Source organism: Hyperolius riggenbachi, chromosome 12, assembly GCF_040937935.1.
Source record: "Hyperolius riggenbachi isolate aHypRig1 chromosome 12, aHypRig1.pri, whole genome shotgun sequence".
In the NCBI taxonomy this organism is placed as follows: Eukaryota; Metazoa; Chordata; class Amphibia; order Anura; family Hyperoliidae; genus Hyperolius; species Hyperolius riggenbachi.
In genome coordinates, this window is record NC_090657.1 from 114,884,967 (window position 1) to 114,957,055 (window position 72,089).

Here is a 72,089-nt window from a genome sequence, read left to right on the forward strand (position 1 = left end):
ACAGACAGACAATCGAGATCTGGCAACGCAACGACAATCGGTGCAGCAAACCGATTGCGATTGCGTTCTCTTTTCTCACGGCTGTTCCGTGACAGAAGGTGTTTTGTGATTTTGCTACTGAGAACAATTTTTCTCCAGATAATGTATCAATAGAACATTTATTATCTTTTTTTTTTCTTCAGAAAGGTTTAGAAATGAAGCTTGCATATTCTACTTTAAGAAGACGTGTCAGCTATATCTTCAATATCTGGAATATCTTGGTCATCTCATCCATTAGTAAAACAGTTTTTTAAAGCAGTATAACGATCGGTGAAGCACAGAGAGGATCTGATTACCAGTGATCTGCAGAATCACTGGGAATACAGATGTATACCAGATTATACGTGATCTGCAGTATCACTGATAATCCGATATACTAGCTAACCTCTGTTCACCTGAGTAGAGTGTAGTGTTTGGTGTAACAGTAACACTTTGAGGACTAGGCCTCAGTGCAGCAAGGAGTACTGCACAGATTCCTTCCGCAGACCTGAGCTCTCCAAGACGGGAGGAGTCAGACTGACAGTAGGAAGGACAGACTGAAAGTAACCTTCAGGAGGAAGGATCACTAACAGAGCGAGGAACCGCCTCTAACAGTAAGGTCGGTTCTCGAGGTCAGACAAGCCAGGTCGTACACACACGGACAGATAAACTACAAGATCAGAAGGCAAAGGCGGAGTCAAAGTACAGGCAGGGTTCAGCAACGGGGTATCAGAAATATCGGGGTACAAAATCAGGAGGCAGAAGCAGAGTCAAGGAACGAGCCGGGGTTCGGCAACAGAGTATCAGAAATATTGCAGTACAAGATCAGAGTTCAGGAGGATAGTCAAGGCAGGCAAAAGTCATAACAGATAATCACAATCAAACTAGTACTTTAGCTATCAACAGAATCTAGCTAAGTGTAGGATTACAGCTCCAGCTGGTCCCGGCACACTTGCGGATCTGACTTCGGATCTGGGTGCTCCCACATATGTGATCGCACGCCAGACAAAGAGCAAGTGAATAACCAGCAGTATATATACTCTAGGACCTTTCCAGGACCTCCCTAATTGCTGGTCCAATGAGAGCAGTGGAATTTGTCAGCTGACCCAGCTGGTCAGCCAACTCCCTTTTAACTGCTATTTAAACTCTGCCTCTGTGCTCGCGCGCGTGTAAGTCTGAATCTTGGTGGACTATCAGTCCCAGCCACACCAGTACTGTCATGCAATGTATCTAGTGCGGGGGCCGCCTCTGATGCGGATTCCGCCGTTACCAATGCGGATTCCGCCGTTACCAATGCGGATTCCGCCGCACTGCCTATGCGGCATGTGGCGTTTTTTCCGCGTTGTGACGCCATGCTGGACGCGGAAACGGCCGCCTCACCTCGAGAGACAGCGGCCTTTCCGCGTTTCCTTATAAGCAGCTATTAAAATCAAACCTCCATTTAAACCAAGATTTCCCAAATGGGAATTATCTTTAGTGCTTGATTTCATTTCATCCTCTGAGGATTTCCTGAATGATAGAGCTTCATTACAGGATTTGACATCGATTTGATTGAAGACACTCTTTTTAGTGGCAATTACCTCCGGTAGCAAAGTATCGGAGCTACAAGCCCTCTCTCATCGGGAACCATATCTAGTTTTTTACCAGGACATGTTAGTCTTATTTCCAATGCATTCCTTTCTTCCAAAGGTAACATCTGAATTTTTTGTTAATCAAGAATGGACACTACCAAGTTTATCTTCTCAGTCAAATCCATCCAAACCTCATGTCTTGGATGTTCCTTCTACAGTTAAGGCCTACTTGGAAGCTACTAAGGATTTCAGAGATTCTGATCATCTGTTTGTGATTCTGGGAGGCTATAGGAAAGGTAAGATGGCATCAATAAGGACTCTAGCCAGTTGGCTTGTTAAAATAATTCAAAAGGCTTACAATTCTAAAGAATTAGAGCCTCCGCAGGACATTAACGCCCACTCCACGCTTCTTCATGGGCTGCTTGGAACAAAGTGTCTTTAGTGACTATTTGTAAGGCGTCAAACTGGGCCTCGAATCATACATTTCTCAAACATCATTGTGTTGCCTCTAGTGACTTGTCTTCAATAGAGTTTGGAAAAAAGATCATTTCCACTGCTGTCAGAACGGTTGCAGTTGATTAATTATGATGGTTTTTCTTGTATGATATTAAAAATGGAGTGTCAGCATTACCTATCCCTACTTGTTTTTGTGTCTAGTTAGGGCCCAGTAGTATACTGACATGGCAAACACCAGGGAATTCAGAAAACTGTATACTCACCTTCGGTAGTTTTCCTTTCCTGGTGGTTGTCCATGTCAGTATACGGCCCCACCCTATGCTGTCGGCTCTTACTAGTTACACGGAATGATGGCAGGGTGTGGTTAGTGGCCTTTTATCAATTAAGACATCCTATCAGGGCAATGGAGGTGGGGATCGCCCAGTAGTATACTGACATGGACAACCACCAGGAAAGGAAAACTGCCGAAGGTGAGTATATAGTTTTCCGAAGTCTGTGAACCTCGTTGCATTGCGGGAAATAAAAGCTTTTTCCAACTGCCAAGCAAGCATCATCTCCGTGTGCATTAAACTGTAAAAAAACATTCCGTACAGATCACCTGACAGGACTAAAGATGTCACCACCAGTGATAAATTTCAGAATGTAAATAAGGGAGAGGAAAGATTTTACAATGGGCAAACAGAAATTCATAATCTATAATTGAACATTGTAAATAATATGCAATTTTATTCATTATGCTATTTATTTATTTACATCTTTAGTTCTGCTGTGTTATCTGTACAGAATGTTCGTTACTGAGAGTTCTATGCACAGTGGGAGATATTGCTTAAAGAGACTCTGAAGTCTCATAAAATTCAGGTTTTTATTTTAAAAATCTCTTTAACATCATTGCCCGAACTAAAACCCTGCATCCCTGTAGCTGAACACTAACTAAATCACTTTCTCGGTCATGGATTTTGCTGGCCAGGGAGGCAGAGCTTTGAGCTGCAGCTCTGCCTCCATGCGCGCCAATCTGCACGTATCCCCGCCTCTCCCCGCCCCTCTCAGTGAAAGAAGACAGAGGGGCGGGGAGAGGCGGCTATCCGCGCTGATTGACCCGTGTAGAGGCAAAGCTACAGCCAAAAGCTCTGCCTCTTCACGGATGTTCTCCTCGCAATGTGCCCCGGGGAGTTTGGGGGGATTTAGTTGGTTTGCAGCCGCGGGGATGCAGCGTTTTAGTTAGGGCATTAATATTAAAAAGATTTTTAAAATAAAAAACAGAATTTTGAAAGACTTAATTCTCTCTTTAATTGGCAGTTGGAAAAAGCCGTTAAAAAAAACCATTGTTTCTTTTTTTTATTTTTTTTTAACCACTTGCCGACTTCCCACAGCCGATGGGTGTGTGGTGTGCCGCCTAACGCCCATCGGCGGCAGCTCGTTCTGCACTATGGGGCCGGACTTGCCGCCTGCAATAGGCTCCGCCCACCTGTTGCCGTAACCTGCCGACCAATTAGCAGCGCCGCCGGCGCCGGGTTTCAAATGCGAGATCTGGCCAATAGAAAGTGTATAATACACTATGTTTATGTAACAAAGTGTATTATGCAGGCTGCCTCCTCCTCTGATGGTCTCCTCTGATGGTGGCTGGATAGTGGTCTCCTCTGATGGTGGCTGGATAATGGTTAAGGGCTCTGCCTCTGACATGGGAGACCAGGGTTCGAATCTTGGCTCTGCCTGTTCAGTAAGCCAGCACCTATTCAGCAGGAGACCTTAGGCAAGTCTCCCTAACACTGCTACTGCCTATAGAGCGCGTCCTAGTGGCTGCAGCTCTGGCGCTTTGAGTCCGCCAGGAGAAAAGCGCTATATAAGTGTTTGTCTTTGTCTTCGTCATGCGACCATCAGAGAGGACGGCAGCCCAGTAAGTTGTTACACACACACACACATTTTTCCTTACATAGACCCCCCGATCGCCCACTCCAGCCCTCAGAACCCCCCCTGATCACCCCAGCAGACCACAGTTTGCACCCAAGCACCCCCTAAAAACCCATCAATCACTCCCTGTCACTAACTGGCAACGCTATCCCCTAGATTAGGTCCCTAACTGCCCCTTAAGGGTCCCTGATCACCCCTCCTTACCCTCAAATACCCCCAGACCCCCCCCCCCCCAGACCACCCCCCTGTATACTGTATACATTTGTATACATCTGCCTTACCCACTGATCATCCACTGATCACCTGTTTATCACCCCTTGTCACCACCACCCATCAGAGCAGACCCTTAACTGTCCCTAGGGAGCACCAGATCACCCGCCCAGACCCTCAGATTGCCCTCTGACCCCCCTCCTGATAACCTCCCCAGTGCATTGTTTACATCTATACTCCCCTGTAATCACTCACTGATCTCCCATCGGTCACCCCCTGTGTCTGCCACCCATCAGATCGGACTCCATCTGCTCCGTGCGGGCACCTAATCAATCCCCCACAACCTCAGATCACCCTCAGACCCCCCCCCCCCTCATCACCTTCCCAGTGCATTGTATTTGATTGTGCTGTAAATGTATTTGATTGTGCTGTAATTGTATTTGATTGCCCCGTGATCGGCTTTGATTGTCCCGTGATCGGCTTTGATTGTCCCAGGATTGGCTTTAATTGTCCCGTGATTTGAGTGCCCCGTGATTGGCTGTGATTGCCTTGTGATTGGCCTGTGATTGGCTTTGTTTTCTCAGGATTGGCGACGATTGTCCCGTGATCGGCTTTGATTGTCCCGTGATCGGCTTTGATTGTCCTGTGATTGGCTATGATTGTCCCCTGATTTGAGTGCCCCGTGATTGGCTGTGATTGCTCTGCGATTGGACTGTGATTGACTTTGTTTTCTCGGGATCGGCTTTGATTGTACCGTGATCGGCTTTGATTGTCCCGTGATTGGCTTTGATTGTCCCGTGATTTGAGTGCCCCGTGATAGCCCTGCGATTGCCCTGTGATTGCCCTGTGATTGCCTTTGATTACTTTGTGATTGGCTTTGATTGTCTTTGTTTTCTCGTGATTGGCTTTGATTTTCCCGTGATTGTTTCTGATTGCCTCTGATTCCCCACTCGCCACCACCCCCAACCGCACCCCAGATCACCCCCCTGTCACTATCCTAGTGATCTAAAAACAGTAATCAGTGAAAACTGTCACTTTTTTAGTATCACTAGTGTTAGCAGTTAGGCCAGTTAGCTAGGCCCTTTTGTTAGTGTCAGTGCTCAGCCCACTGCACCACAGTCACTAATTAGCGTCATCACTGTCGCTAATCAACATTGGTACTATATAGTATCTGTAAGTGATCATTACTGATCGCAGTCAGATCTATATTAGGGTCACTAGGTTCCACTAAAAACGCAGTGTTTGCCCGATCAGGCCTGATCGTTTGCCTGCACTTGCGTTCAGCCCGCCCCACCGCAGTGACAGAATTTTTTTTCTGATCACTGCAAAAAACACTGTACAATAGCTGTGGCACTGTAAAGATCAGTTTTGATTTTTTTTTTAATCAAAACTCAGTGACCACAGCTTTCTGCTCCGCAAGTACTTCCTTTTGCTAGGTAGGTGCTCTTTGGGTAGTCTCAGAGGAATACCCCCTAAATTTAGCAGTCCACAATGGCAAGAAAGGGGTATTCCGATGATGAGGTGTACAGGTACATGGCCCTGTCGGATGAGGACGATTGGGACGACTCATTGGACGAATCTTCTGGGTCAGAGTTCGAACCTGTAGAGGGCAGTGGCTCGCTGACCGATAGTGATGACAAGGTTGAGGTCCCGGCTAGAGCCAGGCATACCACACCCCATGTCACTGGACCGCAGGTGGCGCAGAATCTGCCTCAAGGGCAGCAGAGTGGTGCTCGCGCTGGTCTGACGTTTCATGGTGAGGCATACACCAGCAGCGCAGCATCTCCTGGATCTAGCACCAGTACTTCCGTAGACCCTGGTGAAGTGGTGAGCACCAGCATGGAAGTTTAAACTGCTTTGGGGCATGTGCAGTAAGTCCCCGGTCGCAGCCACCAAGAATATGGGCCCGTACTACCCATAGTTTACCAGAGGTGCTGGCAAATCCTGATTGGCATTCCCCTGATTCCGCCGCACCCGTACTGCCCCCTTTCACTACCCAGTCTGGAATCCAGGCGGGGACAGATAATCTAGGATCGGCCCTAGACTTTTTTCATCTGTTCTTCACCGAGGATCTCTACGACTTAATTGTGGCTGAGACCAACCGTTATGCCACACAATTTATCACCGACAACCCGGATAGCAGCTATGCCTAGCCTTTCCGGTGGAAACCAGTCCAAGTTTCCGAACTATTTTTTGGGGCCTTCTCTGGGACTAGTCAAACAGAATGTATTGTGGTCTTACTGGTCTACGGACCCAATGCATCACGTTCCCTTGTGCTCTGCTGCCATGTCCAGGACACGATTTGAGACCATCCTGCGCTTCCTGCACTTTAATGACAACAAAACCTGTCATCGAAGTGACCACCTTGCTTATGACCGGCTCCACAAAATTCGGCCCCTCATAGACCACCTGTCAACCAAATTTGCAGATGCTTATACCCCTGAACAGAACATCTGCGTAGACGAGTCCCACTCCCTCATATGTTTTACCGGGCGCCTTGACATCAAACAGTACATCCCAAGCAAGTGCCCCCAGTATGGGGTGAAACTGTATAAGCTCTGTGATAGGGCCACAGGCTATACATCTCATTTTAGGGTCTATGAGGGAAAAGACTCAAAATTGGAGCCGGTCGGATGCCCTGACTACCTGGGGAGCAGTGGAAAGGTTGTGTGGGACTTGGTGTCACCCTTGTTCCAGAAGGGGTACCATCTTTATGTGGACAATTATTACACAAGTGTGGCCCTCTTTCATCACTTAAAAATAGAAGGAATCCGATGCTGTGGCACCGTGCGGCCTAGTCGCCGGGGCTTCCCCCAACGGCTCATTACCACCAGACTTCAACGGGGCAGAGGGCCGCCTTGAGTGCTGACGACCTGCTCGCTGTGAAATGGAAGGACAAGAGGCACGTTTACTTTCTGTCCACCATTCACACAGACACGACAGTTCAAATTCAACGGGCAACTGAGGTCATTGAAAAAACCCTTGTCGTCCACGACTATAATACTAACATGGGAGAGGTGGACTTCAAGGACCAGAGGTTAGCGCCCTATTTAGCTTCCCGGAAAACAAGACGCTGGTATAAAAAAGTGTCTTTTTATCTTATTCATTTGGCAGTTTACAACAGCTTTGTTCTCTACAGTAAGGCTGGAAGAACTGGATCGTTTTTTCAATTTCAGAAACAGATCATTAGGGAACTCCTGTATCCAGGAGGTGCCGTGGCCCATCCCCCAGACGCAACTAGCCGGCTGCATGGAAGGCATTACACCTATCCGATTCCGAGTACCCCAGGTCATCGCATCCAAAGAAAACTTTGTCGTGTCTGCAGCAGGGCTGGAATAAGGCGTGACACACCACTGTCCTGGCCAGCCTGGCCTATGCCTAGGGGAGTGTTTTGAGAGGTACCATGAGCAGGTACACTATTAGAGAGTAGGGAACTCCAGACACAGCAGTAGGCACACAAGGGTTTCTCAGTGCTATTTCACACTGCTGCGATGCGGTAGGGCAAATTGCCTAGCGAAAGTCCAACTTTGCGGTCCACCCCTTCGCCAGAAGTGCTTGACTTAACGCTAGTGCATGCCTACGTTACTGCGTGGCTTCTGCGGCAATTTAGGTCAGCCCGGAAGTCATGTTAGTCTATGGCGACTCTTGTGGTATTCCCTGAAGGACTGTTTTGGGCGATACGGTGCGGCGGGCTCGACCCACCGGATATGCCAATATGCAGTGTGAAACCAAACATCTGGTTTCGAGAGACCCTAATACACAGGGCTGCCAGAAATCTCTCCTTTCACTTGGGACAAAATGCATAATGTACTTCGCCACAACTCTGTGCGATTTGTACTTCGCACATTGTCCCATGGGGCAGGAGAGGTTTGTCCTCGGAAGGTGAATAAAAAAAAAACAAAAAAAACAAGTGAGCAAAAAAGTTAATGTTTGGTTCACAATATCAAGGTTTTGTTTGAAGAAGTTTATAAATGTTAAAGAAGTTATTGCTTTGCTGCTTGCTTGTTTTTTTTTGTTTTGGTTTTTTTTGTTTTCTCTTTTTTTCCATCCAGTACCCTTCCAGGTGGACCGAGCGACCGACCAACCAGCTGCAGCACTGATGGTGCATCCTGACAGAAGCATTGCACGTCTGTCAGGTTACACAAAATTGGTGCATGCAGCGCTGCAGGACGAGATTTCTCCTCCGCAGTAAAAAACAGGAAAATTAAAATACTTACCTAACGGTAATTTTCCTTTCCTGGTGTTTCCCCATGGCAGCATACTAATGGGTAAAGCCCCGCCCCCTTTTACCCCATGTAGGACATCCAAAGATGTTAAAAACCCTCCCCCTTGCCTCCTTTAGCATTCTTAGTGAACTAGAACGAGCCGAAAGTATAGGGTGGGCCCATATGCTGCCATGGGGAAACACCAGGAAAGGAAAATTACCGTTAGGTAAGTATTTTAATTTTCCTGTTTCCCTGGTGTTTTCCATGGCAGCATACTAATGGGCTTTAACTAGACAAAGACAAGGGTGGGTCGAAAATGCTGAACATAACTGAAAATTTAATAATAGTATCACAAAAATAACAGAACAACAGTGAAATTAAACTGCAGAGGGCACAGTGGAGGAAATTATAGTCTTTCCGAATTCCACCGAGGTCAGAGATGCTGGATCTATACAGTAGTGCTTTATAAATGTATGACCTGAAGCCCAATTTGCTGATTTACATATATTTTGTAAAGAAACTCTGCATAGTGAAGCCCAGGAAGACGATAAACTCCTCGTCGTATGGGCTCCAAAGTCCTGTGGTGGCTGCAAGCCCTTGGCTTTGTATGCCATTTGAATTATATCCACCACCCACCTTGCCAAGGTTCTGGTGGAAGCTGTTTTCCCTTTTCTATACCCTGAAGGTATAATAAACAAAGATTCTGAGTCTCTGAATCAGTGGCGTAGCTAAGGAGCTGTGGGCCACGGTGCAAGTTTTACATGGGGCCCCCCAAGCACTGTATACATAACAATTGATGCGGCGCACCAAAACCTGCCAAGGTGCAAGAAGGGGATGGGAAACAGTTTGTTAACGATTACTACTATTTAAAGCATCTACAGAACTGATTATTACCAACACAGGGCCAATAGAGAACTAATACTGTGCTTGAGGGAGGGCCCCTCGGGGCCCCTCTGACCCAAGGGCCACGATGCGGTCGCTACCTCTGCAACCTCTATTGCTACGCCACTGCTCTGAATGCTTCAGTCATTTCAAGATAGGACCTCACTGTAGCAGGAAGATCCAGAGGATGTATTCTTGTTTCGTCAACATGCATTCTAAAACTTGGGATTACCCACTCCTGATTTAAATGAAGTAGCGAGGTAACTTTTGGTAGAAATTTTTGCATTGGATACAACACAGTTCTGTCATTAAAAAATGTCAGATGTGGTTCTTTACATCCTAAGGCCTGGATTTCGGAAATTCTTCAACCAGACGTGACTGCTATCAGAAAAGCTGCTTTCTTGGAAAGGTTCTGTAACGAGATAGTTTCTGGTGACATAGAATGATGAAATGTTAGGAAGTCTATTACCATAGGTAGGTCCCATTTAGGAAAACGTGTTTTCAGAGGTGGCCTTAACTTAATGATTGCCTTAAAAAACTGTATAATTAAAGGATTAGATGCCCATGAGGTTCCGGAAACAGAAGATATTGCTGAAACTTGACTCTTCAGAGTGGAGTAGGCTAAACCCATTTGATGGCCTTTTTGCAGAAAAGACAGTAACTGTGTGACTGTAAAGCTGTGTAGTGAGAAATTTGAGTCCTTTGCAAAGTTTGCAAAGGTTTTCCATACTCTACTGTATGCCCTATTCGTTACATGCTTCTTTGAAGAAATTAGAGTTTCCACCACTTCTTCTGAACATCCTACCGCCCTGAGTCTCCGCCTCTCAAATTCCACCCCATCAAGTGAAGACGAAGAGGATTGTGATGTATCATCGACCCTTGTGACAATAGATTCGTCAACTGAGGAAGTGGGACCGGATCCTGCGTACTGAGTTGTAGCAACAGCGGGAACCAGGGCCTCCTGGGCCAAAAAGGAAGAACCGCAATGCAGGTGGTTTTTGTCAACCTCAACTTCCTCAGGAATCTGTATATTAGGGGAATCGGAGTAAACGCATATATCAACTTGTACTCCCATGGCTGAATCAGAGCATCCACTGCGACTGCTCTCGGATCCGGATACCTGGAAAAATATCTCTGTAATTTGTGGTTCTTGTTGGAAGCAAAGAGATCCACTTCCGGATGACCCCATTTCTTTATTAAGACTTTGAAGACTGAGTGATGGAGGAGCCACGGGACCACTCCGTGTTGTCGAACCGATTCCTCGATAGGAAATCTGCATGAAGATTCTGACTGCCTGGTAGGTAAATGGCTGACACGTTCATTAGGAACTTCTCCGCAATTTGCATGATTGGGGATACTTCTTGAAGCAACGACATACTGTACGTGCCCCCTTGCTTTTTTATGTAAGCAACAGCCGCAACATTGTCCATTCTGAACAGAACTGATTTCCCTTTTAACAAGGGAAGAAAGTGAATTAAAGCTTGGTGGGCAGCTCTGAGCTCTAGAATATTTGATACAATGTTCTCTGTTGAGTTCCTCCATGTGCCTTGAGCTATCTTGTTGTTGTACACTGCTCCCCAACCAGTTTGACTGGCATCCGTTGTTACCACTTCCCAGACAGGAAGTATTAATGAGTGGCAGTTCTGAAGATTCTTTATCTCCATCCACCAATGAAGGGAATGAATTACTTCTGCTGGAATATAGATTTCCTGAAAAAAGGATGTCTTTGTCCATCTTTGCAGAAAGTTCCTCTGAAAAGGGCATAGATGCCAGTGGGCCCATTTCACCATAGGAATGGTTGAAGACATTAGGCCTAAAATGTGCATACAAACTCTTGCGGGAAGAACATTCTTGTGAAGTATCCTCATCAATCTGTTCCGAACTCCGTCTACTTTCATTTGAGGAAGTGAAATGGTGTTGCTTCGAGTATTGAACATTGCTCCCAGAAACATCATCTCTTGGGTTGGAACTAGCTGACTTTTGGGGTATTTTATGACCCACCCGAATGCCTCTAAAGTTCTGATCACTATCTTCTGATGTTGTAAGAGGGTTAACCTGGATGACGCTAGTATCAGGATGTCGTCTAAATAATGCATTATTCTTATTCCTTGTAGACGAATATGGGCGATGACTGCTAGAAAGACCTTTGTGAAGGTCCTTGGCGAGGTAGACAGGCCAAAAGGTAAACAAACGAACTGCAAGTGAAGTCCTCCTACTGCAAAGCGTAGAAACTTTTGAAAGTCTGGGTGGATAGGAATGTGATAATAAGCGTCCTTGAGATCTACTGAACACATCCAATCCTCCGGTTGAACTGCTAGCGTGATGGAATGTAGACTCTCCATTTTGAACTTTGGTAGGAAAATAAACTTGTTTAGACCTTTTAAATCTAACACCGGCCTGAGGTCGCCCGTTTTCTTTTTTACCAGAAACAATGGGGAATAGAATCCTTTTCCTCTTTCTGTCTGTGGAACTTGAACTACTGCTTCTTGGGTTTGCAGCTTTGAAACATAATCCATTATGGCTAACCGTTTTTCTTTGTCTCTTGGAATTGTCGTCTCTACGAATTTGTTTTGAGGAGGAGAATTTCTGAACAACCATTGATGACCTCCTGCTACTGTTGAAAGGATCCATTTGTTGGTAATTGACCCCGTCCAGACTTCCGTGAAGTGGGATAGCCTGGCTCCGACTGCAATAGTCTGGATGGGTCTCGTTTCAAAAAGATTTCGTATTTTCTGAAGGATTAATGGTGTTTCTAGACCTATTGTGAGGAAACGCGGAAAGCCGCCGCATGTGCCAAGAGCTAGGCGGCTGACTCTGCGTCCTACGCGGCGGTTTGCATGCGTCTGGTTGTGCGGAAAAGCCGCCACATGTCCTGACAGCAAAGCGGCTGTTTGTAGGCAGCAGCGTGTGCTTGGTGTGGCTGGGTCTGTTAGTGCACTTAGGCAGATGGAGAGCTATGCACGTGCGGGCCTGAATCCAGGACCTTTATACTAGCAGGGGAAGTGTCAGCTGATCAGGAAGGTCAGCTGATTCCTGCAGGACTCATGATTGGCTGAATGGTTCGGGCGGGGTGGCAGTGTCCAGAAACTATATATATTCTGCTGCTTGGTCAGTTGCGTTCACAATGTGGGAGCACGCAGACCCTTAGTCAGATCCTTAAGTGTGCCGGGACCAGCTGGAGCTGTAATCCTACACTTAGCTAGATTCTGTTGATAGTCTAAAGTACTAGTTTGATTGTGATTATCTGTTATGACTTTCTGCCTGTCTGACTACTCTCCTGATATCTGATCCTGTACTTTGTTTGTCTGTGAGTTCTCGACCCTGAGAACTATCTCTATCGATAGGAGATAGTTCATGCCTTGTATGTGCTGGGCACCTGCTCCACAGGGCCAGCTCTGTATGTGCTGGGCACCTGCTCCACAGGGCCACCGCTGTATTTGCTGGGCACCTGCTTCCCAGGGCCAGCGCTGTATTTGCTGGGCACCTGCTCCACAGGGCCAGCTCTGTATTTGCTGGGCACCTGCTCTCCAGGGCCAGCACTGTATTTACAGGGCACCTGCTCCCCAGGACCAGCGCTGTATTTGCTGGGCACCTGCGCCCCAGGGACAGTGCTGTATTTGCTGGGCACCTGCTCTCCAGGGCCAGCGCTGTATTTGCTGGGCACCTGCTCCACAGGGCCAGCTCTGTATTTGCTGAGCACCTGCTCCCCAGGACCAGCGCTGTATTTGCTGGGCACCTGCTCCCCAGGGCCAGCGCTGTATTTGCTGGGCACCTGCTTCCCAGGGCCAGCGCTGTATTTGCTGGGCACCTGCTCCCCAGGGCCAGCGCTGTATTTGCTGGGCACCTGCTTCCCAGGGCCAGCGCTGTATTTGCTGGGCACCTGCTCCACAGGGCCAGCTCTGTATTTGCTGGGCACCTGCTTCCCAGGTTCTCCAAGCTTGTTACTATTCTTCTGTATTCTGATCTTGTACCCTGTCATTCTGATACCCTGTTGCCGAACCACGGCTCGCTCTTAGACTCTGCATCTGACTCCTGATTCTGTACCCCGATATTTCTGATACCCTGTTGCCGAACCCTGCCTGTTTATTAGACTCAGCCTCTGCTTTCTGTATCTGTACTATATCTGTCCGTGTGTTACGACCTGGCTTGCCCGACTTCGAGAACTGACCTTGCTGTTAGAGGCAGTTTCCAGATCTGTTAGTGACGCCCTCTCCTAGGTGTCACTCACGTTCTGTCCTTCTTACGCTCCGCCTGACTCCTCCCCCGGGAGAGTCCAGGCCTTCGGAAGGAATCTGTATTGCTGCAGTACTTCATACAGTACGGCACTTGTTTCTGAGGCTTAGTCCTCACGGTATTACTGTTGCACCAAGCACTCACACTACTCAGGTGTTCAGAGGTTAGCGTTATATCGGATTATCGGTGATACTGCAGATCATCAATAATTGGATATATATCTGTATTCCCAGTGATACTGCAGATCACCGAGAATCAGACCCTCTCTGCTACACCGATCGTGACACCTATTCAACTTTCCAAAAGAGGATTGATTACTCTTCCATGGTCTTCTGTATTCCCTTCCAGGTTTGTAAGATTTTGCTTCATTAAACTTGTTTTGAGGTTGTTTCTTGAACGGTATGAACTTTTGTCTCTTAAAACGACGGTCTTGAGGTAAGAAGCCAGACCTACCACCTGTGACTCTAGCTATTGCATCGTCCATTTTTTCTCCAAATAATTTTCTGCCGTCATATGGAATCTTTGTCCAGTTTTGTTTAGAATTAGGGTCAGCAGCCCAAGGTTTTAGCCACAAAGATCTTTTCGACATTATTGAATAAAGCATTGATCTGCTTGCTGATCTTACCACATCTACACTCGCTGTACCAATGAATTCTGATGTAATCTTTAAATCCTCTAACATGGATATGATAGTTTCTCTACTACGTCCATTTCTCGCTGCTCCTTGAATGTCTGAGACCCAAACTCTCATAGCTTTGGCCACTGAGGTTAAAGTTACTCCAGCTCTGGAAGCCTCTCCCGCTGCCAGATATGATCTCCTTAAATCTACGTCAATCTGTCTGTCCATGACATCTTTAAACACAGCAGCATCTTCCATTGGAAGGGTCACGTTTTTAATTACTCTCATTAGGGATGCGTCTACCACTGGGCTATTTTGGAATAAATATAAATTATGTTCTTCCATTGGATACAATTTTTGAAAGCGATTTTTCAACGAAGGTTTTTTAACCGTTTTCTCCCACTCCTGCAAGATGAGATCCTTTATTTCCTCCATTAGTGGGAAAGCTACCGACTTCTTGCTCAAATGTTTATAATATCTTATCTTCTTCTCCTTAGACGATTGTGTATCCTCCCAATCAATGGCCTCCTTAACTTGTGCAATAAATGAAGGAATGAGTTTAAAATAGAATCCTTCGCTGTCGTCTTCTGATCCGTCGGATCCTACTATTTCTGGGGATCGTCTAGAGGAGGTATCTCGGTCTGGTGAACGCCTTTTTAATGACAATTCTGATACTGTATCCTTTACAACCTGCCTAATTAAGGATGAAACCTCTCCATCCTCTCTAGCTATATCTAAATGGCACAGTTCACAGACTTTTTTGTTAGGAAGTGAAGTTCTTCCACAAATCCAACAATCTTTCCTTTCAGAAGGCCGTATCCCGCCAGTCGAGAAACTTGACTGTTCGCTAGAAGAGGATCTTTGTGATGCCTGTCTTGTATCCACAGCATTGCTTGGTCCAGGCTGTTGGTTACTACCATTAGATTGTGACTTTGAAGGAGATCTTTGTCTTTCCAGCCTTTGCTGCGTATCTTTACATGGAGCTGTGTCTTTAAGTGCCGCTGATTCCCTTGGTTGCGACTCCTTACGATGATCCTCTTGATCTTTACTGGATCTGTGAAGAAGGAGTACCCCTTTAAGTAAACTCCTCTTCCACTCTTTTAAATAAAACATACTCACCCAGTCTTACCTATTTGTTTTTGATTTTTCATCTGAGTGATCTCTCCTTTTCCCCATGATGCAGCTGAAAATAATATTACAGACTTAATTAGTCTTCCTAACTAAATAGTTCCCTATGTGTAACCCAATTGCAGAGTCATTAGAATAAATCGATTGTATGCCTGCCGTCTCTTTCACCCCGAAAAAGAATGCAATAGAGTCCTATCGCTTCCCAGGATCCACGCTCCAAGGAAAAACTGCGACAGAGAGGCCCTCAGGAAGACGGAATTTATAGTCTTCCGCCCTGTGCACTCATTTCCTGCCGCTTCCCTTAAAGGGACACTTAAGTTAAAAAAAAAAAAAAAAAGTTTTACTCACCGGGGCTTCCAATAGCCCCCGCAGCTGTCCGGTGCCCTCGCCGTCTCCCCCCGATCCTCCTGGCCCCGCCAGCAGCCACTTCCTGTTTCGGTGACAGGAGCTGACAGGCTGGGGACGTGAGTGATTCTTCGCGTTCCTGGCCACAATAGCGCCATCTATACTGCTATAGCATATATCATATACCATATAGCAGCATAGAGGGTGCTAATGTGTCTGAGAACGCAAAGAATCACTCGCCTCCCCAGCCTGTCAGCTCCTGTCACCGAAACAGGAAGTGGCTGCCGGCGGGGCCAGGAGTATCGGAGGGAGGCGGCGAGGGCACCGGACAGCTGCAGGGGGCTATTGGAAGCCCTAGGTGAGTAAAACTCATTTTTTTTGTTTGACTTAAGTGTCCCTTTAACTGATATGACCGCTTCTGAACTTCCGCCCAGAGCGACCATACCCTGAGAGGCACTGCGCATGCGCCACACCTCACATCCGTTCAGCCGGAGCCAGAAAACCCGGAAGCGCCGGCGGCCAGCGTCTCCGCCGCAAAACCAAGGCAAACAATGCTGCTACTTTGCCTGCAGAGAAGACCCCTATACCGCGCGAGAGAGCCTAACCACAAAGCGGATCTGTAAGAGTCAGGTGAGACACGCAAATAATATATGCTAAAACTTAAATAGAGCTTAACTACACTAAGCTGCATAGGGCCACCATACACTGTATGTAGCGTGGACACAGGACTATCCCCAAGGGGATTTCTTTTATTTTAGTAACCCGGAGAGATGCCAGAGGGGTTGGAGAATTTATCAGCCTAAGGTACAGACCTCAGTAGGAGAGTGTTAACCTACTGGTCACCGCTAATGCGGATGTAAGACATACGTGGGACATCTTAGGACATCTGCTTCTTGAGACGAGGAAAAAAATAAGAATGCTAAAGGAGGCAGGGGGGAGGGTTTTTAACATCTTTGGACGTCCTACATGGGGTAAAAGGGGGCGGGGCTTTACCCATTAGTATGCTGCCATGGAAAACACCAGGGAAAGATAAGTTTGCCGAGGCATATGAGCTGAGGGGCGGTGTTGGAGTTCCTATGCTTTGGCAAGCACTTTGTATCAAAAAAACTCTGGCAATGATTTGTTCATCCACATCGATCGGTGTGAGTGGATAAATCGGGTTTGCCAGGATGGGTTTGGACGTTTTTGGGAGGCAGCTCCTATGTCCTGGCAGACGCCTTCCCCTCTCTTTTTTTCACATTTTTTTGGCACATATTTTTTCATCCACATTGATTGATTGATTGTTTGACAGTCATTTTTCCTTTCAGCTCAGAGTGCATTACCCGTATGCCCAATATAAGGAGTATAGCAGAAACTCCTAATACTGGCCATACATGTAATGATTGCAGAGACCCTAAAATGCCAGGACAGACCCCACGAATGATGCCATTTTGGAAAGAGGACACCCCAAAGTATTCCATGAGGTGCATGGTGAGTTCACGGTTTAGGGCCCCTAAAATGCCAGGGCAGTATAGGGACCCCCCTATACTGCCCTGGCATTTTAGGGGCCCTAAAGCGTGAGGAGTAGTCTAGAAACCAAATGCCTCAAAATGACCTGTGAAATCCTAAAGGTACTCATTGGACTCTGGGCCCCTTAGCGCAGTTAGGGTGCAAAAAAGTGCCACACATGTGGTACCGCCGTACTCAGGAGAAGTAGTATAATGTTTTTTGGGGTGTATTTTTACACATACCCATGCTGGGTGGGAGAAATATCTCTGTAAATGGACAATTGTGTGTAAAAAAAAAATCCAAAAAATCTCATTTACAGAGATATTTCTCCCACCCAGCATGGGTTTGTGTAAAAATACACCCCAAAACACATTATACTACTACTTCTGAGTACGGCGATACCACATGTGTGACCCCTTTTTGCAGCCTAGGTGCACTAAGGGGCCCAATGTCCTATGAGCACCTTTAGGCTTTACAGGGGTGCTTACAATTTAGCACCCCCCAAAATGCCAGGACAGTAAACACACCCCACAAATGACCCCATTTTGGAAAGTAGACACCCCAAAGTATTCAGAGAGGGGCATGGTGAGTCCGTGGCAGATTTCATTTTTTTTTGTCACAAGTTAGCAGAAATGGAACCTTTTTTTTTTTTCAGTGTCATTTTCCGATAACTTGTGACAAAAAATAAAATCTTCTATGAACTCACCATGCCTCTTAGTGAATACTTTGGGATGTCTTCTTTCCAAAATGGGGTCATTTGGGGGTATTTATACGATCCTGGAATTCTAGCACCTCATGAAACATGACAGGTGCTCAGAAAAGTCAGAGATGCTTTAAAATGGGAAAATTCACTTTTGGCACCCTAGTTTGTAAACGCTATAACTTTTACCCAAACCAATAAATATACACTTATTGGATTTTTTTTTATCAAAGACATGTAGCACAATAAATTTGGACCAAAAAGTGTATATCGAAATTTTACTTTATTTGAAAAATGTCAGCACAGAAAGTTAAAAAAAATATATTTTTTTTTACAAAATTCATGTCTTTTTTGATGAATGTAATAAAAACTAAAAATCACAGCAGCAATCAAATAGCACCAAAAGAAAGCTGTATTAGTGACAAGAAAAGGAGGTCAAATTCATTTAGATAGTAGGTTGTATGACCGAGCAATAAACCTTTAAAGCTGCAGTGGTCTGAATGGGAAAAAAAAGTGTCTGGTCCTTAAAGAAAACCTGAACTGAAAATTAAAAGTCAAAATAAGCATACACAAGTCATACTTACCTTCCATGTAGTCTACTCCTCAGTGTCTTTCTCTTGTCCCGCGTCCTGTTTGTTCACTGTGATCAAGGGAATTCTCCGTTCTCCATTTTGAAAATAGCCATTACCCATAACAGCTTTCTGATCAGCACACAGTTAAACTGTAACATCGCCCACTTGAGCCATAGGGAAACTGGTACATCAGTTTTCCTCTCAGCTATAACTGACAGCAACTGATATTTTATTGACAGCAACTGATATATTTCAGATCTGACGAAATATTGTCAGAACTGGAAGGGATTATTGTCAGAAGAAAATGGTGAGCTTCTGAGAGGAACTGATGGCAAGGTAACTATGTAATGTTCATTTGAAGTTACCTCATGTGTTTATTTTAAGCAAACTAAATCACTAAATCACAGTATAAGCAAAATTTATGTTTGAGTAGCGTCTGTGAAAAAAAAAGTCTATAAAGCTATTATGACTCTTAATACAGCGGTTATATATTATTTTTGAACCATATATCGTGTTTTGAATGATTGCAGATCCTTAGCTCCGTTACAAAAACGTTTTTATGTAAAATGTGGATAGAACACTTGTGGCCAGCAGGTGGCACTGTTAAGCCATGCTTTTAAGAATTACAATTCTTTTATCGTCTCGTTTGTCATATGTAAAATTGATTTCACCGAGAGTCCTCAAAACAATATGCAATCTTCAAAAATACATGAGAAGTTGTAATTGGTTTTGATTCACACCATCTTGAGACGTGCATAAGATAGTGTAAAATGCTAAATAAATGTGCCGTTTTTTGTCCCTTTGCATTGTCCCTTTACATTATGAAATTTGGTTTATTTGATGAAATCATTATTTTTTTTAAATGACCCAGATGTGACTCAATTCTGTTTTTTTTAATAATAATAATGGTAATAAAAAAAAAATAGAAATAGTACACCCCAGATGGGACTCGAACCCACAATCCCTGGCTTAGGAGGCCAGTGCCTTATCCATTAGGCCACTGGGGCCGCACAAACATGGTGTATTTACTTTAGTACAAAATGAAAACGCTATGTAACTGGTGATCTGTTATATTGAATGAGTGTTATTTGGGTATAATACAAATTAGCATGTACTAACTCCTGTCGCATGCTCTATGAGAAACGATTTACTAGCTAACTGGATCCAAAATATAAAAAGTAATAATGCCTATGAACAAGTAAGTCAGAATGACTGCTACATGGAATACAGGGCAAGTAAAGCTAAAGGATTGATTTTGTCAGTTGCCAATAATAATAATAATAGATTCAGGCAATATGCGGTGTGATGTTCTCAAACAGGCATCAGGCAATATAATCATATATATAGCAGTGGGCGTTAAATCCGTTTAATTTGAGGCACAATTTCTGAAGACTATACATTACATTTACGACGTACTCAACCAATAGTAAATTTGGCACCCCTTATTAAGTAGTTTCATATTATATTCATTATTACAGTTAACAGTTTGATAGCAATTTGTAATGTTACTATCCATTAGGTTGGTAATCTGTAGCCTTTTCTACATTTGGCACCAAGTAAATGAGAATGATAGTACAATTAGGAGAACAGCAGCAATTTAAAAAAAAAAAAAATCTGAAAAGCAATAAATTAATCCGACCACGAAGGGACTCGAACCCTCAATCTTCTGATCCGAAGTCAGACGCCTTATCCATTAGGCCACGCGGTCATGCTGAAAGAGAGTGAAAAGGAGTATATTCTGATTCTGTGCGTCTGTGTGAAGACATTGTGTAACCTGATGATAATATGATTGATACCTGCTTTCAAATTGTAACAAACATTTAAAGAAACGATCAGACAATAAACAGAAATGTGATCCACTTACCTAGGGCTTCTTCCTGTCCTTGGCAGCCAACTTACTTGGTGAAATAAAATTGATTCTGATATCGCCACAACTCTGATGTCCCCTCGCTCGGTCGAGATCCTCTGCACCTGTGCGAGCACCGTACATGTGATCTGGAGTGTACTGTGCAGTACATTCTTAACCACGTCAGTATGCGAATTAGATGCCGACCTGGCGAGGTTGGCATCTCCAACGGAGGGGACACTGGAGCTGGGACATATCGGCTGCCAGGGACTGGAGGAAGCCCTGGGTAAGTAGATCTCATCTTCTCTATATTGCCTGAAGCGTCCTTTAAAGAGACTCTGTAGAAAAAAAAGTTCCCTTGGGGGTTACTCACCTCGGGAGGGGGAAGCCTCAGGGTCCCAATGAGGCTTCCCCCTCCCCTGTAGCTGCAGGCAGTCCAGCGCTGGCTCCCCCAAAGTGTCCCGGAATCCTCCCTCGACAAGGCTGAGAAGTGCTGATAAGCGCAGATTTATTTGCCTCTCCTGGCTACAGCGGGGGCGCTGTTGCGGCTCTCTGCACAGAAATAGGCGAAAATAGCCGATCTCCGTCGGGTCCGGTCTACTGCGCAAGTGCAGGAGACTTGCGCCTGTGCAGTAGAGCGGCGCGACGGAGATTAGTTATTTCCACCTATCTCCGTGCGGAGAGCCGATACTGCGCCTGCACTGGAGCCAGCGAGGTAAATATTTACATCGCCGCCGTTCCGGAAGGATTTTCGCTGCCTCCGTGGAACCGAGGAGGAAGGGGGAAAGCCTCAATAGGATCCGGAGGCTTCCCCACCCGAGGTGAGTACCTCCCAGGGGATATTTTCTTCATTAAAGGTTTTCTTTAAAGGGCAACTGAAGTGAGAAAAATATGGAGGCTGACATATTTATTTCCTTTTAAACAATACCAGTTACCGGGCTGCCCCCTTGATCTATTTGGCTGCAGCAGTGTCTGAATGAGACCAGAAAAAAGCATACAGCTAATCTCTCCGATATGACAATAATCTCAGGAACACCTGATCTGCTGCATGCTTGTTCGGGGTCTATGGCTAAAAGTATTAGAGGCAGAGGATCAGCGAGAGAGCCAGGCAACTGGCATTGCTCAAAAGGAAATAAATATGGCAGCCTCCATATTCCTCTCACTTCAGTTGTCCTTTAAAGGACATCCAAGGTGAAAATAAACTGATGAGAAAGTATTTTATCTCCGTAATCACTAATCAGTGAGGGTTACGGCGAGATGTTGGACTAAAGAGAGTCCGCATGTCCGGCATCACCATGAGATCGCTAAAACGTCCTGTCCTTGCCTGCGTGAACATGGGAGGAGGAGGATTACTGGCAGTGGTGGCACCTTTATTCCGTTGTACTGTGACATCACCCTTAAACGCACTGTAAAGCATAGTTGTCAGCTTGTTCTGCAAGTGCTGCATCCTTTCTGCCTTCTGGTGATTCGGAAACATCTCTGACACTTTGTGCCTATACCGAGGGTCTAGTAGCGTGGCCACCCAGTACAGCTCATTCCCCTTTTGTTTTTTTATATGGGGTGCCTCAACAGGCTGGACAGCATGAAAGACGCCATCTGTACAAATTTGGATGCAGACGTACTATCCATCTCCTCTTGCTCTTTCTCAGTGATGTCAGCTAAGTTTTCCTCCTTCCCCCAGCCACGAACAATACCCACCTTCTTCATCATCCAACTCCTCTTCCCCACACAACGACTCCTCCTCCTTGTCCCCCCTCTGTGCTGCCGCAGGTGTTGAGGAATCATCTGCTTCTGCTGAGAATTGATCCCACAACTCTTCCTTCTGTTCCTGTTCACGCTCCTCCACAGCTTGATCCCCCACTCTACGCACGGCACGCTCCAGGAAGAAAGCATATGGGATCAAGTCTCTGATGGCACCTTCACTGCGACTCACCAGGTTTGTCACCTCCTCAAACAGCCGCATAAGCCTGCAGGCATTTTGCATGAGTGTCCAGTACTTCGGCCAGAACATCCCCATCTCCCCAGACTGTGTCCTTTAACTGTAGTTGTAGAGATACTGTTTGACGGCTTTCTCCTGTTGTAGCAAGCAGTTGAATATCAGGAGCGTTGAATTCCAGCGAGTCGGGCTATCGCAAATCAAGCGTCTCACCGGCAATCTGTTTCTCAGCTGAATATGGGCAAAGCATACCATGGCCGTGTAAGACCGCCTGAAATGCGTACACACTTTTCTGGACTGCTTCAGGAAAGCCTGGGTACCTAGACACAAATCTCTGAATTATTAGATTCAGCACATGTGCCTTGCAGGGTACATGTGTCAACTTTCCCAAATTCAAAGCCAAAATGAGATTGCTGCCGTTGTCACACACCACGTTGCCGATCTCCATTTGGTGCGGGGTCAGCCACTGATCCACCTGTTTGTTAAGAGCAGCCAGGAGAGCTGGTCCAGTGTGACTCTCCGCTTTGAGGCAAACCATGTCTAAGATGGCGTGACACCATCGTACCTGGCATGCAGCATAGGCCCTGGGGAGCTGGGGCTGTGTAGCTGGAGAGGAAATCGCAGCACCAGTAGAGTTGAACTGACACTCAGCCAAGGAGGAGGAGGAGGAGAATGACAGCAGCGAAGAGGATGTAGCAGGAGGAGAGGAGGTGGCAGCAGGCCTGCCTGCAAGCCGTGGAGGTGTCACAACTAGGTCCGCTGCACAGCCATGTACACCCTGCTTGCCAGCGGTCACCAGGTTGACCCAATGGGCTGTGTAAGTAATGTGCCTGCCCTGACTGTGCTCGGCAGACCAGGCATCCGTGGTTAGAGTTGGGCCGAACCTCCGATTTTAGGTTCGCGAACCTGGTTCGCGAACTTCCGCGGAAGGTTCGGTTCGCGTTAAAGTTCGCGAACCGCAATAGACTTCAATGGGGATGCGAACTTTGAAAAAAAAAAATAATTATGCTGGCCACAAAAGTGATAGAAAAGATGTTTCAAGGGGTCTAACACCTGGAGGGGGGCATGGCGGAGTGGGATACATGCCAAAAGTCCCCGGGAAAAATCTGGATTTGATGCAAAGCAGCGTTTTAAGGGCAGAAATCACATTGAATGCTAAATGACAGGCCTAAAGTGCTTTAAAACATCTTGCATGTGTATACATCAATCAGGTAGTGTAATTAAGGTACTGCTTCACACTGACACACCAAACTCACCGTGTAACGCACCGCAAACAGCTGTTTGTGTAGTGACGGCCGTGCTGGACTGGTGCGCACCATAGGTAATGTAGCGGCCCTGCCCGTGCTTGGCAGACCAGGCATCCGTGGTCAGCTGTACCCTTGACCCAACGCTCTTTGCAAGAGATGACACTACTTGCCTCTCAACTTCACGGTGCAGTTGGGGTATGGCCTTTCTCGAAAAATAAGTGCGGCCTGGCATCTTCCACTGCGGTGTTCCGATGGCCACAAATTTACGGAAGGCCTCAGAGTCCACCAGCCGGTATGGTAACAGCTGCCGAGCTAACAGTTCCGCCACGCCTGCTGTCAGACGCCGGGCAAGGGGGTGACTGGCCGAAATTGGCTTCTTCCGCTCAAACATTTCCTTCACGGACACCTGACTGCTGCTGTGGGCAGAGGAGCAGGAACCGCTCAAGGGCAGAGGCAGAGTGGAGGAGGGTGCCTGTGAAGGTGGAAGGGAGAAAGCGGCAGAAGCAGATAATGCACCTGATGGAGGAGGAAGAGGAGAAGGAGGGTGGCTTTGCTTTTGTGTGCTGCTGCTGCTTTTGCTCAGGTGGCCATCCCATTGCTGTTTGTGCCTTTTCTCCAGGTGCCTTCGTAAGGCACTTGTCCCTACGTGAGTGTTGGCCTTTCCACGGCTCAATTTTTGTTGGCAGAGCGAACAGATGGCTTTGGTCCGATCTGAGGCACACACATTAAAAAATTTCCACACCGCTGAGCCACCCTGGGATTGGTGTTGGGCGAACACCTGGATGTTCGGGTTCGGGAAAGTTCGCCGAACATGGCCGCAATGTTCGGCATGTTCGGGCCGAACCCCGAACTCCCCGAACATCCCGCTTTTAGGGGCCCTATGGGGTCGCAGGCATAAGGGGGGAGCATGCCCCGATCGCGGGGGGGGGGTCAGAAATTCCCCCCACCCCCTCCGCTAGCGCTCCCCCCTCTGCCCGCTTCCCCATACAAAAGTTTCAAGAAGTACCTGTGTCCGGTGGTAGTGGGTGGCTGGCAGTGGGCGGCACTATGAAGTGACTGACTGAGGAGGAGGAGTCCGGAGAGTGACACGTTGAGGGAGGCCGGGCAGTGGGCGGATCAGCAGTAGTACGGTACTACTGCTGAACCGCCCGCTGCCCGGCCTCCCTCAACGCGTCACTCTCCGGACTCCTCCTCCTCAGTCAGTCACTTCATAGTACCGCCCACTGCCAGCCACCCACTACCACCGGACACAGGTACTTCTTGAAACTTTTGTATGGGGAAGCGGGCAGAGGGGGGAGCGCTAGCGGAGGGGGTGGGGGGAATTTCCGACCCCCCCCGCGATCGGGTGATGCTCCCCCCTTATGCCTGCGACCCCATAGGGGGGCAGTATTCGGCCGAACAGGGCCCTGTTCGGCCGAACAGGGGCCCTGTTCGGCCCTGTTCGGCGGCCATTAGAAGTTCTGGGCGAACCCGAACTTAAAAGGCCGAACACCATCAGGTGTTCGGCCGAACTCGAACATCACCCGAACAGGGTGATGTTCTGCAGAACCCGAACAGTGGCGAACACTGTTCGCCCCCAACACTACCTGGGATGTGGGCACTATGGGGACCTCAGCAGCTGATGCTGAAGGGCAAGTTGGCTGGCTGTACATAGGTGGCGATACATGGTGCCGGACTCTGCCACCAGCTGTTTCTGACGAAGAGCTGCCCCAGCTTCTTTCAGCAACTTCTCTCCTCCTACTACTCTCTGACTCCCCCTCTGAACTGTCCCCCTCTTCATCTCCTCTATTGGGAACATACAGAGGATCCCTATTACCATCATCATCGTAGTCATCCTGCCCAGCTTCGCTTGCCTCAGACAAATCCAAACTTGCACCATCAGTAGGTCCTTCATCCTCCTGACACGTTACATCCATAGTGTTGCCGCGTAACTCAGACATATGAGCTGGTGAAAATTCATCTGGCTGTAACAACAATGGCTGTGCATCAGTGATTTCACCACTAAATAATTCTTGCGAAGTGTCAAATGCAGCGGAAGTGGTGCTAGTAGTAGCGCTGGTGGCTGAGCAAGATGAGGTGTTCTGTGTCGCTAAATACTCAACCACGTCCTGGCAATCTTGGGAGGTGATGGGACGTGCCTTCTTTCGAGCACTGTACTGTGGGCCAGGTCCACACGAAATTACATTTACACGACCTCGCGCAGACCTGCCGGGTGGCCTTCCTCTGGTTCTGGCACTACCTCTTCCTCTACCTGTTTTGTCCATATCGGGTATGCACGGAGTGGTATATCACACTGCGTGCACTCACGTAGGTAGGTGGGTTCACTTAACTGCACAGGTATGCGCACTGATGCGGTGGGTTCACTGAACAGAACAGGTATACAGTGGCGGGTTCACAGAACAGGTATGCAGTGGCGGGTCCACTGAACAGAACAGGTATGCAGTGGCGGGTTCACTAAACAGAACAGGTATACAGTGGCGGGTTCACTAAACAGAACAGGTATCCAGTGGCGGGTTCACAGAACAGGTATACAGTGGCGGGTCCACTGAACAGAACAGGTATGCAGTGGCGGGTTCACTGAACAGGTATACAGTGGCGGGTCCACTGAACAGAACAGGTATGCAGTGGCGGGTTCACTAAACAGAACAGGTATACAGTGGCGGGTTCACTAAACAGAACAGGTATATAGTGGTGGGTTCACAGAACAGGTATGCAGTGGCAGGTTCACTGAACACAACAGGTATGCAGTGGCGGGTTCACTGAACAGGTATACAGTGGCGGGTCCACTGAACAGAACAGGTATGCAGTGGCGGGTTCACTAAACAGAACAGGTATACAGTGGCGGGTTCACTAAACAGAACAGGTATACAGTGGCGGGTTCACAGAACAGGTATGCAGTGGCAGGTTCACTGAACACAACAGGTATGCAGTGGCGGGTTCACTGAACAGGTATACAGTGGCGGGTCCACTGAACAGAACAGGTATGCAGTGGCGGGTTCACTAAACAGAACAGGTATACAGTGGCGGGTTCACTAAACAGAACAGGTATACAGTGGCGGGTTCACAGAACAGGTATACAGTGGCGGGTCCACTGAACAGAACAGGTATGCAGTGGCGGGTTCACTGAACAGGTATACAGTGGCGGGTCCACTGAACAGAACAGGTATGCAGTGGCGGGTTCACTAAACAGAACAGGTATACAGTGGCGGGTTCACTAAACAGAACAGGTATACAGTGGCGGGTTCACAGAACAGGTATGCAGTGGCAGGTTCACTGAACACAACAGGTATGCAGTGGCGGGTTCACTGAACAGGTATACAGTGGCAGGTCCACTGAACAGAACAGGTATGCAGTGGCGGGTTCACTAAACAGAACAGGTATACAGTGGCGGGTTCACTAAACAGAACAGGTATAGTGTGGCGGGTTCACAGAACAGGTATGCAGTGGCAGGTTCACTGAACACAACAGGTATGCAGTGGCGGGTTAACTGAACAGGTATACAGTGGCGGGTCCACTGAACAGAACAGGTATGCAGTGGCGGGTTCACTAAACAGAACAGGTATACAGTGGCGGGTTCACAGAACAGGTATGCAGTGGCAGGTTCACTGAACACAACAGGTATGCAGTGGCGGGTTCACTGAACAGGTATACAGTGGTGGGTCCACTGAACAGAACAGGTATGCAGTGGCGGGTTCACTGAACAGGTATGCAGTGGTGGGTTCACAGAACAGGTATGCAGTGGTGGGTTCACAGCACAGGTATGCAGTGGTGGGTTCAATGAACAGAACAGGTATGCAGTGGCAGGTTCACTGAACAGGTATGCAGTGGTGGGTTCACAGCACAGGTATGCAGTGGTGGGTTCACAGCACAGGTATGCAGTGGTGGGTTCACAGCACAGGTATGCAGTGGTGGGTTCACAGCACAGGTATGCAGTGGTGGGTTCACAGCACAGGTATGCAGTGGTGGGTTCACAGAACAGGTATGCAGCCAGACAGGAACAAGTTAAGCCTAACTAATCTTTCCCTGAGAGAAAGTCTGCAGCAGCTCGCCCTACTCTCACTAACGCAGGCAGCACACGAGTGACCGTAATGGCCGCCGCTGCCTGCCTTATATAAGGGGGGGTGGGGCTCCAGGGGCTAGTGTAGCCTAATTGGCTACACTGGGCCTGCTGACTGTGATGTAGAGGGTCAAAGTTGACCCTCCATGTGCATTATGGGGCGAACCGAACTCCCGCAAAGGTTCGCCTGCGGGACGCGAACGCGAACCACGGAAGTTCGCATGGAACCGTTCGCAGGCGAACCGTTCGGCCCAACTCTATCCGTGGTCAGATGGACCCTTGACCCAACGCTGTGTGCCAGAGATGACACCACTTGCCTTTCAACATCAAGGTACAGTTTGGGTATCGCCTTTTTTGAGAAATAATTGCGGCCTGGTATCTTCCACTGCAGTGTCCCAATGGCCACAAATTTTCGGAAGGCCTCAGAGTCCACCAGCTGGTATGGTAACAGCTGGCGAGCTAACAGTTCCGTCAAGCCAGCTGTCAGATGCCGGGCAAGGGGGTGACTGGCAGACATTGGCTTCTTCCACTCAAAGATTTCCCGCACGGACACCTGACTGCTGCTGTGTGCAGAGGAGCAGGAACTGCTCAAGTTGTGAGGCGGAGTGGAGGAGGGTGGCTGTGATTGTGAAGGTGCAAGGGAGAAAGCGGCTGAAGATAATGCACCTGAAGGAGGAAGAGGAGAAGGCGGGTGGCTTTGCTTTTGTGTGCTGCTTTTCCTCGGGAGGTCTTCCCATTGCAGTTTGTGCCTTTTCTCCATGTGCCTTCATAAGGCAGTTGTCCCTACGCGGCTGTTGGTCTTTCCACGGCTCAATTTTGGTGACAGAGAGAACAGATTGCATTGCTCTGATCTGAGGCAGACACACAAAAAAAATTTCCACACCGCTGAGCACAGGGGTGTGGGCACTATGGTGGCATCAGCAGCTGACGTTGAAGGGCATGTTGGCTGGCTGTCCATAGGTGGCAATACATGGCGCCGGACACTGCCACCAGCTGTTTCTGACGACTAGCTCCCCCTGCTTCTTTCAGGAACTCATACTCCTGTCTGACTCCCCCTCTGAACTGTCCCCTTGGTTATCTTGTCTATTAGGATCCCACATGGCATCCGTATCATCATAATCATCATAATCATCCTCCCCAGATTCGCTTGGCTCAGACACCTCATAAACTGCACCAACAGCAGGTACATCATCCTCCTCCTCACACGTTACGTCCATAGTGTCGCCTAACTCAGACATATGAGGTGGTGTAACTTGCTTAGCACCTTCATCTTGTTGTAACAATAATGGCTGTGAAGCAGTGAATTCCTCATCAAATAACTCCTTCGAAGTGTCAAATGCAGCGGATGTGGTGCTTGTAGTAGCGCTGGTGGCTGCGGAAAATGAGGTGTTCTGTGTTAAATAGTCAACCACGTCCTGACAATCTTGGGAGTTGATGGGACGTGCCTTCTTCAGAGCACTATAATTTGGGCCAGGGCCGCATGAAATCATGTCAGCACGACCTCGAACAGACCTGCCGGGTGGCCTGCCTCTGGGTCTGCATCTGCCTGTTGTTTTTTCCATATCGGGGGGTGAAGTGAAAGGTATGCACTGACTTGACTAATACAATGTGCAGTCACACAGATGCAGTGAAAGGTATGCAGAGACTGGTATTGCAATACAATGTGCAGCTGTCACACAGGTGCAGTTAACAGGTATGCACGGACTGGTATATTGCACAGCGTGCGGTCACACAGGTACTGTGAACAATTATGCAATGACTAGTATTGTACTAGTATTGTACTGTATTACAAAGTTGCAGCTGTCACACAGACAGGTACCGTGAACAGGTGCAGTGACTGACTGGTATATAACACTGCGTGTGCTCACGTAGGTAGGTAGGTAGGTGCACTGAACAGGTAGGTATGCAGTGATTGGTATTACAAATGTGCAGCTGTCACACACACACAGGTACCATGAACAGGTGCAGCGATTGGTGGTATATAACACTGCGAGCGCTCACGTAGGAAGGTAGGTGCATTGAACAGGTGGGTATGCAGTGATTAGCAAAGTGCTAGCTGCGTGTTTGAAAAAAAAAATATTCAAATCGGCCCAGCAGGGCCTGAGCGGTGACCTCCGGCGTCTCTGGACGAGCTCAGCTCGTCCAGAACGCTAGGGAGGTTAGAGCGGATCTGAGTTGAAAAAATTGACTATAACAAATAACTTGTCTATATATCTTATCTAAAATTTAGATTTAGCTGCAAAAAGGTTCAAGAGTTTATGATTATTTATTCCTGTGATACAATGAGGGCAGCCATGTTCTGTTTGTTACATTGTCACAGGCTGAGGGCTGGAGATGCTATCAGCTTGCCTGTGTGTAAATTCAGCCCCTTCTCCTCCTCCCCTCTGCTTTTGAAATCAATGGCTAGTAACCTCCTCCTCCTCCTGCTCAGATTGAGCTCCCATATGCCCTTGCTACAGTGCCAAGGCACTGTGAAAAGCTGTAGGCGAGGCTTGTTTAGTTTATAGGGAATTAGAGTATTAAAATAAAACAAAAAAATAATTTGGCTTGAGGAATGCCCTATAAACTATATGAAAGGAACACAATTATGCAATGAGTAAAAGTTTATCTCGGATCCACTTTAAGAGAATTTTTATTGAAATTTTACAAAACATATATATCTTACGGCCAGAACCCGAAGTCTGGCCACTTCGGGTTCTGGCTGGTCAAAACTAGTAGGCCCGTCTCAATGCGGCCAATGTGAGAAACAGATTGAATCCTGCCTCCCACCTCCCCTTCTGGCTCCTCCCCCCTCCTATTGACTTCTGAGCTTCTGTCAGCCGGGGACACACGCGTCCCTCCCCCCCAGAGTCGTTTGTCGCATCAGGAAAGCAGGGATTTCCTGCAGAGCAGGTGCTGGCAGAAGCAATATTCCACAAAGAAGACAAAAAGTGAGTGCACACCAATATGCTGCTTGATATAGACCATTCACTCTTTTAAGCGGTGCAACATCCAGTTAAACCAAGATCTTTATCTTAATATCCAATCAGAAACACAGAATCCAAGAGCAGCTCTCTTATGTAGTTAAAACTTCCATAACTTTAATCACTATCTTCATTAAAGCGAGTCTGAAGCCATCCTAAATTCTACTTTTTACTATTAATTTATCTTTAGCAATATGAGCATAAGTGAGACACCGCATTCCTGCGGCAGAATACTGTATTTAAACCCCCCAAATCCCTGGGGCAAAATATGGGGATTGCTTCCTGCTTCCTGGTAAAGGCACAGCTCAGTGCTGTAGCTCTACCTCCATTAGCGTCAATGCCCGCTGATCGCCGCCCCTCCCCTCTCTTTCTTCTTTCACTGAGAGGGGCGGGGAGAGGCAGGGATTGATGCAAATGGAGGCAGAGCTACACTAAGCACTAAGCTCTGCCTTCCCAGGCAGCAAAATCCTTGACTTGGAAAGTTGTGGAACTTTTCCCCGGTATTTGGGGGGTTTAAATACAGTGTTCTGCCACAGGAATGCAGCATTTCACTTATGCTCATATTGCTAAAGATAAATGAACAGTAAAAATAGAATTTTATATGGCTTCAGAGTCTCTTTAAGAACCAGGCATAATAAGAAACATATACTTATAAGGTCCAGAACAACACTGGTGCAGCAGATGGTAATGCAGTATCAGGAGGTGCGGAGGCAGGTCAATGATCGTTTCACCCCTCGATTGGGGCTTTCTCAAGACCGCTAGCAGAAGCAATGTCTGCAGTGTTCCCACTCTGCTTTCCAGCCGCGGCGAACGACTCGGGAGGCGTATGTTCCCGGCTGCAAATGTCAACAGGTGGGAGGCAGGGGGAGGAGCTAGAGTCGGGGGCGGCAGGATTCAATCTGTTTTTCACATTGGCCACAGTGAGGCCACTTCTAGGTTTGACCAGCCAGAACCCGAAGGGGCCAGACTTTGGGTTCTGGCCGTAACATAGACAAGAAAAGGCTAACCCATTCACCCCCCCCACACACACACACACACTCCCCTAAATCAGAACAATGAACCCCAAGGGCCAGTGGCGTAGCTAAGGAGCTATGGGCCCCCGACGCAAGTTTTACATTGGGGACCCCCATGCACTCTATATATAACAATTTATATGAAGCACCAAAACCTGCCAATGGCAACTACAGTGTCAGAGGTGCAAGAAGGGGATGGGGAGCAGTTTGTTAATGATTACTGTCACACGCCCCCAATTGGTTTCAGCACACAGACCATGCAATCCGTGGTCTCAATCGGTGCGCAGAAACCGCTGGAATTTTGGCAGCCGACAGGCTAGAAGGGAGCTTGTGAGTTACAGTAAAACAAATTACACACTATTTCAGGGTATAACTGCCACCACTCCTACAGAAGGGTAGGAGACCTAACTGCACTGATACCTGGCATTGCCAATTAGCAGGCATAAGTTTGTAGCGCATGCTATGTTACTCTTACATAGTTACATAGTTATTTTGGTTGAAAAAAAGACATACATCCATCCAGTTCAACCAGTATAAAGTACAACACCAGCCTGCTCCCTCACATATCCCTGTTGATCCAGAGGAAGGCGAAAAAACCCTTACAAGGCATGGTCCAATTAGCCCCTAAAGGGAAAAATTCCTTCCCGACTCCAGATGGCAATCAGATAAAATTCCTGGATCAACATCATTAGGCATTACCTAGTAATTGTAGCCATGGATGTCTTTCAACGCATGGAAATCATTTAAGCCCCCTTTAAATGCAGGTATAGAGTTTGCCATAACGACTTCCTGTGGCAATGCATTCCACATCTTAATCACTCTTACTGTAAAGAACCCTTTCCTAAATAAATGGCTAAAACGTTTTTCCTCCATGCGCAGATCATGTCCTCTAGTCCTTTGAGAAGGCCTAGGGACAAAAAGCTCATCCGCCAAGCTATTATATTGCCCTCTGAAGTATTTATACATGTAAATTAGATCCCCTCTAAGGCGTCTTTTCTCTAGACTAAATAAACCCAGTTTATCTAACCTTTCTTGATAAGTGAGACCTTCCATCCAACGTATCAATTTTGTTGCTCGTCTCTGCACCTGCTCTTAAACTGCAATATCTTTTTGTAATGTGGTGCCCAGAACTGAATTCCATATTCCAGATGTGGCCTTACTAGAGAGTTAAACAGGGGCAATATTATGCTAGCATCTCGAGTTTTTATTTCCCTTTTAATGCATCCCAAAATGTTGTTAGCTGCAGCTGCAGCTGCAGCTGCTTGGCATTGAGTACGATTATTTAACTTGTCAATGAGTACTCCTAAGTCCTTCTCCAAGTTTGATGTCCCCAACTGTATCCCATTTATTTTGTATGATGCTAGACCATTAGTACGTCCAAAATGCATGACTTTACATTTGTCAACATTGAATTTCATCTGGCATGTATGTGCCCATATAGCCATCCTATCCAGATCCTGTTTCAATATGACACTATCTTCCTGAGAGTTGATGATTCTGCACAATTTTGTATCATCTGCAAAAATAGCAACATTGCTCACTACTGCATCTACTAGGTCATTAATAAATAAATTGAAGAGCACTGGACCCACAACAGACCCCTGTGGGACCCCACTGCTAACAGTCTCCCATTTTGAGTACGATCCATTGACCACAACTCTTTGTTTTCTGTCCATTAGCCAGTTCCCTATCCATGAACACAGACAGACTCTTCCTCAGTCCTTGCATCCTCAACTTTTGCACCAGACTTTTGTGGGGAACAGTGTCGAAGGCCTTTGCAAAGTCCAAGTATATCACATCTACAGCATTACCTATATCCATATTAGCATTCACTACCTCATAAAAGCTGAGCAAGTTAGTCAAACAGGACCTGTCTTTAGTAAACCCATGTTGATGCTGAGAAATAAGATTATTTTCTACTATGAAGTCATGTATAGTATCTCTTAGTAACCCCTCAAATAGTTTGCATACAACTGATGTTAAGCTTACAGGTCTATAATTTCCTGGATCTGATTTTTTGCCCTTCTTAAATAATGGGAAAACGTGGGCTGTACGCCAATCCACTGGGACTCTGCCAGTTGCAAGAGAGTCCCAAAAGATAAGATAAAGGGGCTTATCTATAACTGAACTTAATTCCCTTGGGACCCGAGGATGCATGCCATCCGGGCCAGGTGCCTTGTCTATTTTTAATTTATTTAGTCTTGCCTTCACTTCTTCCTGCGTTAAGTATTTAATATTACAGTTAGAAGATTGAGACTCTTCTGCCTCTGTAATTTGCAACAGTGCTGTTTCCTTTGTGAAGACAGAAGCAAAGAAAGCATTTAATAACTCTGCCTTACCTTGGTCATCCACCATTGAGTTCCCACCCTCATCCTTTAGGAGTCCTATACAGTCAACCTTTCTTTTTTTAGAGTTAATGTACTTGTAAAACTTTTTTGGGTTAGATTTGATATCCTTAGCGATTTGTTTTTCAGCTTTAATCTTTGCCTGCCTAATTTCTTTTTTACAATTTTTATTGCACTCCTTATAATTGCTTAGTGCAGCCTCGGTCCCCTCCTGTTTTAAGACCTTATAGGCATTCTTTTTCCTCTTCATTTTATCTTTAACTTTTCTATTCATCCATAGAGGCCTTTTTTATTCCTAGATATTTTGTTTCTGTATGGGATATACATACTACAATATTGATTGAGTATAAGTTTAAAATCTTGCCATTTCCCTTCAGTGTCTTCCCCTTGTAGTACATTATCCCAGTTCACCAAACTTAGTGCCTGGCCTGCCTAATTTGATTGAACTTTGCTTTTCGAAAATTCATAGTTTTAGTGGTCCCGCTGCCCCGTGGCCTATCAGTCACCAGATCAAACGTTATCATGTTGTGATCACTATTTCCCAAATGTTCTTGAACTTGCACATTTGATACATTATCTGGTCTATTAGAAATGATCAGATCCAGTAACGCATTCCCCCTAGTTGGTTCAGTTACCATTTGAGTCAAGTAATTGTCCTGTAGTGCTGCCAGAAATCTGCTGCTTTTACCAGAATGGGTAGCCTCAATAATCCAGTCAATGTCTGGAAAGTTGAAGTCGCCCATAATTATGACCTCATTTTTACTTGCAGCTTTTTCAATCTGCTGTAGTAATCGCAGTTCTGCAGCTTCATTAATAAGAGGTGGCCTGTAGTATACCCCAATAAGCAATTGACAACTTTTATTTCCACCATGAATATTTACCCAAACGGACTCCACATCTTCGCAATCTTCCTCCATCTCATCGTTGAGGACAGCTGTAAGAGAATTCTTAACAAAGAGACAAACCCCTCCACCTTTTTTCCCTGTTCTATCCCTCCTAAACACATTGTATCCTTTTAAATTAGCTATCCAGTCATGGCTTTCATCCATCCATGTCTTGGTTATTTCCACAATGTCATAGCCTTTGTCATTCAGAATGAACTCTAGTTCGTCTATTTTATTTGCAAGGCTCCGAGCATTGGTTACCATGCACTTTATATTTTACCACCACATTTACCAATTTTGTTTACATGAAATGGGCTACTTGAATTTTTCACCAACCTCCTTAATCTTTACACTGTCCCCACCCCCCTCTCCACTAGTGTTGGGCGAACAGTGTTCGCCACTGTTCGGGTTCTGCAGAACATCACCCTGTTCGGGTGATGTTCGAGTTCGGCCGAACACCTGGTGGTGTTCGGCCAAACTGTTCGGATTAGCCCGAACTGCTGAATGCCCGGCCGAACCGAATACGGCCCTCCTATGGGGTCGCAGGCATAAGGGGGGAGCATGCCCCGATCGCGGGGGGGGGGGGGGGGGGGGCGAAAATTCCTCCCACCCCCTCCGCTAGCACTCCCCCCTCTGCCCGCTTCCCCATACAAAAGTTTGACGAAAGTAAAATAGTACCGGTGGTGGTGGCTGGCTGCTGCAGTGGCTGGCTGGCACTATGAAGTGACTGAGGAGGAGGAGGAGGAGTAGGACGCGTTGAGGGAGGCCGGGCAGCGGGCGGTTCAGCGGTAGTACCCTTGTGGTACTTCCGCCCTTTCTCTGACCTCACGTCCTCTGCGTGATGATGCATACGAGGGTACGTGTGACGCGTACCCTCATATGCAGAGGACGTGAGGTCAGAGAAAGGGCGGAAGTACCACAAGGGTACTACCACTGAACCGCCCGCTGCCCGGCCTCCCTCAACGCGTCCTACTCCGACTCCTCCTCCTCAGTCACTTCATAGTGCCAGCCAGCCACTGCAGCAGCCAGCCACCACCACCGGTACTATTTTACTTTTGTCAAACTTTTGTATGGGGAAGCGGGCAGAGGGGGGAGCGCTAGCGGAGGGGGTGGGGGGAATTTCCGACTCCCCCGCGATCGGGGCATGCTCCCCCCTTATCCCTGCGACCCCATAGGGCCCCCAAAAGCGGGATGTTCGGGGAGTTCGGGGTTCGGCCCGAACATGCCGAACATCGCGGCCATGTTCGGCGAACGTTCCCGAACCCGAACGTCCAGGTGTTCGCCCAACACTACTCTCCACCCCCCATAATGATAACTCTAATAAGGCACGCTAACACTGATAAGGCACATTAACTCTGATAAGGCAGTGAACTCTGATAAGGCATGTGAACTCTGATAAGGCACGTGAACTCTGATAAGGAACATTAACTCTGATAAGGCACATTAACTCTGATAAGGCAGTGAACTCTGATAAGGCACGTGAACTCTGATAAGGCACATGCACTCTGATAAGGCATGTGAACTCTGATAAGGCACGTGAACTCTGATAAGGCACGCTAAGCATGCAGTAAGGGGAGCTATAGTGATAGTGAATCAACCCCATAGTCTCAATTTGAGAAGAGAAATACACTTGCAGTAAGTAACATACTGGATAGACAAGTCAGATAAGCTCTCTCAGTGCAGTAACTCAGCAAGGAGTAATTCCTAAAATGGCTGCTGCCTAATAGAGGGGAGGGGTGGGCACAAGCTCTCCTCATTCCGATTGGTTGCTAAGGACTCTGCTAGGGACACTATGATTGGTCCGAAGTGCATTCTTGTAGTGACTCAAAGTACTCGAAGTTATGACTCGTAACCAAAATTTCGAGTGCAATTTCGAGTACATCCGTAATCGGCGTTCGCTATTTCACCCGATTACGAATGTCCAACTATGCATTCATAAACTGCCAGTTATGGACTCAGTAATTCAGGGGCATAACTAGACATCACTGACAGTCCCCTCTGCGTGCTAGACGCCGAAGGGACAGGAGAAACGCCTGACAGGGAACCTGAAGCAGCTGCGGGGGCATCCTGACTGCCCGCAGCTGCATCTGCACGGAATGTTACAGTACCCCCCCCCCTTGAGGCGTGGACTCCGGACACGATCCACCCTCTTCTCAGGGTGCAATTCATGAAAATTTTCCTTAAGTTCCTCCGCATGCATACGATGCCCTGGCAGGGGCGTATCTGGGTGACTTAGCGCCTATGGCAAACACTTAAATTGTGCCCCCCATCAGACCACCTTGTCCCATAATAACAGCTTCTTTTATTGCAATGATACAAGTCTCCCCAGTATACGTTGCTAGAGTTAACCCCCAAGTAAAAGTAATTAGAGGTAGCACCCTAGTATAGGTAGCCAGAGGTAGTTCACCCAGTATAAGTAGACCCATGTTTACGTTGCCCTCTCAGTATATGTAGTTAGAGATGTCTCCCCAGTATAAGTAGCCTTCTTTAGCATAAGTGGTAAGAGGTATCCCCCCAGTATAAGTAGTCCCTCAGTATAGGTAATGAGAGGTTCCCCTCAATAAAAGTAACCCCCCAGTATAGATTTGGCAGGTGTCCCCCAGTATAAGTAGATCCCCCCAGTATAGGTAGTGTCACAGGAGCCCTAGTGGCTGACCGCACTTAGCCTTGTAAACGGGGCCAGCGCACAGATCGTGCGAACTCTGGTCGCAGTCAATGCGCAGGAACCGTTAAGAATTAGCCGCAGGCAACTCAGAAGGGAGCCTGTGAGACACGGGTGCTTACAACTTCACCCACTAGTTCAGAGTAAACTGCCACCACCGCGGTTACCATGAGACCGTGGAGCCCACTAACTGACTGACTAATCCTGCGAATAAAACGGTTAAACACACGTTATTCTGTCTAGCCAACAACAAACAAACAGTAGCGTATCTTCAGAGACCCGGGATCAGTTCTGTGTGTGCTGATAAGCAGGGTAGCGGACAGTGAATGACTTGGAGAAAGTCGTTTATTCACGCAATATAAATAATTAATATATACAGACAATTATTAAAATCACAATTATTAAGACAGTAATAGCCAGTATAAAAATAAAAGAAGGGAGAAAAATACTTAGTTCCTGGAAAGATGTCCTTTTTGTGGGAAAACAGAGTTCTGGGTTTCAATCAGAGTTCAGAGTTCAGACCAGGTGGATGCCAGCATATCCTCAAGCTGGCACCTGATGAGTTCAAGATGTTTTCAGGGTGGAGGACACTGAGTTTGGGTCCTCTGCCATTCTTATGCCCCTGCTTCAGTAGGAGGGAGTGAGGGCGGGGAGCCATACACCCCCTTAGAAGATGAGATGAGCCCTCCCCTTGTCCTGGGGACTAGAAATCATATCTACCCATATATGGGCTCTATCTCACAGAACCGTACAGGTCAGGGCAGATTTATTAACATTTTCAGGTCAGTCTCGATTTACCCAGCGCCCTGATACCAGACATGAGGGGTGGGACCCCTGTGGTATCATCAGGGCATTTTCAAACTGCCTAACTGGCAGTCCTTACCTCAGAATGTTCTGAAACTTCCTCAGAACCAGCACCGGGGCTCATGCTACACTTCCCCCACGTTTGGCGAAGCTGCCATCTCAGGAACCCCAGAAATATGACAGATCTGGGAAGTTATGGATATGCTATGAGACTCAGGTTATTCCCAGGCAAAGGCTCTTTGAAGTTTGGAGCAGCCAGCGAGGTGTCGCCTCCCCTGCTGGGAGGGAGCCAGCGGGTCTGGCTTTTAGCCCAACTAGATTGCTTTTGCCATGGTGCTTGTCACCTTATACCTGATGGATGGGCCATCAGCACAGCTTGAAGCCAGGGTCTCTCCGGGACAGATTAGGCTCAGGCTCATTAGCATATCAAAAGAGCCATCCAGCCTTTAGGATGGTGCTCTCTCTCTGCTAAGAAAAGGACTTCAGCTGCCCCTACACACTCAACCCAGATTGTATCGATTTGGAGCGCAATCGATGCAGGGAATCGAGTGCGATCGCTTTTTCTTCACGGGCAGTTACAGGACGCGCCTGCGGCCCCGCAACCGTCCGTGACAGCCCCCCCTGGGGAGAAGGCAGATAGACATTCATCAGCAAGATGTGTGTCGTTGCCGCTAACCTGCGAGATCTGATCTAGTTCCCCGTTGGCGTTCTGGGGTCGGCTGCCCGCTGCGTGTCGGCCAACCTGGCTGACTGGTCTCGGGTTGCCGGTGCGGCGGGAAAACCTATTGGAGCCTGTGGCTCGGTTCCCCTGGACCGGGCGCGATCTGCTACCCTCAGGGTTGACCCGACATGGACCATTCTGGACAGGGCGTTTGCGCCACTGCAGTCGGACGTGGTGTCTGCCGGGACTGCTGACAACGGGCAGTGGGTTGGTTAGGTCAACAGCCAGCCCATGCAGGGTTCCCCTGCTAAGTGACTGTGGACCTAAGGGAACCCCGCGGGGATCCCTGGACCTTCCCAGCTCCTGACAGACGGCACATGCTCTGCAGTAGTTTGCTACATCCCTGTTCATCCGGGGCCAATAAAACTGTTTCCGAATACCGGCAAGTGTCTTGCGGACCCCTGAGTGCCCTGTCAGAGGATTACCATGTGCAGATTTCAGCACATGTCCCCTGAACGCACTCGGGACCACAAGCCATTTGGTATTCGCGTGGGATCTACCTGTAGTCTCCCACCTTCCCAGTACACCTTGAAAGCGGCCCCGTCTGCGAGGGGCTCAGCGGCTTGCTGCCTGAGCACCTCCAGGCTTGGGTCACGTTGTAGTGCAGCTGAGAATACGGCGCTGTCAGTTTCAGCCAACTGGCTCATGTCACACGAGGCCAGCGGCTGAAAGGTCTCATCCCTGCGGTCAGAGGAGGGGGAGGAGGCCGGAACCCCCTCCACCTGTTCTGAGCTCGGGTTCTGAGCAGTGCAGCGGCGCGGTACTGCTAGCACAGGTACACTGTCAGAATGGCACAGACGGACATTACTCAAGTCATCATTGCATGCAGTAATGACATTGACAGGTATAGACATTTTTTCATTACAGACAGGTTGTACAGTAAACTCAGGTACAGTTACAGCATCATCACAACAGACAGTCTGTACATCAAACTCAGGTGCCTTTGAAGAAGGCACTATTGAACCTGGTACCCTTGAACTGGGCACATTCAAACCACCACCCCCTGGTGCTCCCCCAAGTGTATAAAGTACCTGGTGGTGGGCGGAGAGTCCGTCTCCTTCCGTGAGCGACAAGGCGGTCGTGGCAGGTTCATAGTAGGACACAAGCTTGCCCAAATCAGTCCCCAGCAACACAGGGACTGGGAGATCCTTCATAACCCCAACAACCCTTTCGTGGATCCCTAATCCCCATTCCAGCTTCACTGTCGCGTAGGCTATGTGAAAAGGGTGCCCTCTACTCCAGTAAGGGCAAGGGATCGGCTGGAGCTGATGCTCTCCTTTGGCACAAGGTGTGAGTGAACTAACGTGATGTCAGCTCCGGTGTCTCGAAATCCGGTGACAACTTGGCCGTTCACTCTAACAAGTTGCTGCTGGTCGGTTCGGTCGCGGATTTCCTTTCCGCGGGCAAACAGGACAAAATCTGATGATCCAGGCTGTGGTTCGCTGGCGGGTTGCCTCTGCTGTGGGTGAGGTGCAGGTGATGCAGATGATCCAGGTGCTGGTGGTGTCTGTCTCCGCTCCGGACAGTCGAATTTCATGTGTCCGGGCTGGCGGCAGTAGTGACAGGTGACCTCTCCAGGCGCTGCAGGCCTGGGTGCAGCAGCTGCGCTGGGTGGCCTCTGTGGCGGACGGCTCACAGGGGCAGGAGAGTCTGCCAGAGTATTGGGCTGACCTCCTCTCCAGCTGGATGGGACAGTTCTGCGTGTATCAGACACCCGGGTAGTTGCAAAAGTCTCAGCAAGGTCTGCAGCGACAGTGGCTGAAGCCGGCCTGCGTTCTAGCACAAAATGTCGTACATCAGCAGGGCAAATGTTCAGAAATTGTTTGAGGACTATCAAGTCCTCCAGGACACCATAAGACCCTTTGGTGAGGCCTAGAGTCCACTGGCGTAGTGTGGTGAGCAAGCTGCTGACCACATCTCGGTATGAATCAGAAGACTTTTTCTGCCAGGCCCTGAACTTTTTCCGATAGGCTTCTGGCGTCAGCTGGTACTTAGTAATGATAGCGTCTTTTATAGCAGCATAATCATTATCCTTCTCCGCAGGCAATTCTGCGAAGGCATCAAGCGCTTTGTAGCGCAGCAAAGGTGTCAGATGTCTGGCCCACTGGTCTTGGGACAGACGATACTGACGGCACGCTTTTTCAAAAGACCGCAAAAACAAGTCAATGTCTGTGTCTTTTTCAATATTAGCAAATTTAAATTTTGCACTTACGGGTGCTGCAGCTCCTTCAGCAGGGAGGCTGGGCGGTGAACTCCGGCTGGCCTGTTGAACCTTTGCCATGTTGAGCTCATGCTGTCGTCTCTCCCGCGCCTCTGCAGATTGGCGCTCCCGTTCCTCTCGCTTTTGCTCCGCCATGTACTGCAGGTACTTGTCCAGGTCAGTCTCCATCAGCTTTTGTAATGCCTGCTGCATTACCGGGTCAGCACCCATGGACAGTCCAGTACTGGCCGTTTCCGGGCGAGTACTTTCAGAAACTCTGGGATTGGGGTCCACACTGACAGTCTCTGGCGTAACTGTTGCAGCAGGGCCCGCAGGATGCTCAACCTCCGTATGCGCACAATCTTCAGTCTCTGGTTCCCCTTGACTTGGGTCAGATGGGCTGGTATCCACTTCAGCGGACACCCCCGGCTCCCGCAGTTGCTGGGTATCCCATTGAAACAATTCCGTTACCAGGTCCCGTTGTGTCTTGCGGCCGACATCAATGCCTCTCTCTTGGCTTCACCCACTAGTTCAGAGTAAACTGCCACCACCGCGGTTACCATGGGACCGTGGAGCCCACTAACTGACTGACTAATCCTGCGAATAAAACGGTTAAACACACGTTATTCTGTCTAGCCAACAACAAACAAACAGTAGCGTATCTTCAGAGACCCGGGATCAGTTCTGTGTGTGCTGATAAGCAGGGTAGCGGACAGTGAATGACTTGGAGAAAGTCGTTTATTCACGCAATATAAATAATTAATATATACAGACAATTATTAAAATCACAATTATTAAGACAGTAATAGCCAGTATAAAAATAAAAGAAGGGAGAAAAATACTTAGTTCCTGGAAAGATGTCCTTTTTGTGGGAAAACAGAGTTCTGGGTTTCAATCAGAGTTCAGACCAGGTGGATGCCAGCATATCCTCAAGCTGGCACCTGATGAGTTCAAGATGTTTTCAGGGTGGAGGACACTGAGTTTGGATCCTCTGCCATTCTTATGCCCCTGCTTCAGTAGGAGGGAGTGAGGGCGGGGAGCCATACACCCCCTTAGAAGATGAGATGAGCCCTCCCCTTGTCCTGGGTACTAGAAATCATATCTACCCATATATGGGCTCTATCTCACAGAACCGTACAGGTCAGGGCAGATTTATTAACATTTTCAGGTCTGTCTCGATTTACCCAGCGCCCTGATACCAGACATGAGGGGTGGGACCCCTGTGGTATCATCAGGGCATTTTCAAACTGCCTAACTGGCAGTCCTTACCTCAGAATGTTCTGAAACTTCCTCAGAACCAGCACCGGGGCTCATGCTACACTTCCCCCACGTTTGGCGAAGCTGCCATCTCAGGAACCCCAGAAATATGACAGATCTGGGAAGTTATGGATATGCTATGAGACTCAGGTTATTCCCAGGCAAAGGCTCTTTGAAGTTTGGAGCAGCCAGCGAGGTGTCGCCTCCCCTGCTGGGAGGGAGCCAGCGGGTCTGGCTTTTAGCCCAACTAGATTGCTTCTGCCATGGTGCTTGTCACCTTATACCTGATGGATGGGCCATCAGCACAGCTTGAAGCCAGGGACTCTCCGGGGCAGATTAGGCTCAGGCTCATTAGCATATCAAAAGAGCCATCCAGCCTTTAGGATGGTGCTCTGTCTCTGCTAAGAAAAGGACTTCAGCTGCCCCTACACACTCAACCCAGATTGTATCGATTTGGAGCGCAATCGATGCAGGGAATCGAGTGCGATCGCTTTTTCTTCACGGGCGGTTACAGGACGCGCCTGCGGCCCCGCAACCGTCCGTGACAGGTAGTGAGAGATGTCTTCCAGTATAAGAGCAGGTACAAATGCCTGAGAGGCATCCTTCAGTATGGTGGTGAAGTATGAGGGAGGAGGAGGCAGCCAATGGCGCCCATGGTGCAGTGGCGCCCATGGCACAAGCCATGCCTGTACCCCTCTAGATACGCCTCTGTGCCCTGGTACCCAAGATCTCTCCTCAGGCCCATACCCCTTCCAGTGAACAAGGTACTGTATGGAGTTCCGCACCCACCGAGAGTCCAAAATTTGCTCAAACTCAGGTTTCCCATCAATCACCACAGGAGGGGGGGGGGGGGGAGGAATCCACATGCACAGCAGGCTTCAACAGAGACACTTGAAATGACTTCACACCTCTCATACTGGAAGGTAGAGAAATGACATATATGACACTATTGATCTTTTTGGACAGGGGGTATGGACCTATAAATCTGGGACCCAACTTCGCAGAAGGTTGTTTCAAAGCCAAATGCCTGGTAGAAACCCACACCATATCACCTGGTGCAAAATCCCATTCCACAGAGCGTCTCTTATCTGCCTGTTTTTTCTGGGTCTGAAAAGCCTTTCCTAGGTTTCTTTTGACTAAACTCCAAATCTCCTTCAGAGTTCCCTGCCACTCTTCCAGGGCAGGGAAAGGAGATGACACTACAGGCAGTGGAGAGAACTTGGGCAATCTCCCCGTTACTACCTGGAACGGGGAGAAACCTGAAGAGGTGCTGTTTAAGTTATTATGGGCAAACTCTGCGAATGGCAAAAATTTCACCCAGTCCAACTGAGCATCTGCCACATAGCACCTGAGGAACTTCTCAAGGGACTGATTAACCCTTTCCGTTTGCCAGTTAGTCTGTGGGTGGTAGCCGGAGGAAAATGATAGATTCATACCTAAATGATGACAGAACGCCCTCCAGAACTTGGAGACGAACTGGACTCCCCTGTCTGACACCACATTCTCCGGGATACCATGCAGCCGGAAAATGTGGTGAATGAAGAGTTCTGCCAGTTCTTGAGCAGAGGGGAGTCCGTCCAGGGGGATAAAATGGGCCATCTTACTGAACCTATCGACTACCACCCAGATGACTGTTTTCCTCTCAGATCTGGGCAGCTCACCCACAAAATCCATGGACAGATGGGTCCAAGGTTGTTCAGGCACTGGTAGCGACTGTAGAGTACCCACAGGAGCATGCCTGGACGGCTTACTTCTGGCACACACAGAGCAATCTCCGACAAACTCCTTACAATCAGACACAATGGATGGCCACCAAACACATCTGTCTAGCAGCTCCTGAGTTCTGGCAACACCTGGATGCCCAGCATTCTTATGAGAATGGAACACATGAAGAATTTTTAATCGGAACTGTAGTGGTACAAAGAGAACTCCATCTGGTTTCCCTTCAGGAACCTCCTGCTGATAAGGTTTCAGAGTAGATGCCCAATCCTCCCAAGTCTCAGTAGCAGCAAGTACCACTTTCTCGGGGAGGATGCTTTCGGGAGTTGAAGGCTGTACTGTCTCGGGCTCAAAACATCTTGATAATGCATCGACCTTGACGTTCTTACTACCAGGTTTGTAGGTAATAATGAATCTGAATCTCGTGAAAAACAGGGACCAACGGGCTTGTCTGGGACTGAGACGTTTAGCCCCTTCAATATACTCTAAGTTCTTGTGATCGGTATAGACCGTGATAGTATGTTCAGCCCCCTCGAGCCAATGTCGCCATTCCTCAAACGCAAGTTTGATGGCCAACAGTTCTCGATTCCCAATATCATAATTTCTCTCAGCGGGGGAAAACTTTCTAGAGAAAAAAACACAAGGATGCAACCTGCCCTGCAGACCGGAGTGCTGAGACAATACAGCCCCAACCCCGACCTCTGAAGCATCCACCTCGACAATGAATGAGAGAGTAATGTCCACATGTCTTAAAATGGGGGCAGAGCAGAACAATTCTTTAACCACTTGAGGACCCACCCTTTACCCCCCCTTAAGGACCAGCGCTGTTTTAGGTGATCTGTGCTGGGTGGGCTCTGCAGCCCCCAGCACAGATCAAAGGGCACTCAGAGCGATCAGATCGCCCCCCTTTTTTCCCCACTAGGGGGATGATGTGCAGGGGGGGTCTGATCGCTCCTCCTGGCTGGCATTTTGCGGGGGGGGGCACCTCAAAGCCCCCCTCCGCGGCGAAATCCTCCCCCTCCCTCTCCTACCTGCCACCCCCGGGAGATCTGGGCTGCACAGGACGCTATCCGTCCTGTGCAGCCAGTGACAGGCTGTCCCCTGTCACATGGCGGCGATCCCCGGCCGCTGATTGGCCGGGGATCGCCGATCTGCCTTACGGCGCTGCTGCGCAGCAGCGCCGTACAAATGTAAACAAAGCGGATTATTTCCGCTTGTGTTTACATTTAGCCTGCGAGCCGCCATCGGCGGCCCGCAGGCTATTCACGGAGCCCCCCGCCGTGAATTGACAGGAAGCAGCCGCTCGTACGAGCGGCTGCTTCCTGATTAATTAGGCTGCAGCTGGCGACGCAATACTGCGTCGCTGGTCCTGCAGCTGCCACTTTGCCGACGCACGGTATAAGCGTGCGGTTGGCAAGTGGTTAAGTGATGAAAACGCAGACTGAGCTTCTGCTGACCAATTGTATGTATCTGCCCCCTTTTTGGTAAGCTCAGTGAGAGGTGAGATCACAGAAGAAAATCCTTTGATAAACTTCCTGTAATAGTTAGCGAAGCCAGGAAATCGCTGGAGTGCATTCAACCCTAAAGGTTGGGGCCACTCCAGGGCAGCAGAAACCTTCTTGGGGTCCATAGAGAGTCCAGCGGTGGAGAATATGAACCCCAGGAAGGGAACTTCAGAAACTTCGAAAAGACATTTCTCGAGTTTAGCATACAAGGAATTTTGTCGTAGTTTCCTTAAAACATACTTCACATGTTCCCTGTGTTCAGCAATATTCGATGAAAAAATGAGTATGTCGTCTAAGTAGACTAAGACGAACCGCCCCAGGACTTTCCTAAAGACTTCATTAATCAACTCCTGGAAGACGGCGGGAGCGTTGCACAACCCGAAGGGCATCACAAGGTTCACATAGTGCCCATCGGGTGTGTTGAACGCCGTCTTCCACTCGTCACCCTCTCTTATGTGAATCAGGTTGTATGCCCCTCTGAGATCAAGTTTAGTGAAGACGCCTGCATCCGTAATCTGAGCGAACAAGTCATCAATCAGAGGGAGAGGGTAACGATTTTTTACAGTAATTTTGTTCAACCCTCGGTAATCGATGCATGGCCGAAGGCCACCGTCTTTTTTTTTGTACAAAAAAGAAACCTGCCCCGGCCGGGGACCTAGATGGACGGATGAAACCTTTGGCTAAATTTTCTTTAATATACTCCTGCATGGCAAGTTTTTCAGGCCCTGAAAGGTTATATAAATGGCCTCTAGGGGGCATACAACCAGATCTCAAGTCAATGGGGCAGTCAAAGCTTCGATGAGGAGGAAGTTTGTCTGCCGCCTTGGGACAAAAAACGTCAGAAAAATTAGAATACTGAATAGGCAACCCCACCACTTGAACCTTGGTAGCGCACACTGTGACTTTTTCCATACAATGATGCTGGCAGTAGGAGGACCAGCTCAACAATTGCCTGGAACTCCAATCGATCTGAGGGGAATGTTTTTGAAGCCACGGCATACCAAGGATCACAGTGGAGGTAGCCATCTTAAGTATAAAAAATTTTGTATCTGTTCTTTATGCAAAGCCTCTATTTGACATGACAGTACAGGAGTATGGGAGAGAGGTTGTTTGCCCTGCAGTGGTGAATCATCCACTGCAGTAACAACAATCTGACGTCCCAAAGAGAGAAGTGGAAAACCAAACTTAACAGCAAAATCATAGTCCATAAAATTTGCTGTGGAACCCGAGTCTATAAAGGCCTGGGTAGACTGGACTTGATCAGACTGGACTTGATCTTCCCAGGTGATAGAACACGGGAGAAGAAAGCGACTATTCTTTAGAGGTAACACAGAATTGCCTAGGGTAGTACCTCCAGCTACACCTAGGCGATAGTTTTCCGCCTTCCTGGGACAGGTTTGTACCACATGACCCTTCTCTGCACAGTACAGACAAAGTCTCTCAGTATGTCTCCTATTTTTCTCAACCTCAGAGAGCTTGGATTGTCCGATTTGCATCGGTTCGTCCTGAGGAGGAAAAGAAGGGGCAGGAGCAGAGAAAGGAACAGGGGAAGGCCTTCCTGATGCTCTACCTCGAGTTTGCCTTTGGTAACGAACTCAACGGTCAATCTTGACAGCTAAAGAGATTGCCTCGTCTACTGTTTTAGGTTCTGGGTGGCTTAACATCAGATCACCAACAGCATCAGATAACCCTGATAAAAAATAGTCTAGTAAAGCATACTGCCCCCATCTGGCTGACACCGCCCACTTTCTAAACTCAGCAGCGTAAGTTTCAACAGTGTTATGACCTTGTTGGAGAGTTTTGAGTCTCCTCTCTGACGTCATAGCTAAATCTGGATCATCATATATAATAGCCATTGCTTTAAAGAGAACCTGAGGTGTGTTTAAAGAATGTTATCTGCATACAGAGGTTGAATCTGCCTATACAGCCCAGTCTCTGTTGCTATCCCAAACCCCACTAAGGTCCCCTTGCACTCTGCAATCCCTCATAAATCACAGCCGTGTTGTGAGGCTGTGTTTACATCTGTAGTGTCAGTCTCAGCTGCTCCCCCGCCTCCTGCATAGCTCCAGTCCCTGCCCCTGTCCCTTCCCTCCAATCAGCAGGGAGGGAAGGGATGCAGGCGGGGACTGGAGTTCTGCATGAGGCGGGGAGAGCAGCAGACTGACACTATAGAGATAAACACGGCCAGCTCTGACAAGCTGTTTGTCAGCAGCGTGGCTGTGATTTATGAGGGATTGCAGAGTGCAGGGGGACCTTAGGGGGGCTTGGGATAGCAACAGAGGCTGAGCTGTATAGGCAGATCCAGCCTCTGTATGCAGATAATATTCTTCAAATCCACCTCGGGTTCTCTTTAAAAAACTCTTGAACAGATGTTAAAGCCTCATGACCAGTGGGGAGACTGTAAGCCCAAGTCACCAGATAACAAAGTTGTTAAAAAGGTAACTCGCAGACTCTCAGAACCCGAAGATACCGGGCGTAACTCAAAATATGATAGGCAACGATGCTTAAAATTCAGAAAATCAGATCGGTGCCCTGAAAATCTTTCAGGATGAGGCATCCTGGGCTCATTAACTACAGGGGATGACACTGATGCATTGGTCTTTTGAAGTCGGGTCACTACCTCAGACAATATATTAATTTGTGTCTGTTGTGTGTTGACTGTATAGGTAAGATCGTTAACGGCCGTGGTCAACAGTTTGACTTGATTGCATAGTGTCTCCATAGACATTTTTGGTCTGCTGTTCTGTAACGATTGGTGTAGCAAAAAGAAGTCTGGTTATTGTTAGAATTTAAGTAGGCCTCAGTTACTTGGCCTGATTGGGGAAAAGGCTTGTCCGCAGTGTATACCTTTAAAATAAATAGAGGTTTTGTGATGCAGGCAGAGGCATCTCAGTGTCTGCTTGAATAAACAAGCAGATACTGAGAACATCGGAGAACATGTTCCTGAAAGAAGGCCACAGGCCTACACTGACCGCAACATGTACACCACAGGAACAGTAAACATAGGCCATGTTTTCTAAATACCAAAATTCCTGTAAGTATGTCAAGAGCCTCATTAAATATTAATCGAGTAGGTGTGTATTATGACACCACGAGGGGGCTAAGCCAATAGTCGTGGCGAAGATGATGTCACATTTAACTCTTTCCGATCCGCTATTAAAGATGCGGGACGGGCGGACAGAGGGCATTCTCTCTCTGATTCCTGCTATGCTTCCTACTTTAATGCTGACTGGAACCTCTAAGTATTTCATTCCTTGCTGTAATCTGATATAATGTATGCTGTACATAGGTAGTCTAGAGCAGTGTTTCTCAACATTTTATTGGTATGTACCCCTTTTAAATTCCTGTACTCACCAAGTACCCCTTAGCATGGTAAACATTATCACAAGTACCCCTTGACAAATATATATTTAAAGCTAGTACATGATAATTGGTTCTAAACGATTTCCAAGCCTTTACTATTGCTTTTAAATAGCTAAAACACTAATTTGGTGTTTAAATAGGATTTATCATTTTCTACAAATTTGTTATTCTTGGTTAAGTATATAAAGCCCGAGTACCCCCTGGAACCATCAGAAGTACCCCCTGGGGTACGCGTACCACACGTTGAGAACCTAGGGTCTAGAGTAACGTAGTCTAGAAAAAAGGTAACTGACTAACCCTCAGGAGGAGGGTTAGCCACGAGCTGCAACGCCAAGACCTTAAACATGAGGATCTGCTTTGCTAGATTATGATGAACTATATCTGTATATATGTTTCCTGAATAAATAACGTGAATACTGAAGAAGCCTGAGAAAGTCCTGCTTGCTGTGATGAGTCGTGTGTGCAACTCTTGCTGATGAGTTTGCTGGTGCCGGAAAAAAGGTGATTTAGAACAGTTTATAACAATGGTGCCGTGAACCCAGTGCTGTCTAGCAGACAAGACAAGACAGAAAAGGGCCGGGCCGTAGATAGTATTCAGTCTATCGAGGAATTCCACAGCGGAGAAAGACGTTGAGACTCTGGTAGCTTAGCAAGTGAGCTAAGTGTGTGGGAGGCGGCAGTAGGGCCGACCCACGGACTGCAATTCGAGTAATAATCAGTGGCGAGTCATGGACCTGTTTTATTTGGGTTGTGATGTACACGCAACCCACCGCCGAAAAAGGATTCCGTGGTGAGGTATCCCAGCCAGAGGTTTTGAGCAAGTTACCTTTGGGACCAGAGAATCCACAGAGAGAACGCTCAGTAAACGCTCACCGAGGTCCATCGACTCGTGGGAAGAACTTGCCGTCAGCTGATCGGATTGGAAGTCGGAACGAGTCTGTAGAACCAGGCAAGTATAGCGTTTCATTTGTCTATTTGATTGTGTAGCAATGTTTGGGGTCTGTTATATGTTAACAGTGTTTTTTTCCCAGCTGTGTGTTCTCTTTCTGTGTTATGCTGATAGCAGCTAGCAGTTAAAGTGTGGGCAGCGTATATAGTTTTGTTTTCTCTCTGGGCAGTTCTGGGCTGGGAGGGATGCCAGCGGTGTTTATTTTTCTCTCGTGCTCTGTCAAGCAGATGGTGGATAGTGAAGAGCGGAGTTAGAGGGAGAAATAGAGAAGGAATGTTAGTGTAACGAGAGCCCAGAATAGTGAGAAAACTGGTTTCAGTTCAGTGCTATTAGTTAGTGCTATGTGATGTTTCGGTAATCTCAGTATGATTCAGTGTCATGGGTTTTATTGTTTTTTTCTTGCGGATCTCAGAGCGTAGGTTTAGTGGGAAGGAGGGCCAATACAGGGCATCCTCCCACCCCCCTCTCTAGAGATTGGGGGAAGCACGGTTAAGGTTTGTGTCCGCGGATATCTGCTAACAGCTGGAAGATTTGTTCAGTTTTGTCACTCCGCATTCCAGGCAAAGGTTTATGCTATGAGTAAAGTTTGACGTAGATATAGTGACAGCTAGTGTCTCCCTCGTAGGCTATAAAATAGGGGGATGATTTCATTCGGCTTTTTGAAGTTTCTGTGTAGTTGTGGAGAATTCCTTTCGTTCAGGATGTTTTTTTTTCAGCCGTCATAAGATCGGAGTTCTGTGGAAAGAGTTTGAGTGCACGGGGTTGAGTGCATGTTTTTTTTTCCCTCCGTCTACATGTTCAAGATAGGAAACTTCTCAAACTGCTGTGCTATTGGTCTGTTTCTTGTTAGTGTGCATATGCATTGTATGTTCTAACTGTTTTTTTTCCTAAAGGTGTGCTATGGGGATTACATAGCAGCCATCTTTGCTGGCATGCCATGATTCAACATGGAGTCGTAATTCTGAGAAAGCCACTCCCACCTTCATGATGTATTAGATTTGCAAGCGCAGTGCAGATCAGGAAAGTATCTGTAGTGGGTTACTTATGGGATTATTCCTTTAACTGAGGCACCTTAATGGGTGGTGCAGCATGAGTTCCCAATAGAGTAAAGGGGGGACAGGGCATCAGAGGGTGCCGGAGTTGGAAAATAGGGAGTTGACCAATCCAGCTATCCGTCGCCGCGGCTGCAGAGCAGTAACGTTTTTTTTCCGTTTTTTGTCGTGGACAGGGCCAGAGCTTGACTAAGAGGTCAATGCTGGGCTGGGGCTGTTTGTGCGTTTTTCTCATCCACTGATTGGTCTAATATGTTTTTTCCAGCTCCTATCAAGTGTAGCACAATGAACAAGAACTGGCAGCAGTTCAGGGGGCAATTATAAAGATGAAAGAATTGCCATGTACAGAGTGACAGTGTATCAGTACGGTGTTTGCCATATGACTACCTACCAAGTGGGCATTCAGGGATCTGCATACAGGCATGTGACGCTGGTATGCTTAGCCCTGCACCCTGTGTAGTTTAAGTGCAAAGTGCTCCTTCCTACAGGGAGGCAGTTGTTTTTTGTAGTATGGGGGTAGTGGCACGGCAAACATTGGGCAGAGGGTACAACACACAGAACTTCTAGCAGAGCTGGTATCGCAATGAAGTTCTAGGTAAGTAAATGCGAAAATGAGCAAGAGCATTGCAGGAGCACCTGCAAAGCAGCAACAGGTGTGTGGCATCTGTAATCTGTGCATGCGACGGCCGCGCATGTACAGAAGGGGGGGGGGAGGGGTGTGGTGAGAGCCTGCAATGAGGTGAGAGCTTCCAAAGGTGAAGTCCGCGGGAGCATATTTTACACAGGTAAGTACTTAGGATAGTACTTAGGTAGGGGAGAGAAGTTTAACTCCAATCTACCAAAAAGAGTAAACAGAATTCATGAGAACCATAAAGCAACGAGATCAATTACGGTATATATTGATCAATTTAAAGTGTACAGAGTACAAGCCGCAGGGCGAATCCAAAATCATTAATAAGAATTGATTTGTTTGTATTTCGATTTCAGGAGTTTGGCAATATGGACTCGAGACAGCTGCAGTGCTGGCAGCAAAGATGGAGATGTCAGTCGGATAAGCGGAAGGTTCCAGATGCCAATCTGAGTTTGGAGAACAGCGAGATTCCTGAAATTGGAAAGAGACTAAAACACGAGATTCCTGAAATTGGAAAATGACTAAAAAAACTGACTGAGCAAAGCATAGTGCAAATTGCTAATGTTTTTCTTTCCCAAGGAGGTGCTTTTATAATGAAGAGTACCGTGCTGATGGTGATCCTAGGCTGCCATTTCGTCCTAGGAGAACGAAGAGAGGACATTCTCATGAATAATAAGGGGTTAATGAGAATGCAAGGCCCAAGCATGTTAATGTTTGGTGACAAAGGTACTAATCCTTTCACACCTCCCTCCGCTTGGCACAGATGGACCAGCAGGGATGGAGGAAAAGAGCACTTGTGCCAGGTGAAAACAAATTTCATCGCACAAGGTGGGTGACAGGTCTGAAGGGTCAGGTATGCGGGCAGTATGAATTGAATGGCAGTGTAAATCTGCTATTGAATGTCACACTCCCAGAATCGATGCACCGATCCAAAGGTTGGTTAAAAGGTACATTGCAGTACAATGGGTACATGCAAAAGGTGGAGTTGTGACGAACATTACGGAAAAGCCGTGCGCTAGCGCCATCGACTTTCGCATAATCGTGCACAGTTCCTGTCAGTCTTGGGTAAATACACAATAGATGTCAATTTCCCTCTCTCTTACTGAGTACAGTAACCTCCCCCACATCCTGTTGAGGTCAGGAAAGAATTCACAAGTGGCCAGACCACCTGGGGGAGCAGCATTTGGTCACATAGCTCATGTTCCACCAAACCAGCTCAAACTGGTTGAACTTCAAATTTCCCTCCAAGCTCATAGCTTCACACAATGAGAACCTTTACTTTATTAATAATTCAAGATGGGTTTGGCACAGAAAGACAACAAACACATTTCCTGATACCCAGAAATCAGTTCTATAATTCACATGAATTATCATTCTCTAGCTATCAGGAATCAATTGAGAAACCGCTTTATCCGGCATGCGTAGAGCAAATTCGTTAGACTAGGCGTGTATAGTCTCATTTAATACAGAGTCGCATGCTGCTTATGAATATGGTCTCGGATCTGCGATGCACCCATCTGGGGCGGAATTACACAAAGTATTAATAATTGGTACATTCCTTGCTCCAAGTCTGTGGGTGGTAACCGGACTGCTAGGAGGTAACCCTGCCTCAAACACACCTATTTTCCAGGTAGTGACCGCCCCAAAACTCTGGTCAGTAAAAAGCGTTTGCAAGGAACTCCACCCAGTTCTTCAATTTACATCGACTAGGGAAGTCCAGACATGTGCTCACGGAAGAACCGGGCGCATGTTGTGTACAAAGGACTTTTAAGCTGAATGCCTACGTTTAAACTGGACTATTTTCTTCATGCTTCAAATGGACTGCTCAGCTAACTAAGTAAGAACTTTCTGTTTTACTCCTTTTATTTTTAAGCTCTGTGTTTTATATGTTAATAGGTGTATATAACTGTATGTAATGCATTTGTGTTATTAAACGTTTAAAAATCGTTTAGCGGTTATGACCTGTTGCTGAACATACACAATCGTACCTATTCTCCTGAACTCGCTACCCTGTGTTTAATAGAAGTATACATTTATAACCCGTATGCGAGAACCCGGCCCAGACATAACGATCTGACCCAGATTCTTGCATACTGCTAAGGGTTGATATAGCGTTCTCGAAGTCCTAGTAAAATTACAGTAGCGGTGTTACGATTGTGGGATATCTCCGTGTTCAGCGCACAAAGATGTGCGCTGACACTGCGGAGGTCCTCCACAAGCGTGTCAAGATACTAGAACCCAGCTTTTGGTGCAAGCACCAGTAGAAGGAAAATTCCTGTCGGCAGATGGCGCTGGGGAGTGCAGAGGAACCAATCCTCTGTACCTCCACAAACGCCAGACAGGAATTTGTACGAAGCGCAGAACGCAATCGCAAGAGAGGCGATTGCGAATGAGATTGAGCAAAGGGATAGGTTGTATGTGTGTGCGCCAATCTAGTCGCCACCCTGCGACCGCGCACACACAACAGCAGATACGAAATAGGAACGCGATCGCGAGAGGGGCGATCGCCAGACGAGACACAAGGCAGAACAGAACAGAATACGAGGTTAGCAAAGGCACAGCAAATAATACAATGAGGAGATACGGAAAATAATAAACGCTAGCTAACCGCGAACACCGCACTCATTCGCAACAGTGCACGCGGTTTATGCGCGGTCTCCACGTGATAAGCACAACAGAGACAAGCACGCCTAACTAACCATAGACAGACAAACATGAAACAGAGGACGCGACGCTTGCTTAACGGTTACCTCACCGAGCCTTCAGCAAGCGGTCGCAACAGACAAGACAGACACACGAAAACAGAAACTAGGCAGAGAGGATCCACCGCTCTTCCGCCAGAGCAAGTGTGATCCGAGCAGGAACACAGATCAGAAGGATCCACAGCCGCTACCGCTAGAGGCCAGTGCGATCCAAACAAGACAGAACGATTCGCTATCAACCGCCGCTGGTGACAGCGCAATCGCGACAGACAAGACAGAACAGAAGGATCCCCGGCGCTAGCAAAAAGTAGCTAGCGCGATCCCAGGAGACAGAACAGAAGAGATAGCTGATAGCAACCGCTGCACCAGCTATACTCCAAGAACGGAGATCAGAACCATTTCCTGTCCACCACCATAGGGACAGGACAATGGCAAACAAGCAAGACAAGACAGAACAGGCAATACAGATAATACAACCTGACTGAGCTAGAAGGGGAGCCTAAAGCAACCCCCAGGAATTAACTATACTAAGATAGCAATGGCTGACACTCCAGGTGAGTCCAGCAGGAACAAACCTCTATGAGCAGCGAAGCATTGTGGGACACACATAGTACTTATAGTACACGCCTCCAATGAATGTGGCCAGGCAATTTGCATGACAACGTATGCAAATTCCTCAGCAAGCACAAGCTGCAAAACTGACAGAAGGACTTCTTTCCAGAGTCCTGCAGCATGCAGACCTGAATAATGATCAAAAGGCTGCCTGCCTGCGCAGGCAGCTGAGCGGATCGTTACAGTACCCCCCCCTCTAGGGACGTATTCCAGACGTCTTTCAAAACTGGCGTTACCAAAAAACTCTAACTGAAGACTCATGAAGGTCGGGGCAGCCCGACAAGGTCCAATTCCAGAGTCAGTCCACCCGAAACCGACCTCATCGGAAACAGAAGCCACCGAAACATGCCCATCAGTACTACCAGTCTTAGCGTAACACCCATCAGGACTGTGAATACCAGAGAAAAAGCCATCGACACCCTCCAGACAATACCCACCACCTTCCAACGAGCGTCCGAAAATACCAAACCTGCCACAATACCTGTTCGAAGTGTCCCTTACAACACAAAAGCCACCGTTGATCTTATCCAGGGGACCAAGCAAAATCTCTCCCGGAATCTCCCAGAACCTTTTGAAGCTCCACAGAGATCCCAAGAGGGCAGAACAATCACCAGGCTCACGTGGAGAATTACCAAGAACCCCCATGGAACCAATGACAATTCCGGATTCAGAATTACGAGGACACCCATCAAGATCAAGACTTTCAGGGACCACTTCTGGGCATGCAAGCAGGCAGGCTAAATCAGAGCATGTCTCCACCGAGGAAGCATCTGAGTACGCTGGTAACCGAGGCACACTTGGGCTTTCTGGGTCACAGAGCACACTGGGGTACACCAGCACAGGAGAAACCTCAGTACATGTCGGGGAACTGCCAACCTCAGAGTCCGGCACGACAAGACCAAAACCAGTACCGGACAGAGAATCATCATGAGTGGAGGTCACAGGCACTGTACTTTCACAAGAAGACTCGGATACAAATTCAGAAATTTCTGTGACAATAATATCATCATTGACTACATATGAGTGAAGCTCCATCAGAGCTGAAAAGGTAACCAGCAAGGCAGCAATGCCTACGGAAGAGGGTAACACCTCAGAAGGACTTGGGGGGCAGGAGACATCTCCTACAAGTTCTGCACCCTTTGGGAGGAACTCTGAGACCTCCAGAACATCAAACAAGACCTCAGGAACATCATTTTTCAAGTTTTCTCGGAAGGATTCTGAACTATCCATGTTACAGGGCAAAACTGGAAGTTTATTTTGTGGACAGGGCAGATGTCCCAGGAATGGTTCCACCATAACCTGAGACTGGATCTCATCATCATGAGGGGAATGTACAGGTATATTTACTGGAACACACACTGACTCCCTAACTTCATTCTCACTGTACCCAGAATTCTGTGTGGCAGTCAAACTAGCTTGTAACTCCAAAACTGCAGAAAAACAGGTGAGTATAGTGGCAATACCTAGACGAGCCTCTAGGGACACTGCAGGAGACTCTAAACAAGGCCATCTTAACTCATCCAGAGTACAGGGTGCAGAATCAGCACTTTCCTCAGAACAAGAAAGGGACTCACAAATGTCAGTGTGATTGGACATCATATTGTTATTCATGGTACAGGGCAGGCTCAGAGAAACTTTCTCTGGACCCAGCAAAGATGTTTCAGAGTCAGATTCGCAAAACCGAAGCGCTGTCTCACTCTTAGATTCGGCTAACAATGTCAAATCCGAGGAGCCAGAACGCAAAACCTGCGAATCCAAGATCGCTTTAGGTTGTGAAACTGACGCTTCCATAGCGCAAATCTCCGCGATCTGCGGAGCAGACTGCAAGGCATCTAGGGTCGAAACACTGGAGCAATTGTCCCCAGGCAACGGGCCCTTACAGGTGTGAACAGGGTGAGACAGAGACTCATCTGCAGAAGAAATAGCGACATCAACAGAATAAACTTTATTAGGCATATTAATTTCACTTTTGATGCTGCATAGTTTAGGAATTTTTCCCATAGCAGGATCATAGATGGAAGATCTTAAAGATCTGTTCTTAGATGACAAGGGATCCCACATATCTTTGAGAAAACTGGCACATTCATGTTGATCACAATCTGCAGGAACATCTGAGAAACAGGCATTACATCGCATAGATTCAAACTTCACGCAATCAGGAGAGAATCTTTCAAGATTCGCACAAGAATCAACCACAGTAGTGCACCCATTCATGTCAGGTCGCACAATATCTAGACTCACATGCTTTACCCCAGAAAGGCAGGAACAATCATCCGATAACGATGTCTCTTTATTGAAGTCAATTGATTGGTGTGTGTGCAATTCATCCAAAATCGTCTGCCACACATAAGTCACCGGATTCACAAAACATTCGTCACACTCATCAGATTCAATCAAAGCGTACACCGAATCAAGACAAGCATAAAGAATCTCTGCGCTTTTTGCGATGTAAAAATCGCAAAACGCCTTCCAATCAATCTCGAACTCCTCAATTAATGCTCCAATATCCCATGGAGCAAATGGGGGTTCAAACAACTCGGTTTCCAAGAAACCCTCATAAGGGTTGGGGTCAGGAACATGCAAAGACTTTCTCACTCCTTTAATATAGAAAATAATTCTGCCTATCAAAGGATCCACAAATGCCCTTTCTTGGGGTAATGAAACCTGAGACTGAGAAATTTTAGACTTTACAGAAACAATTTTTTTATTTGTAATTGCTATGGGCAACGGATTTTTCAGCTGAGAAGTCTTCCTTTTTTTCCTGCTTTTAGTCCTTGCTGCTTTAGGTGGCTGCTGTTTAGACACAGGGGAATAGTTACTGCATTCATTTTCAAACTGAATGGTTTTGCATGAAGTAGGTAGAGCAGCTGACTCATTAGCAACTACACACTCATACAGGGCAGGTGGCAAGCAAGGCAACTCAAACCAGTAGGAGAATGTAAATGTAAGAAACTGATATAGATTATCATTCCAAGAATTGTCTTGCAAGATTTCATGAGCCCATACAAACAGATCATCTTTCAAAAGCACATAAGCTAATTGGAGAGCAGACGTGGACGGATCAGTAATTTGAAAAGTAGGATTCAGACAAAATTTTACGCATTCAGAGAGAAAATCCTCTTTCGTCTCTGAATTTAATATTTTGAAACTCTTAAAGACACAGGAACCATACTCAGCAAAATCGTACAAATCAGAAATTCCCTCTACACTGGGGTTTTGGGTTGGGCTGCTCATAATGTTACGATTGTGGGATATCTCCGTGTTCAGCGCACAAAGATGTGCGCTGACACTGCGGAGGTCCTCCACAAGCGTGTCAAGATACTAGAACCCAGCTTTTGGTGCAAGCACCAGTAGAAGGAAAATTCCTGTCGGCAGATGGCGCTGGGGAGTGCAGAGGAACCAATCCTCTGTACCTCCACAAACGCCAGACAGGAATTTGTACGAAGCGCAGAACGCAATCGCAAGAGAGGCGATTGCGAATGAGATTGAGCAAAGGGATAGGTTGTATGTGTGTGCGCCAATCTAGTCGCCACCCTGCGACCGCGCACACACAACAGCAGATACGAAATAGGAACGCGATCGCGAGAGGTGCGATCGCCAGACGAGACACAAGGCAGAACAGAACAGAATACGAGGTTAGCAAAGGCACAGCAAATAATACAATGAGGAGATACGGAAAATAATAAACGCTAGCTAACCGCGAACACCGCACTCATTCGCAACAGTGCACGCGGTTTATGCGCGGTCTCCACGTGATAAGCACAACAGAGACAAGCACGCCTAACTAACCATAGACAGACAAACATGAAACAGAGGACGCGACGCTTGCTTAACGGTTACCTCACCGAGCCTTCAGCAAGCGGTCGCAACAGACAAGACAGACACACGAAAACAGAAACTAGGCAGAGAGGATCCACCGCTCTTCCGCCAGAGCAAGTGTGATCCGAGCAGGAACACAGATCAGAAGGATCCACAGCCGCTACCGCTAGAGGCCAGTGCGATCCAAACAAGACAGAACGATTCGCTATCAACCGCCGCTGGTGACAGCGCAATCGCGACAGACAAGACAGAACAGAAGGATCCCCGGCGCTAGCAAAAAGTAGCTAGCGCGATCCCAGGAGACAGAACAGAAGAGATAGCTGATAGCAACCGCTGCACCAGCTATACTCCAAGAACGGAGATCAGAACCATTTCCTGTCCACCACCATAGGGACAGGACAATGGCAAACAAGCAAGACAAGACAGAACAGGCAATACAGATAATACAACCTGACTGAGCTAGAAGGGGAGCCTAAAGCAACCCCCAGGAATTAACTATACTAAGATAGCAATGGCTGACACTCCAGGTGAGTCCAGCAGGAACAAACCTCTATGAGCAGCGAAGCATTGTGGGACACACATAGTACTTATAGTACACGCCTCCAATGAATGTGGCCAGGCAATTTGCATGACAACGTATGCAAATTCCTCAGCAAGCACAAGCTGCAAAACTGACAGAAGGACTTCTTTCCAGAGTCCTGCAGCATGCAGACCTGAATAATGATCAAAAGGCTGCCTGCCTGCGCAGGCAGCTGAGCGGATCGTTACAAGCGGGCTGTGTAACTCGCTTGGTGGCAGATCTTTGAATTGTATATGTGTGTGGAGTGATTCGGTTGGTATCAGAACGCTCCCTTCGCGAGTCAGTTCATCAAATTGCGAATGCGGGTTACCCTTCGTGATGAACAAATGACCGTGTAAGAGGATTTCTGACGCTGATCGATTTACCCCACCCGCAGACCGGCTCGCGGTCTGTGACAGTGTTTGGCAGCTTTTTGGGATTTGTGTATGTTCAGAACATCAACGGCAACGTTATTTGATTAACCTGCTAGAACAGATCAAAAATCTGTGGTTGATAACCGGTGCATTACCATTTATATAGACTAAACGTGTAGCACAGAGTTCCCCCCCCAATCTCTTTTCCTATCCTATCTTTTATTTGGCAAAAATGGCTGCAGCAAGATACAAGAAAATGGCAGTGGCAGACCTAGTGAACTTGTGTGAAGAAAAAGGCATTGTGACTTATAGAAAAAAGAAAGCGCAATTGATTGAGGACTTGTTGCGACTGAATACCCAGCCGGAGCAGATGCTGGGAGAGCACACTCCTGTTTCAGACGGTGCTGTAACTGGGGTAGAGGAAAGTGAGCGGTTGGAGCAAAGCAACCCACTTCCAGACCCAGAGGAAAATGGTACCGCGTCTGAACCGGTCGCTGTAACTGCTGAGGAGCATGGTGGCCGGCAGGAGCCCGTCCATGCAAACCCTTTCTGTGTTCCTGATGCTGGAATGCAACCTGGATTACAAAGGCTGTTGGAGACAAATCCTGAGCTGTACATGCAGATTGTCAGAGAGAATGCTGACCGCGCAGAACGCCAGGCGGAACGGGAAGCGGACCGTGCAGAGCGCCGGTGGCTTGCTGAGAGAGAAGCGGAAAGAGAGGAGAGAGCAGCCGCACGCAGACATGACCTTGAAATGGCCAACCTGCGAACGCAAGGCCAAAATCCCTCACAAAGTGCTCCGGAACCCCGGCCCACAGCAGGCCCGTTTGGGACTCCAAAGTTTAAATTCCCAGAAATGGAGAAGGGAACCGACCCGGACACTTATTTACACTCATTTGAAAAGACTTGTCGTCAGCATCATCTGCCCCAGGAGCAGTGGGCGAGATATCTGACACCCAACTTGCGGGACAAAGCGCTTGAGGCGTTTGTGGACTTACCCGCTGACAAGGACAATGACTATGAGGCGATAAAAGCTGCAATTATCGCCAAATACCAGCTGACCCCAGAGGTCTATCGCAAAAAGTTTCGCTCCCTGCAGAAAGGCCACACTGACTCTTACACCGACCTGGAGAGTCGCCTGCTGACTGTGTTCAGGCAGTGGTCACGGGGCCTCAAAAAAGACTCTCACCAAGGTCTGGAGGACCTCATCGTGCAGGAGCAGTTGCTGAACTGCTGCACTCCAGATGTCCGGCAGTTTGTCTTGGAGCGGAAGCCTGAATCCGCCAAAGCTGCCGCAGAACTTGCAGACACTTTTGTGGCCACCCGTGTGCCGGACAGCCGCAAACCTCCAGCCCAGAGCTGGAGAGGGGGGAGACCTATGCAACCCAGCTCTCCTCCCCCTGCTAACCGTGGGAATCGGGTCCCACAGCCACAGAGGCCGGATGCTGCACCTGCTACTCATCCGCCTGATGCCACATATGTTCCGAAGTGCTACCACTGTGGACAGCGAGGACACATCAAGTCTGCCTGCCCCGAGGTGAGGACGCCGTCTCCAGAGCCTAGCGCAGAAGTGGCTAGCGCATCCTCTACTGCACACGCCTACCTCGTCATGGGAGCAGCAAATCCTCGACTTTCCGGAAATCATCAAGTCGTGGAAGTTAACGACCAGATCGCTGTTGGTTTCCGCGACACAGGCGCAGAGCTTACCTTGGTTCGCTCTCATCTTGTAGCCAGGGAGAATTTCCTGCCTAATGAGCGTGTCACACTTTTGGGAGTTGGTGGCACACACGCACGCATCGCCAAAGCTCGTGTTGTTCTCGATTGGGGAAGGGGCCGCCAGTCAAAAGTTGTGGGGGTGACAGATGACATCCCAGTGCCTGTGCTGTTGGGCACCGATCTTGGCACCCTACGATCCTTTTATGAACCTGTGATCAACACCCCGGATTGCCAGTCTGGACCCACTCAGGTACTGTACAAGCTTGGGGTGGGACAGAGGGAGGCAGCCAGGGTAATGGTACCTAGCCCTCCTAGGGAAGGAGGGAAGGAAGCGGTACCTGTTTCTAATGGACAGCTGTCTAGTCACGGTTTGTCTGACTCTAAACCTGTCACTGTTGTTCCAGATACCTGTGTACATGTGAAAAATGAACGTAACTGTGATGTTAATGTTGTACCAGATGTTGCTAATAGCTTTCATGCTGAATCTCACAGTGCTAAAAATGATGTATGTTTAAATGTGACAGTCTCTAATCTAAGAGGTAACAGTCTTGTTTTGCCTGGGTCATATCCGTCCAGGGCAGTGGAAGCAGGCCAGGTGTCAGAGCAGGCAGCTGGGGGCCTAGACCTCCCCTCCTGCTATGACAGCCAGAGTGCTCCACCATTGTCTGCTGTTAACAAACAGCTCGTGGAGACAGGCCGTTCCTTCCCTGTCTCACCCTTGCATGTCTTCCCCTTGCAGAAGCAACCCAGTGCAAAACTGCCCACAGGTCCACCCTCTATCCTTCCTGGAGAAGGGGCAAGCCTCGCCACCCAGGTGAAGGCAAATTCGTTTTTAAAATTGTGCTCTAATGTTCACCTAGGTTGTGCTGACCAAAATGTTGTGCCAAGGTGTAGTCAGTTAGAGCAGGGGTATGCTACGCTGCTTCCAGATTCGCAGGCTGACACCCGAGAGTCAGGAAGTGACCCGGATGTCAGCCAACGACTCTCTCCCTTACAGGAAGCGCTAGGCAAACCCAGCCAGGCCCTTAGAGGTAAGCCTGTTGGTGTGCATCGCACCGTCCGCAAAGCGGACACTGGGACACACCGGACCATGAGGCCTTATGCTTCTGGTGAGTTGTCTAACGGGCAGTCAGATAAGAAGTCGAGAACCCGGTCAGTAGCTAAGCGCCGCGTAGAGCGGGTCATGCAGACCCACTCTGTGCGTCCGGCTGGTAGGAGGGAGATGTGACGAACATTACGGAAAAGCCGTGCGCTAGCGCCATCGACTTTCGCATAATCGTGCACAGTTCCTGTCAGTCTTGGGTAAATACACAATAGATGTCAATTTCCCTCTCTCTTACTGAGTACAGTAACCTCCCCCACATCCTGTTGAGGTCAGGAAAGAATTCACAAGTGGCCAGACCACCTGGGGGAGCAGCATTTGGTCACATAGCTCATGTTCCACCAAACCAGCTCAAACTGGTTGAACTTCAAATTTCCCTCCAAGCTCATAGCTTCACACAATGAGAACCTTTACTTTATTAATAATTCAAGATGGGTTTGGCACAGAAAGACAACAAACACATTTCCTGATACCCAGAAATCAGTTCTATAATTCACATGAATTATCATTCTCTAGCTATCAGGAATCAATTGAGAAACCGCTTTATCCGGCATGCGTAGAGCAAATTCGTTAGACTAGGCGTGTATAGTCTCATTTAATACAGAGTCGAATGCTGCTTATGAATATGGTCTCGGATCTGCGATGCACCCATCTGGGGCGGAATTACACAAATTATTAATAATTGGTACATTCCTTGCTCCAAGTCTGTGGGTGGTAACCGGACTGCTAGGAGGTAACCCTGCCTCAAACACACCTATTTTCCAGGTAGTGACCGCCCCAAAACTCTGGTCAGTAAAAAGCGTTTGCAAGGAACTCCACCCAGTTCTTCAATTTACATCGACTAGGGAAGTCCAGACATGTGCTCACGGAAGAACCGGGCGCATGTTGTGTACAAAGGACTTTTAAGCTGAATGCCTACGTTTAAACTGGACTATTTTCTTCATGCTTCAAATGGACTGCTCAGCTAACTAAGTAAGAACTTTCTGTTTTACTCCTTTTATTTTTAAGCTCTGTGTTTTATATGTTAATAGGTGTATATAACTGTATGTAATGCATTTGTGTTATTAAACGTTTAAAAATCGTTTAGCGGTTATGACCTGTTGCTGAACATACACAATCGTACCTATTCTCCTGAACTCGCTACCCTGTGTTTAATAGAAGTATACATTTATAACCCGTATGCGAGAACCCGGCCCAGACATAACGATCTGACCCAGATTCTTGCATACTGCTAAGGGTTGATATAGCGTTCTCGAAGTCCTAGTAAAATTACAGTAGCGGGCTGTGTAACTCGCTTGGTGGCAGATCTTTGAATTGTATATGTGTGTGGAGTGATTCGGTTGGTATCAGAACGCTCCCTTCGCGAGTCAGTTCATCAAATTGCGAATGCGGGTTACCCTTCGTGATGAACAAATGACCGTGTAAGAGGATTTCTGACGCTGATCGATTTACCCCACCCGCAGACCGGCTCGCGGTCTGTGACAGTGGAGTGTGTGATTCGGGGGTACCTTGTCTTGGTTATCCAGAGTGAGATGGTTCCAGATTGGAGAGGAACGAGTAGGAGGCGTCAATTCTCCTGCCGGAGAGACGCAGGGGACAACATCATACTCTGGGGTTGCCAACAGGGGGTGTCTCTGAACCAACTATACACACGTAAAGGCTGGAAAGCCGAGGGGTGGTGGTTCTCGAAACAAGAAGTAAAAATCGAGATCGAGCCACATTTCCAGGTGACAAAGAGGGTGGGGAGAGCGATCCCGGGGGAGGGAAAGCCAACACAGGGAACCCCATTCTCACTAAACAGGTCACAACAGGGGACGATATTACACAGTCCATATGCAGCCGCTTATCCTCATGCTAGTTGCGTAAGTGAAGAGGTACTCTTCTTAATTGAAAGATTGCAGAGAGTACAGTCTTCCCGACCTCAGGTACATATTGTGCCTCAGGACATAAGGGGGGAAGAGGTCCAATCAGGACAGTTGGGGACATATTTTGTCAGGGAGAGGCTAAAAGATCCTGTACAACGGAGATTGGACAAGGGGAGGTATATCGATTTTCCTGGAGAAGGATCTTTTGCATGGAAGCTTCGAGATGTTTGGGTGAACAAATGGAAACGGTGCAACATTCCTTTAGGCACTGCCACTTCCTTAGTTCCCACCTCAACACGTCTTACACCATGACCTGAGAGGTCAACCTTTTTTGGTGCTAGACGGGGAGGTGAAACGAGTAGAGTTTTCCTCATGCGGGCAATTCTCCCAGAGGTACCTGTGTTTGCCGGGGCAAGTCAAATTTTGTGAAGAAGCCTGCTGGCTCAATAACACAGAATGCGAGGCTACCATTGAAAAGATCCACCCTGAAGCCAAACTGATAGTTCCGGTGGCTGAAGGAAAGGTTTGTTTTTTAACATAAGGTCTAATAACTCATTCAAGGTACATTTTCATAATTGTTTCGATATGGTTGATTTCTCAAGGGGAACATATTGTGTGAGCGGAGATCCCATATGGATCGAGTCATCCAAGTTTGATGACGGTATTTCTCAAATGGTTAAGAGAACTCTAAAGTTCAATGTTTCACGGGAAGGTCCCATCCCGAAAGAGAACAAGACATGGTACAAAGGGGAACAGGTTTTGAGCCAAGACGACCACACTTTGTTACAACGGTTAAACAAACAGTACACTAAGTTAGAGGTAAGATTTCACCATGAATGATCCAGGTAATCTTAATGAGGTAGAACACAAAAATAAGCAGGTGAGTTCCAGTCTGACCTGGTGGAAAAGGTTTCCGGTGATGTTCCAGGGACACTCGGACTGGGCCTCTGCAGTTCAAAAGTTCTTCCTACACCCACTGGTCGTCTGGATGGGGATGACAAATTTAGGCATCATTATCCAGGTGAGGTTGTGTGTTAAATTACGCAAAACAAATTAACCTGGTCAAGAGATTGGTGCCTCATAAACAATCTCATGAACCAATATTTCCAAATTAAGGGATATACAGGGTTACTGGTATAGGTGTAGCAGTACCTGTGATGGAGCTGATTGTATAAAGGCGCTCTTTTAGAAGGCACCTGGCACTGCTCCGTTGTGTAACAGACAAACGAGTTTCACTTTTCTGTGGTCATGCAAGTTTGTGAGTGATACGCAAGTGACGCAAATGCTGAGCATGTGGTATAGAGGGACATAGAAGTAGGGCCTCCCCAGAGAGCCTGGTTACAGAAAGACCAAGAGGTCTTGCCCTCTCTCCCAGGGATAACCGCCTAGAGCAGAGAAGTTGCGTGAGCACGAACATCGAAAAGTGAAACATAAAGAAACGAAACCAGGTACTGTGGGGTTCAGAAGCTGGGATCTGCGGATCAAGCCATTTTAGGGGGGATTGTTAGAATTTAAGTAGGCCTCAGTTACTTGGCCTGAGTTTAGGGAAAAGGCTTGTCCGCAGTGTATACCTTTAAAATAAATAGAGGTTTTGTGATGCAGGCAGAGGCATCTCAGTGTCTGCTTGAATAAACAAGCAGATACTGAGAACATCGGAGAACATGTTCCTGAAAGAAGGCCACAGGCCTACACTGACCTCAACATGTACACCACAGGAACAGTAAATATAGGCCATGTTTTCTAAATACCAAAATTCCTGTAAGTATGTCAAGAGCCTCATTAAATATTAATCAAGTAGGTGTGTATTATGACACCACGAGGGGGCTAAGCCAATAGTCGTGGCGAAGATGATGTCACATTTAACTCTTTCCGATCCGCTATTAAAGATGCGGGACGGGCGGACAGAGGGCATTCTCTCTCTGATTCCTGCTATGCTTCCTACTTTAATGCTGACTGGAACCTCTAAGTATTTCATTCCTTGCTGTAATCTGATATAATGTATGCTGTACGAGTTTGGGGGGCGTGGCCAACTAATGTCGGAGTAAGACGCACATTGCAGAGCTCCCGGCGGCTATAGAAGAAATCCCTGCTATAGAGCTGTAAATACCGGTCCCCAGCGACACACTATGCCTGGGGGGACCCGGGCCACCAGAAGCAGTAAGAAGAAGCAACAAAAAGAAGACATCCAAAGCCAAGGCATCCAAAAATACCTCTGGGATATGAACGCGGACCCTGACATGCTATCTAAGATGGCGCCGACACCCGCGGAGAGCAACAAAGTGAGAGCGGATGAGAACACGCCGCCGAAGGCTACATCTCCTAAATCACCCAAAGGGTCGGGGGCATCCTCACAATCTACATCACCGGTAAGCGTTCATGAAGAGGGAACCCCTTCACCATCCTACCATGTAGAGGGAGAGCGGGAAACAGCGGGGCCTAGCCAGCGCCAGACCATGAGGGCAGTGGCGGACTTAAGAACACAAATAAATAACTTACCCACGAAATCGGACCTGGAGTCCTTTGCTAGCCGCATTGAACAGTCCTTTCGGAGAGAGATAGACGAAATTCACAGAGACATCACTGCCATTGGCCACCGAGTGGTTAACCTAGAAGAAAGAAATGATGGCGCAGACTCTAAGATGGCGGCCATGCAGGGTAAGATCACCAGACAAGACAAACAGATTGAGACACTAATCTCTCAACTAGATGACCAAGAGAACCGCTCCCGCAGACAGAATATTAGAATTAAGGGACCCCCTTGGAGGCCACCAGATCCGAAGATCTTAGAGTGACCGTAACGGATATCTTTAACCTGATCCTGGAAAGACCTGCCCAGTCCCCTATGGACATAGAAAGAGTCAGGGCCGTGCAGAGGGTCCTTAAGTGGGGGGTGCTCATATTTAAAAAAGGGGCCTGGCAACGCCTTTCCCCGCATGCCCCCCCCCCCCCTCGTTTCTGGCTAGGGGGGTATTGGTTTTCACGTGGGTGCTGAATGCAGATGCTGAGTGCCATGTAGGTTCTAGGTGTAAGTAGTAGTAGGAGTGTCATGTGGGTTCTGGCTATGGTTGGGTATCGAGTGTCATGCGGGTGTTGATTGCAAGTACTTAGTGCCATGTAAGATCTGGGTGTATGTACTGGATGTCATGTGGGTGCTGGGTGTAGGTACTGGATGTGACATGGGTGCAAATACTTAGCGCCATGCCTGTACTGGGTGCTGGCTATGGGTGGGCTTTGGGCATCACATGGGTTTTGAATCCAGGTACTGGGTGCGGGTACGGGTTAAGTGGGTGCTTGGTGCAGATAGTGGGGACCATGTGAAAGCTATGTGCAGGTGTGAGTACTGGGTGCAATTTTAGGCCTGGGTGCAGATACTTGGTGTCACACACACACACACACACACGCATACACCTTTATAGCAGTATCAGGCAGACTTTGTATCTCCTTTCATCCATCTCTTTTGGCGCCACCACCCTCAAATCAGCAGTGATAGGTGTCCACTTTTAGTGGGTTAGAGTGGGCACAGTGGAGCCCACAGTGGAGGCACAGACTCACCTTTCATTACTGGGACCTCTGTCCCTCTTGATCAGCACCCAAGCCTCTTTTCAGGCAAAGAAGAAATAGTTACCAATATGCAGTGGTTGCTAAGCATTAGTAGATGCAAAACTGCAGTAAGTGCTAAGGTGCAGTGGGTGCCCAGATGCAGTAGATGGGATGACGCAAAGGTTCACTTTGTGCTAAATTGCAGTGGGTGCTGAGATGCCAAAGTACAGTCTGTGTCAAGCTGCTGTGGGAACCAAGGTCCAGTTTGTATTGGGTGTTTATTTGCAGTGGGTGCTATGCAGTATTGGGTGCTAAATGAGTAGCAGATGGTGATAAACAATAGTGGGTGCCATGTGAGTGCTAATTGGTACAGGGAGCCATGTGAGTGTTGGACATGAGTGAGTAGGGAGTGCTATGTGTGGTCTGGATGTGTGCCATGGGAGATTACCAAGTCTCATATGGGTTCACACCAAGGATGGGTACTGGGGTAACAGTAAATTCGGGCGCCTGAGGCTAGTGGACAAATCGGGCGCCGCCATTCACTCCTATAATAAATATCGTTTAATGGGCGCCCGATAGGAAAAAAGGGCGCCGGAGAAAACTAACGTTTTAAAAGCGGCGCCCGGAGACTTAATGTTTTATTACTGTTTCTCATGATTACACATTATTTAATGATTTATACATTTTTAAATATTATTTTTAAACGAAAAACAGTACAATATTTTTTTCCAAACATTATTTTTAAACGAAAACCAGTACTTTTTTTTTTTTTTTTTTTTACATTATTTTTAAACGAAAAAACCAACAGGGGGGTCTTAGGTTTAGGCACCAACAGGGGGGTCTTAGGTTTAGGCACCAACAGGGGGGTCTTAGGTTTAGGCACCAACAGGGGGTCTTAGGTTTAGGCACCAAAAGGGGGGTCTTAGGTTTAGGCACCAACAGGGGGGTCTTAGGTTTAGGCACCAACAGGGGGTCTTAGGTTTAGGCACCAACAGGGGGGTCTTAGGTTTAGGCACCAACAGGGGGGTCTTAGGTTTAGGCACTAACAGGGGGGTCTTAGGTTTAGGCACCAACAGGGGGGTCTTAGGTTTAGGCACTAACAGGGGGGTCTAGGGGTTAGGGGTAGGTACAGGGAGGGTTACTTAGGCACCAACAGGGGGGGTCTTAGGTTTAGGCATCAACAGGGGGGTCTAGGGGTTAGGGGTAGGTACAGGGAGGGTTACTTAGTAAATTTTTTGTAAACGTTATTATACGTTTCACTATTTAAACGAAAGATTAACGTTTTTACAATTGCCGATTTAATGCACATTATTTAATGATTTATAACTTTAAAAAACATTAATTTTAAACGAAATACAGTACAATACATTTTTAAACGTTATCCATGCTTATCGTTAAAAACCCGGCGCCCTTTTTTCCCAGCGCCCCTTTTTAACGTACGCGGGTACTGGGTGCTATTTGGGTGCTGGCCATGGACGTGGGTACTATGTGTATATAATGGCTTTGGAACTTGACGTGTGAGTACTGTGCCGTGGGTGTTGATTATGGGGCTATGTGGGTCTTAGGTGCAAATACTTAGTGCCAAGTGGGTACTGGGAGTGCGTACATGGTGACATATGGGTGATGGGTGCTGGCTAGTGGGGTATTTGTTGTCATGTGGATGCTAAAGTCAGATGCTGGGTGCCATGTGGGTTCTGGGTGCTGGCACAGGGTGTCATGTGGATTCTGGCTGTATGGGTGTGTATCAACCATCATGTAGGTGTTGATTGCAGGTACTCAGTCCCTTGTGAGTTCTGGGTGCAAGTACTGGATGTCATATGTGAGTGCTTAGTGTTTGTGCTAGGCACTAAGTGGAGGCTTAGTGCAACTGGAACTACTACAGATGAAGCATGTGGGTGTTGGGTGCAGGTACTGGGTATCACATAGGTGTGAATACTTGGTGCCATGCATGCATTGGGTGCTAGCTATGGGTGGGCATTGTGTGTTATGTGGGTTCTGAGTGCAGGTACTTTGGGTGCTAGTACTAGTTATGTGAGTGCAGATAGTGGGTGCCATGTGAAGGTGGTGTGCAGTTGTGAGTAGTGAGTGCCATGTTGGGGCCGGGTGCAAGTACTGTGCCATGTGGGTGTGAGTACTGGGTGCCAGCTATAGGTTGAAGGGGTGCAGGTACTGGGTGTCATGTGACTGTTTGATGCAAGTACTAAGTGCCGTATGGGGGCCAGATGTGAGTATCGGGTGCAGGGTGTTTGGTGCAAGTACTGGGTGCTTGTTATAGTGGGGTTACTGGTTGAGTGTAATGTGGGTGCTGAATATTGGTGGGATTGTTGTGGGTGCAGGGGGTGGGAGATCACTGTGGGTACTGCTATGAATGGCATAGTTGCTGCTAGGGGAAGTGACGTCAGCCGCTAGAGGGAGAAGTCTCCGATGGAACGCACGGAAGCAGGTATGTATCTGCCCGCCGCTCGCTGCCCACCACAGCCCCACAGACACTTACAAGCTGGAGGGGAGCGCAGAGGGGAGAGCCCCGAGGTGAGGGAGAGGGGGGAACTACCCCTCTCCCCGCCGACTGTGGGCAAGGCTTTCCCCTCATGCTGCCACCCCTCCAGCACCCACAAAACGGCCGCGAGCGGGCCCGGGGGGGGGGGGGGGGCCCGCTCAGAAAATCTGCAGGGGGGCCCGGTGGGGCCTAGTTACGCCCCTGCTAGGGGAGGTAGAGGTCAGTGAGGTTGCTGGGGGAGGTAGAGCTCAGTGTGGGTGCTGGGGGAATGGTAGGTCACTGTGGGTGCTGTGGGGGAGTAACTGTAGGTGCTGTGGAAGGTAGAGGTCAGTAATCAGTATGGGTGCTAGAGGAAAGGGAGGTCACTGTGAGTCCTTTGGGGGGAGGTCACTGTGGGTCTTGGGGGAGGTAGAGGTCATTGTGGGTGCTGGAGGAAAGGGAGGTCACTATGGGTGCTGCTGTGAATGGCATAGTTGCTGCTAAAGGAGGTAGAGCTCAGTGTGGGTGCTGGGGGAAGGGTAGGTCACTGTGGGTGCTGCTGCGAATGGTATAGTTGCTGCTAGGGGAGGTAGAGGTCAGTGTGTTTGCTGAGGGAAGGAAAGATCAGTGTGGGTGCTGGGGGAAGGGTAGGTCACTGTGGGTGCTGGGAGAAGTCAGTGTGGTTACTGGAGGAGGGAGTGGATGCTGGGTGTTGAGAGAAGCCACTGTGGGTGCTGGAAATAGGAGAGGTCACTTTAGGTGCCGCTTTTGGAATGGGAGGTCCCTGTGGGTGCTGCAGGGGACAGAAGGGTAGCCACTGGGGGAGGGAAAGATCACTGTTGGTGCTGGGGGAGGGATAGGTCAGTGTGGGTGCTGGGGTAGGCAGGATCACTGCTAGAGCTGGGGAGGGAGAGGTCACTGTGGGTGCTAGGTGGAGGGAGAGGTCACTGTGGGTGCTGAGGGAGGGAGAGGTCACTGTAGGTGCTAGGTGGAGGGAGAGGTCACTGCAGGTGCTAGATGGAGGGAAAGGTCACTGTGGGTGCCGGGTAAGGGAGAGGTCACCGTGGGTGCTAGGTGGAGGGAGATGTCACTGTGGGTTGTGGGGAGGGAGAGGTCAGTATGGGTCCTAGGAGGAGGGAAAAGTCACTGTGGGTGCTAGGTGGATGGAGAGGTCACTGTGGGTGCTAGGGGAGGGAGTGGTCACTGTGGGTACTAGGTGGAGGGAGAGGTCACTGGGTGCTGGGGGAGATAGAGGTCAGTATGGGTCCTAGGTGGAGGGAGAGGTCAGTATGCCACACTAGGATGCCTGTCTGGGCCTCTACACTTGAAAGTGTCCCAGGCGGGGGCGGAGCTTCCCGCGGGTGGGCGGGGCTTATCGCAATCGGGGGCGGGGCTTATTTTGTGCAGCGAGAGGGGCCTTTTTTTGAAGATTTTTAAAAGGGGGAGTGCCTGGGCACCCAGAGCACCCCCCTCTGCACGTGCCTGGAAAGAGTTCACAGAGCACTAACCGCCAAGAAGCCGGACATTAACCGCCCGAGGGATGTTATCTGTCGCCTACTAAGGTTTACTGATGCGGAACGGTTACTGCGCACCACGAGAGACAGAGACTATCTTGAATTCGATGGGGCACGTATCACACTGTACCCAGATCTTTCATGGCGCACACTACTCCAACGCAGGTCAGTGAAACCCCTACTAGAAGCCATAAAGAAAAAAGGAGGGTTATATAAATGGGGATACCCCTTTGCCTTAATAGCCACAGTAGACGGAGTAACTGCAACCCTACGCACTAAAGACGACCTGAAACAGTTTATAGATGACCTGGATCTCCCTTC

General features: G+C 48.0%; 2 non-coding genes across 2 annotated transcripts; both read right to left on the reverse strand.

Moving 5' to 3' along the window:
• Window positions 1–19,269: 19,269 nt before the first annotated feature.
• Window positions 19,270–19,342, reverse strand: TRNAR-CCU (transfer RNA arginine (anticodon CCU)). Its single transcript has one exon. It is a non-coding gene; the product is annotated as a tRNA-Arg (tRNA).
• Window positions 19,343–19,970: 628 nt separating this feature from the next.
• On the reverse strand, window positions 19,971–20,043 carry TRNAR-UCG (transfer RNA arginine (anticodon UCG)). The gene has a single exon. It is a non-coding gene; the product is annotated as a tRNA-Arg (tRNA).
• Window positions 20,044–72,089: the final 52,046 nt, after the last annotated feature.